The sequence below is a fragment of the Nymphalis io genome, chromosome 2 (assembly GCF_905147045.1).
Source record: "Nymphalis io chromosome 2, ilAglIoxx1.1, whole genome shotgun sequence".
NCBI lineage: Eukaryota > Metazoa > Arthropoda > Insecta > Lepidoptera > Nymphalidae > Nymphalis > Nymphalis io.
Genome location: NC_065889.1, coordinates 13,148,180 through 13,220,268, shown reverse-complemented (window position 1 = coordinate 13,220,268; position 72,089 = coordinate 13,148,180). Strand labels below are relative to the sequence as shown.

The following is a 72,089-nucleotide window of genomic DNA, read 5'->3' as shown; positions in this document are numbered from 1 at the left end:
GTTTTTTAGTAGGTGTTCCGATGACACCGGCGATCCCCACATACCCCCCCCCCCCCACTGTTCCCGTGGGGGAAACGCATAATATTAATAATTTTTCCAGCGAGAAAAAACAAACAACATAAAAGCTATCATCTTCATTTAGCCAATCAGTGTGCAATATAACAAAGTTAAATTATTATATACATATATAGGAATGTGATTCATATGGAGACCACGACGTATGTGATTCAAAAACTATTGTGCACTATAATATCTCCTGCACAGTTGGCTAATCTCTCTTGAGACTGGCTGCCGTGGCCGAAAGCGGTGTGGAGGACATTATTTATATAATTATGAACATACCATTATATTCAAGTATTTATAAGATAAAATTTACGTTAATAAGACTTCACCTAATGAAAGTTAATATTATAAATGTTGGCAAAATTCTTTTGTTCTCGTAATAATAATTGAAGGAAACGATTGAGAGAATAATCGATTTTATTAACCAACACAATGTAACGTTACAGATTCTGAATGCTTATTGTTCGCACGATGTCTGATAATGCAATGAAATACGTGACGAATAATCTCCCTTTTATAGATCTGCACGAATAACCTGCTAAGCTCTGACGAGGTGAGCCAATTTCACGCTTGCGTTTGATTGTCAATTGTCATTCCGTATTAATGACCATTCTGACATTAGCCTGTCAGAAATTAGTCATATATGGCTACGCAAATATAATTTGCAAATATAAGAGCATGAAGTAAATGCAGTAAATAAGGTCACAATGCTTATACGTATATTGCGTGGTTAAAATTGATCGCATCCCCTTTTTTTAAATAAGAGAATATATCATAGAGATATCAACATAGAAATTAAGATTATTGTGCAAACATTATGTATTTTTTTGTATGTGTCCCAAGTTAAAGCTAAAACATTTCTGAAATAAAATATAAAATGAAAAGTATAAAAAATAGAAAGTTGTTTTTTCTTAAATATACTTAAGTATTGTCCAATTTAAACAATAATGGTCATTCCAATTCAAACAACGCAGATAATACTTTTGTTTATATATACTTTTGTTTGTTTATATATATACAAAAGTATTATCTGCGTTGTTTTTTTTATTAAATTCTTATTTGGAAATTTTCCTCCTTATAAACGTGTTGTTAAAAACGTTACATCGTTAATGGAGCTTCATACAAAAACGTCTCTTATATTCAAAAACCTTTCATGCCTCGGATTTTTGTACATATATTAAACTCCTTCAATAGAAATTACAACTCATCCGTAATATTTTGTCAAACTCTGAATAACCCAGTATATTAAGGGGCTTGTATACTCTATTGTTGGAAAGGTAGCTATTATACGAGAGGTGTATCTTGTATGCCCATCATATATTTATATAGTGTGTGAATTAAAATTTCCTTTTTTATTATTTACCGGGAAGGCTAATGTCTTTACTCCACCTGATAGTAAGTGGTAGTAGAGTCCAAACGCGAAAGTAACACTGATTTTTAATGCTTGATATGTATGTTTATCATGATAATTGACCTTGTAGTTAGGAGCGAAAGCAAACTTCATAAAGAAAATGTCGGTTGAAAAACTGTCACATGTGTATCTAACCCACATTGAATTTTTGCAAACGGGCCGGTGACTCACCTGATTTAAAGTGACTATGGTCATGGACACCTGCAACACCGGACGGCTTACAAGTGCGTTGTCCGCCGGCTCTTTTCTTGAAAGTTCCTATGTCATATCGGTTCGGAAAAGTCATCCGTGGAAGCTGGTTTCACAGAGTGATTGTGCAAGGCAGAAAACGCCTTAAAAATACGCACTTTTGTGGATTTTCGAACATCGAGGTGGTGTATTGGATCGATGGAATTATTTTTAAATACTTGTCCAAAAGTTAAAAGATTTATAATTTCACGTACAGAACATTAATGTAGTTGGTATAATTGAATATGCATAGCGTTTGTTTCTTATTATTTATTTTATACTAAATGGTATGGCTCTGTTGTTTACAGGCTTGTTTCTGGTTGGTCTATCAGCTTCACACTGTTACAAAGGCTGACACTATTCGAATGTTCAGTGCTCGGTGCACTAACGCTTCATATGTAAATCGAATAAAGCGAACAAACGATACAAATATTCATCTCTTATTCCAAATATTTGTACCTTGAAGTAATACTTCAAAACCTTTTATTAAAAATATAAAAACCTCATCTAATTGCTATTCATATTCGAAATGCAGCTAGTATTCTTGCTACCATTTCGCATGGTCATGATTTGTACAATAATTATTTTTAAATTTTATTTATATGTATTGAGTGTAAATAATTCTTATGTAAACAAATTTAATATTGCAAAAAAAATTCCTCCTCTCCTCTTTTTGAGGAGAGGAGGAATTTAGCCCAGCAGTGGGACATTCACAGGCTATTACGGACGGATACGGACGGAAAAAAAATTTAAAAAAAAAAAAACAATTTATAAGGTATACAAACATATGTGTTATGGTACCTATGTATTTAACATACCGTGTACAATACTTGTTGTGCAAACTTTATGATGTATAATTACGTTGTCTGTAAAATTATTTTATTGTATTATATCTAATTTCTATTTTTTATATTTTTATATTTATTCTTTTAACAAAAACTGATTACAATGAAATTATCGAGAGTGATATCGAAACATGTGTCTTCGTCGCATGCGCACGCGGCGCAAATGTAGCGAAAATGTATTTTGCGGTTCTTCCTGCCGACTTGACTATCATTGTTTATTCTTCTTTGTTATTTTTCTTTGTTTCTTCATTTATATTAATAATTAATTAATATTTTGTTAGTTATATATTTACTATATATTTGTCTTTTAATTGTTTAACTTTTATGTACCTATGATATTACTTTGTAGCTAAAATAAACTTATTCTTCATTAGAAATAGTGCGGTGGAACAATCGTCAAACACTTTCCTCAAAAGAGGCCCAGCAGTATTTTTACAGTGACTAGTATTTTTAATGATTTAATTTTTTATAAGACAGCCACAATTCTTCTAAACATAATTGCACTATTAATATTCTCTCCCTCTCATACCCAATGATATCATAATCCGACGCTTAATGATATCAGACACGGGAGCAATATTTTCTATTTCGCCTAAAAAAACCGAATGATTTTTATTGGCAGAATCTGTATTCACCAGACCATAGGATAAACAACCGCACAAAATAATCACCCAACGATAGAATATTTAAAATATCATTATAAGGTTTTATATACAAGTCATGTAAATTGAACAATGATATGTTCAAAATACGGCCAAAATGACGCGCGAGTTCAACACAATAATCTTACCAGACTATCTTGCCATTCCAAAGACCAAGGTTATTTATCATGACTAACGCGATATGGAACTGAATTACAATATTGCATTGAACTCGGAGGTCGGTTGGCTCAGTTGCCAATCCCGTGGTGCTATTGACTTGCCAAATACGGGATCAGTATTAATCTAGTAAACCGAAATGATTTATTGATTTTATTGATGACGGTTGTAAAGTTTGAAGAAAATCCTTCGGTAATAGATGTACTTTTACATTTCAAAGGAGATACAATTAAGGAACGTGCCTTAATTAATTTGACTTATTTTACACTGACGACTCGAAGCGACGATACTTGTCATGATTCTGCTACTATATTTATTACTAGCAATCCGCTCCTTCGCCAGCATGGAATTGCGATGTAAGGAATTGTTGTCTTACAGAGCCAATGATTATGGGCGGTGGTGACCGCATTCTACAGGTGGCTCATTTGCCAGTCTTTATAAAAAAAATACATGTAGAAAGACAGACAGACAAACATTAACAATGTTTTTTTTTTAGTTTTGGTAACTCGAAAATAGATATTAAGTTAAAAAGAGGCTAACTGCCTTTTTTATGTAAAAAGGCGCAAATGAGCAGGAGGCTCATCTGATCGAAAATGACTACCTCCGCACATGGGCATCTGCAACAACCGAGGGCTTGCAGGTGCGTTGCCGACCTTTAAGGAATGAGTACGCTCTTTTCTTGAAGATTGCTATGTCATATCGGTTCGGAAAAGTTGCTGTGCTGTGCTGTGCTAGGCAGGAAATGTCTTAAAAATCACGCTGTTGTGGATTTCCAGACATCGAGGTGGAGAGGATGGAATTTAGAGCCTCTTTTTAAGTTAATTGAAATCACCGACACCTCAATTTTATAAATATATATTTAATTAGGTTTATTCAAAATAGAATGTGTAATATTAGTATTATGGATATATATTATATAATATTATTATTGATAGTATTATATTTAGTATGAGTAATATATAAAGAAGGTAGTATGTGATTTAAAACTTTTAAGAAAATAATTTTCAGTAAATTCGTAAGATGTCAAATTTCAAGCGATATATTTCTGAGGACGTCAGATTCAGATTGAATAAATCAAGAGAAAAAGGGTTTAAAAATAAAATGTATTTTTGAGAGAATTCGAATATTTGAAATTTATTTTTGCCGCATTAACATATCCACCACCTCTCCACCGATCCATTTACACGAATCCCGCTATATATCTAACCGCATATATAGCTATACTATATTAAACCCAGTGGCATTTTAATTCAATAAAAGGTAATAAGAACACGATAAAATGCATTACATATTATAATTTATCATAAATCGTTTAACATGTTACGTCAAAATAAAAATAAAACGCTTTAGTACAAATTTTATTAATTTACTCTTCGTAGTTCCGTGGTTCTTATTTACTGTGTGTCCATACATTTAAAGACAAACGAACATCTGTCCTTCACAGACAAACAATTTAGGAAATATTTTTTATTTATAGGAAACAAACAGATACAGTTCCTAAAAAGGTTGGGTGGGTAAGCGATCACACAGATGACACAACGTCATACCACCAATGAAATGCTATCAATTAATGCGTAGTATTTTCATACATTCAATCAGATATTTACCAAGTCGACCCAGAAAAGAGTCAGTCATTTTTTTATTTATAATTCATCTCGTGTTTGGGTGATTGTTGTTGAAAATATGCATTTTAAGATGTCATTCTGCTGTCAACACAAACACCGTAGATATAATCAAAATTTTTCCTTAAAATAAAAGGAAACCTTTGCAATGAAACATTTCCGGGTAAAGAATTGTATTCGACTAACTAGATTTGTACAAAATATATTCCAAAGAATAACTCCGTATATTTCAATAGTAGTTTCCGAGAAATTCAATTTCACCTTCTTAATATGTTCCTATAAATTTTTAATTTTAGTTTATCCAAGAGAAGTGTGAATGGCTATTGTTCAGTTAAGTGCCGTCTACTTAGAAATGCATCTGCGCTTAGTAATGTAGCTCGATACTAACGTTGTATATCAAAATTAAAATATTTACAAGAGCTTCTTAACTCCGGAGATAGCAGATGGAATACGTGAATCGTAAGCATTAAAAGATGGTTAAAATTTTGGTAAATATAATGACATTCTGAGTCATTTGTATAACAATTATAACAATGACATTAATTTATAATTTAATGTTAATATTAAAAAAAATACTTGTGATTTTTTTTAGTTTTGATATGAATCTGGAATTGCTATATACACTAGTATTACACATGCATATTATATATACTATTATTGTTTTGTAAGTTCATTTGTAAATGCTTTTACAAATAAATAAATGAATTTACCAACCTTTAGATCAGAGTGATGGAACTTTACAACTTCTCAAAAGGTTTTTTTAAGCAGTAGAACATTTACAGTTTCTTATTTATGATATTTAAATTTCGTGTGAATCATCTTAAATGAAAATCGTTTTTATTAAACGGGGAACTTCTTGTGATTGGACAAAATTATATAAAACTAATGATCAGGTTTTAAATTTATTATATTAGTATAAATTCTACATGTTTTATACACTGACGCAAGATTTGAGCAAAATCGATTCAAGAATTTCCGTTTTTATACCAATACACTTAATTAATACATATTAAAAAAAAAACTCAAAATACTAAATTTTATAATTAGATTATTCAAAGTGAACTAAAACAGCAATTGTCATTAAAATATTATATCTGTTACATTTGAATAATAGCTGGTTATTAAAAGTTTGTGTTGGTGTTCGAAATTCGAACATGGAAATGAATTTTCACTTTATCTGTGAATTAATATTTAGTGTATTGAAATTTTAGTTTGATTAATAAAGCTTGATTAGTAATGCTTAAAACTAGGTGCAAAATAGTGATTTTGCTATGATTTAGTTTGTTTTAAGTAATGATAATAATAAATTATATGGAGCCAGTATGGCACAGTGACTGGGGCACGTTAATGTAAATCGAAGATTGTGGGTTCAGAGATTAGTCTCGTGCTCGATGGGAATGGAAAACATTGTGAGATCTGCATGTTTTGGATAAAAATCTTCTAATGCTTATTTATCAACCAGTTTTGGAACGGCAAGGTTGAATAAGCTCAAAACCTTCTCCTCAAAAGGATAAGAGGCGTTCGCCCAGCTGTGGGAATGTTACAGGCTATTTCTTCGTAACATTTTTGTACGATTATATCTGCAACTGTACCGCTAATTGGAATTGGAATTGTACAGGAATTTCAGATAGTTCTCACGAGGTTTTTCTCAACGACAAGAGTGATACAGGTAACACAAGATTAAGAAAGAAAATTCTTGCCAATTTTGAACCTGTTATCTTAATTTAACATAACGTTATCTACCCTCTTAACCATCACGGCTCAATAAAAACAAATAAAATAAAACGATTTTCAAAAGACTTATTGTTCAATTTAAAAATAAATTTCCTGCACAAAAATATTATCTACCGTTTATCCACTGCATTCGTAAGAGAAAAATACGAAAAAACTTCCGTTCTTGTTGTCAGAAGAAATCGTGAGACGTATTACACGCGCGAGAGCGTCAACGAGTGTCGTGTCAAGACGCCTTTAGCCTTAAAAGAAAGTTTTATATTGAGATCTGGCTCAAACGGCTTTTAAATGTGCCAAGAAATATTTTTATTCCGCCTCACTTTGAGATTACACGAACCAAATTATATAAGTAATGGCATTAGATTTTCGTAAAAAAATACCTTAAATTTAATTTGCTCAGAATGGCCTGTAAGCACCGCACTGTTAGTCAAAAGTTTATAATAAAGCCTTCAGAACTTATTCATTTATCCTTGATAAAAGATTGTTTTAGCAAATTTTTTGGTGATAGTTAAGAATCATTTGTCATTTTGGATGAAATGTAGAGAGGTAACGTCAAGTTGTTTCTTCATATGATGGTTACATCATTATATATATTAAATCTTTAGTATACGAATAAGTGCGAAATTTCTTAACTACGGGTCGATATAAAACCACAAAAATACTTAAGTTTGAATGATACACAAAAGTAAATCTTGACACGCTTAATTACATAGAGAACACCATCCTTATCATTCCGACTATTTTATTTATATAAGAAGCAAAAGCTGTTTAGCGTAGGAATATTCACATAGTAAGAAGTACTTATTCTTGGAAAAGAAATAAAGGAAGATTTAGTTAATGAATAAGAGATAGTTATTAAATATTAAAATTAATAAATCAGGTAATAAGAGTTATAGGTAACCCTCAGGCAAACCCCTTTTTTGTCAAGGAATTCTTATCTGCAGCCTGAAGATAGGAAGCAGACAGTGCTTAGAATACCTTTCCTCGAGAAACACTGCGACTGATTTTATCGGACTGCCGTCCATCGGATTATGAGAGTACACCTGTTTGTTCACACTCTTGACAATTATACTATTTCTTGCGGATTGGCTAGTTTAATTTGAAAAGACCTGAATCGGTTAGAGACACATTTTCTGCCCATACTGAATAACCTTCATTTGAAGTTTAGTTAAAGTACTTAACATTTTGCATAATATTATAATATCTAAACATTGAAGGAAAAAAATAAATAATAAGAAAAAACTGCCATTGCATATTCTTATATACGAAGGACAGATATAAAAATAAAAAATCAAAAATAAGCCTTTAATATAAAAATGATTATATCACAAAAGACAAAATTCTAATAATTATATTTGGTACGAATTATCAAAGACAATGACAGCCTTCTATTGTCTCCGATATCATCGTCATCTGAGAAATTATTAAGCCGGGTTGTCAAATTCATTCTCCTCGAGAATCGAAACTCAGATGAGCTGTCAAAGTACATATCAACTATTACTGCTGTCGAATGAAATAAAATGGTTTTTTTTAAGTACGGTAAGGTACGTACATGTCTCAATTATGTTATGATTTTTAAAGTATTTTAATAATGAATTTCTTATACTTATAATATAAAGTATTTAATATACATATATATCTTATTTAATACAGATGATTTAATTTGAGAAAAGACTTTGTGTAGCCCACCCACACATCACATATTCTACCGCAAAGCAACAATAGTATTGTGTTCCAGTTTGAAGAATGATTGATCCAGTGTTACTGAGCTGACTAACATTAAAAATATCAATATAATATTTATAAGAATAAGAGATGTTTATGTTACGCTATAGTAGTCTGATATTCCGCTGCATTACTCTTCTAAAGGATAAGTTAGGAGTTAGCTATAGAAATATTTACGCACTGAAATTATATTATAATAGTCGAGTAAAAAATATAACCGCATCGCAAAAATTCTACTAAAAGAAGAAAATAATGGGAACATGAAACGCGAACAAAGGATTAATCCACGTCCGCGGCTCGGCTTAAACTCTGGTTCAACCGTAATTCACGTGTCATCTGCAATTAATCCAGCTAGCTTTAAACTTCACGTGGTAATACCGCTTGCCAGGAAAAGGCTTCGTAGGTGGATATAAATACTTTCCAGTTTTTGGCTCTTTCATTTAACCACTCAGCACTTTATGTAGGTAGTATGATATATATTTACATGTATTTTGAACTATAAAGGTCATATTAATTCAATAAACAACTCCAATCGAAGGAGAAAGGATTTATAAATAAACCAATTGTTTTTATTTTCTGGTAGAATATATAAAGAAATTATTAAATTTGTTAATAGATAAGTCATTTAATTGGCTTAAAGGAATAGACTGAGTTTCTTGCCGATTCTTTTTCATAAATTCTATATTCCAACCCCTAAGATACATTTTGATATAATCTATCATAAGGTATTGTAAGTAAACACTTAAATAAAGTTATCATATAGAAAAAAGCTACATTACTAACACAAAGTTGCAAAAATATTGTTTTAAACTTAAATATTATAAGTTTAAATATTTTAAAGTATTAAGCTAGTGCCATCTATTTATTTCGCTTGGAATTCAAAGGCTTGTTGAGAAAGACTACCGGATATGTTACGAACTAAAATTATTATACGTCGTAATAAGTTTTAGGAAGTGGCTGTAGATGGCGTTGGTAAATAAAACAAAGTTGACGTCACGTCTTTTATACTTTTATTAATATCATAAGAATTAATACTGTTTGTATATTGTTTTATTCATCTATAAAATAAAACTACCAAATATTATTGTTTGTTAATTAATACATGATACAGTACATTACGGAAAACTCAAACAAATTGCAACCAATAATCGGTTCGTCCGTCGCTCATTACAGTTGTAAAGTCTTTACTATACTTCTGTACTATATGTTCGTTGTATGGATACATCTCGGATAAAATAATAGATGATATGCTATGCTATTTGAGTTTATTCCCACGCGTTCATCGTCCAGTATTAAGCAAATATTTAGTATTCTTTTCACTTCTAATTCTCCGAAAATAAGGTGAACTAAGATGCCATAGTGTCGATCGTGAAATTATTGGGTGTCAACCATTCACATAATCCTATCACAGTTAAAACTTGATGAGTTATTAATTATGCCAAGATTAAGAGATTAAGAGTTTCTTTGCGATATCAAATCCGAAATGATGATTTGCAAGTGGACGAGAGTAACAGACATAGCCCAACGAATTACTGAATTGAAGTGCCAGTGGCAGCAGACGCACATCGCTCGCAGAACTTACGGCCGCTGGAGTTGAAAGCTTCTCGAGTGGTGACCACGAACCGAAAGGCATAGCCTTGGCAGGCCCCTTCAAGGTGGATCCATGTCATTGTACCAGTCGTGGGAAGCCGTTGGATGCAGGTAGTGCAAGACTGGCCATCCTTGAGAGGACCTTTGTCCAGCAGTGGACGTTACCCAACTAATGTGATAATAATCCAAGCGAATAAAAAGGCACATTCACATAGTCGATATTCTTAAACAAAAATCTAATTCTAAAAAATACAAAGTTTCAAAAAAAAGGTTACTAGCTTGAAAATCGGAATCCAAAAATGGGAACAAAATTATCTTATTAAATGAAGCCAGGCCAGCCTGCCAACTTCAGATAACTTAATCCCCGATACAAAATTCAAATGCGTAGCTAAGCGTTAGTCAATGAATGTAAGATTAATTAACGGCCTATCACGATCTGTCTTATGAATAATTTATCGGATGATGTACCATCGTCCCGTTCACATACGTACATTAAAAATGAAATGGCTGTATCATGCTAATCACATAAGGGAGGCTGGGGCAATTTTACGAAAGCATTTTCAGGCGCAACCATTGGGAATCGATACGAAACTACAGAGTTAATTGAAAAATAAGCTTTATCATTTAAATTCAAATTTTCTTTAAATTCGTTTTGTTTTTACATTATCATTTATATGCAATTATTTGTAGCTGCAATATAAATTTCATCTCGGTAATTCCGCAGGGACAGCTACTTCTCGTTATAATGTTACGTTGGTCAAATGTATAGAATACGTTCTTATTGCGAACTATCTTGTACATTAACTGAAGTGAAAACTTCTAACTGATTGATCTGCTTCTATCAGTGCATCGTAATAAAATATAAGAAACTTTCAAAACCTTATTCCCCACCCTTATCTTCTTAAGGTCTTCTTTGACATTCAAGGGTCAATCCCCAAGGAAGGGACCCGACCGACGTTTTATGATAATAATCATATTTAATTGATGTTGGCCGTTGATGTGATCTTAATTAATAGACCTGAAGTACATTAAATTTAAAGGAAATTTTCTTTTGAAAATCTCGTCATTTAAATAAATATAATAAGAAAATATTTCTATTTATTCTTTTCATGATCTATTTGCTTATAAAATTCGTTAATGAACTCAAATATTTGTAAATACATCAAGTTTTTTCAAAGATATGTTTTCTTGTCCTTGTCATTCCTATAACTGTTTCAGTATTGGACACGTTCACACTCTTGGGGACTGGAACGTTCCATGTTTCATCGTGAACTTGTTTCTAATGTCTTCATTAGAGCAGTTGTATTTGTTGTAGCAAATTACACAATATATCCGTTTTTAAACGGTCATGGATATACGGATATACGGATCACTTTTAGTTTTAGATACTATTAATATTACAATAGCGAGAAGCTCAATATCGATCCTACGAAATTGAGCCGGTTAGCGTGCTTGGTGGATGCTTGCCTTTCACGCCGAAGGTTGTGGGTTCGATTCCCACCCAGGACAGACATTTGTGTGTATGAACATGTCTGTTTGTCCTGAGTCTGGGTGTAATTATCTATATAAGTATGTATTTACAAAAGAAAAATAGTATATGTAGTATATCAGTTGTCTGGTTTCCATAGCACAAGCTTTGTACAAGCTTAATTTGGGATCAGATGGCCGTGTGTGAATAATGTCCCAGGATATTATATTGTTATTATTACGACATAAAATTGTTAGATGGCTTATATATGTATAAATGTAAATATCTAGACTTATTATATACTGTGAAGTTAGTTAAGCGTATAATGTGTATAACACATGTAATTTTTCGTTATATTTTCTTTTTCTCCTACTCAATAAATACACTATACAACTGAAAATAAAATCCAAATCAGACTGGTAGTGCCTTCGATTAGCGTATGATAGAATACAAACTCATTAATTTTATAAACATAAGCATAAGGTGAGCGTTATTTGTTAGTAATAAGGGTTTTATTCATTTACAATTAAAGACTATAAAGTAGATTCAAAGAAGACACAGTTTAAATATGTCTTAGATGCTATATGTCTTGGTCTGCAGAGAAATTGCTCCAAGAACACTGCAACAGCTGGAAAGAACGTTCAGCGTCCAATAAAGATAAATTATTGTATAGATGTAAGCCATGCGGCCTATCCGCTGTCTTGTTCTGGCCTGGGATAACATGTGCAGCATAATTGTAGTTAAAACTATATCACAGCCATTTATATTTCATAATATTACACGTATCATATAAATTATATATAATACAATATAATAATACAATATAATAAACAAAAAAGTAACAGACATTGGCAAATGTCTATGTCAAATGCACTGATATTTATTTGTCTGCGCTACTCAACCAATACAAGCAACTGGTTTCCTCACGATGTGGAATGAATCAAAAACTTAAAATAAAGACATGAAAATTAATTGGTGCTGCCGGGTTTGAACCCACAATCATTGGTTAAATGCGGGTGTTCTTTCTACTAGGCCATCTCGGATCAGCTTGAAGAGAATGCTTAAAACTTATTCCACCACGCTGTAAGTTTGTGTAAACACATTTTACACATTAATTCTACTTTTTTTCTATTAAAATAAAAACAAAATTATTATTAAAGCAAACATCGGATATAATTGATCTGTTCTTATCACCGGGTAATATAGATTCTTTATTAGATATGAATTAATACATTTCGAATATAATTTAAAAAAAACAGTGTCATACTCAACGAAATTGCAATGAAACGCTCGAAGAAAAATAAACAGGAAATCTTAAAATAAATGCATTAGCATGGACGACGAGATAATAACAAAAAACGCAACGTAAAGAGAAAACAATGTACAAAGTTACGAAGCACCAGGAAAAAGCTGCATAAATTGTCTGATTGTATACGAAAGTTTTAAAAACACCGGCCAAGTGATGTCGTTTTTATCAAGAGTTAAAGTTTTTGTTCGAAATGCTGTTCGCGTTTTAAACAATATCCCTTGAAAGCGGATTTCGTTGTTTGGGACGGTTTTCTTGGATTGAGTTTTTGAAAAAATATTGCACTGTTGGCGGTGATACGGTATTTCTGGTTTCTTATTTATGCTAATGACGCAAATATTATTCTTGCTTAGCAACAGCCCGTAAATGTTTTTCTTATGGGTAAATGCCTGCCTATTAGGGATAATATTTGAATTCCATCTCGTTATTCCAGTACAAGTGGGACGTTTCTAAAATAGAAACACTGGCGTTTTTCTGTCAAGAAATTATCAGCAGCAGCTTGAAGTTTGGGAGCTGGTAGTGTTTACTTCTGTGCCTCAAAAAGCAGGTAAAGCTTAAAGGTTCTACATCTGAATACTCTCCCAGATGTGTCGACTATTCCCTCACATTATAAGAGTCAGAGTTTAGAGCACATCTGCTTACTATAGTATCTCCTGGGCATTATGATAGCTTCCGTTAAGCTTAGCCACCGTAATCGTATTGCTAATATTTTTAAACGATTGACCCATTTTATTCCAGAACAATGGTAAGTACACTTAGGTCTGATGCACGGAGAAGCAGTGTGTAGGCATAGCGGTAGCCATCCATCCCGTTTTGAAAGTTTCCAACTGAACTTTAATCCTGACTAACGTAATTGCTAAAGTTGGAATACAAAACCATGTTCGCGGAACGCGCGATTTAGTGTCAGACGTTTTGTAATTGATGTAGAGCCTTTGCAACTTGGATGAAATACGGCTCCTTAGTAAAAAAATCTCGTTAGAATGATTATTTCGGACGTTAATTTACGATTCTTATTTAAAATTAAATTTCTTCATTTACACCTGTTTTTAGACAAATCACGTTCCCGATTCATTTTGTATTAAAATTTAACACAGACGACAAAATTTATGAGACATTAGAAATATATTGTGTTTTTATATTCTATGCAATTTTTGCAATAATGCCCCGTTACATCGTAATTGTAATTCTCTGGACGAAAAATGAACCAGCTATCCTGTCAATTCGAATAATGTTTTAGCAATGTTACTCAAAGGTGTTGCTTTAAACAACGCAAAAATATAATTTTGAATTAGAGACGAATATTTGCGCTGTTAGCTTATAATAATTTAAGCAATCATTCATTCATCATTAAAATATTTCATGCCCAGAAATGCTATAACAGTTTAATCTTACGTAAATTTAACTTTATGAAGACCATATTTCACTCTCCCGATACCCCAATTATGGACAGCAAACAAGCTCATATACACAGACCACCAATCCCAACGACTATCACCAATATAAGCAATTAAACTAGCTATCATTAAGCTAACTCTTATCTCATCTTCAACCGATCGCACGTTCGATGCCATACATTTATTGAAATCCAAACCCTCAAATTCAAACCGTTCACGGAATTCCCGAGCACTATCAACGGAACTATTCAAAATTCTGGCTATTTTTTTACAAATTGGTTTTTACACTGGATGCGCTGGTATAAAGAATAGAAAGTGTCGATTGAATTCTCCAACAAATTTTTGTGGTGGTGTGTTCAACATTCACTACTTCTTTGTTCAATTAAGTAATTGAGAATAAATATATTCATTATCTTAAATAATCATATACAAGTAAATAATTGTTAAAGAGCTTAACTACTCTTTATACTTATGCTAAGTATCGCCTTTCGATGTTAAAGGAGTAGGTTTAATCCTGACTATTGACTTTCTTTTGAATCACACCTAAGATAATTTTTACGCTTAAAAATCTAATTAATTTAAACTATCTATTATTATATACTATTAATAAATAAACCTTATAAATCTCCTACAGCTTGGTAGAGTCTTTTAACGAGAAATATTGAGTCTTATCTCTCATAAACGTAATAAAAGAAGAAAACACGTGGATCGTTTATTACTGAGATGAAGACAGTATGTGCAGGTGGATAGCTATGATTGTTTCTTAAGTAATTTAGTTAGTTTTAAGTTACAAATTGCAGTGATTGTTTTCACTCCACTAAGAGCAGATAAATTAAAAAATAAACTTAACTAATAAGCTAACTTAAATTGCTATAATAATAATGCACTTCGATTATTTAATAGGTAAAATAGGTTTAATATTCTACATGACTAAGCTCGCTACTATGCGTATGCTAAAAATGAAAAAAATATAATTCCATGGAAAGCAAAAATTAAATGATTTAAGTGTCTGGCAACTACTTCAAAAACTTGTAATCAATTCTGTGACTTAGTAACTTCTTAGAAGTGATTTGTGCAGGACCAGGATGTATGTCTGTGTGGGTACAATCAACTCATCTCATCACAAAAGTTGAGATTATTGTTTTGCGACTACAGTCACAGAGACATAACTTCTTAGTTCCCAAGGTCGGGTGGCTCATTTGCCAATACACAAATAAACTATTTTTGTATAATATGAAAAAAATAATTAAATGTAATGTAACGCCACGCTACATATCGCCACGCCACATGCCACATGCGAGCCGAGCCGAGCCGAGCCGAGCCGAGCCGAGCCGAGCCGAGCCGAGCCAAGTCATGCTATGCCATGCCACGACAGTTAAAGCCAGGACTGTCCACCAAGCCTGCCTGTAACCATTACTGACGTCACATTCGAGTGACAACAGAACTTAATACCCGTTCGGCTCATTTCGGAACGTCATTCGTTTTTGTACAAAAATGTTGCTATGACAACGAGAATAACGGATGAGATGATGTGGCCTAACAGTAACAGTAACAGCCTGTGAATGTCCCACTGCTGGGCTAAGGCCTCCTCTCCCTTTTTTTTTTTTGAGAAGGTTGATGTGGCCATGACAACGGAAAATAACAGTTGGGAATTGGAAAAAGTATTAAGATATAAATATACATTCGATTATTGGTATATTGTTATCATTATTACCTTTCCGTTTCAATAATCTAAATTAATAAGTCAACTTTCACGTTAAAAACAATCTTATTTGAGTTTCAGTTCAATGATAAAATATAATGGTCGAATGGGGCTGGGACCTTGTGGAATCGTAATTTTTTATCGTCTATCCCTCGGGTGCGTTTTCTGTTACAGACGCACGTCGGCGAAATATCCCGCTGGTTTATGGTCGGCGAATTTCGGTAATATCTAGGTTGGTTGGCTAATTTCGTTTATCCATATACCGTGTAAAAACCGTTTCCGGCTCACAGTGCGAGGTATTAAAAATTTACAGTGAAGCTTATGGAAAATTCTTTTATCATTCTTCGTATGTTTGTTATTCATATTTATTTGATATGTTAAGCCAGATTACACTGGAGTTTTGTACGTTATATTAGTACAGTTTTATATATTTTTAACTAAATGGTAACTGATGATGGTGATGATGACAATGTCGTCCTGACCGGAAAAAGTTCAGGTGCAGTACTAACGGATTTACGTGCTTTCTGAGGCACGGGCATACAGTTTCAACTTCTATATTCCGGGATGAACCGCGGGCCTCAGGGTATGCTACCTTATGTCTAGCCACTAGACCGACGCAGTAGTCGAACAATCAGCCTTTAAATATTGCTGAGCAAATGTCGCATTCAATATACAAAGTTATTATAATGCTCAAAGAATAAGAATTTTAATAATTATCTCTACAAAATAAAAACAACTTAAAAAACTTAAAAACATAATCAAGGTTGATAAAATGTTTATACTTATAACTATTAATAACATAATAAAATATATACAAATATATACAATACTTAATTAGTTATTTTTGGTGTAGTCAACTGTCAGCCAAAGGCATAATAATAATAAATTCAAGGGCAAAATGAAAAAGAAAAGTTTATTGAATATATAGCTTATTACAAAGTAAAGGTATTAAAGGTCGGCATAATAATCTGAGTTATGAAAATTCGAAGTTTATTGTGTATATCTATAATAATTACATATTATGTACCACGACCAACGTCATTTTTGACAGCTCCGTCTATTTATATGTCGGTATCCATTTTATTTAAATTCATTGTTTAACGGTTTTCAACAAATTTTATTAAGAAGGAAAATATTACCTACCTAAAAACACGTCTAACGATACCCACATTAGCAACATAATAATTTTCAGTAACACCGTAGAAATGTTCATCATACCTTTTCAACACAAAATAAACTTCAGAAATAAAACATTTATATAATGCGAGTTTGTGAAAAATAAACAGAAAAATGTAATTTAAACGCAGCGAACTCCATCCGAAATGAGATATATACGGCTAATAAAGAAAAAATGAGCACCGTGTAATTTCATCGCTATAAGCCCAAGGAATCCGCGAGGGATATTAATTTAGAAGGTTTATTTATGTCGAATAAACAACATAATGAATGAAGCGCCTCCACGGTCTAACCTGCTTATCGTCTGAAGTACTGCTTGAAGAACGAACTCGTGTAAAAAATAATATGCAAAAGGAAATAATTGCAGATTCGTACGTACTAAGAATTATTCTGGTACGAATCTATTATAATGCGATCAAATTAAATATCACTTATCGATGATCGTTGTGCACTAAACGCGAGATTTCTTTGGGAAATCCCATGAAGTTGACCACATTTTGATCAGATTAAGTAGAAATGCTTTATTCTATTTCAAGTTTTTATTTTCTATGTACAATTTATTTTACTTTATCGAAACGGATAGATTTAAAAATATATTTTTACTCTCTACCCTTGAGTGTGTGTGACTCGTAAACTATACTACGGTGATATATATTACAAAATGTTTTTATTCTTTTAACGAAACTCTCCGTTTTTATTTATTTATTGTTTTTTTTTTAGTTACAAATTATTTCATGAACGATTAATTTAGATTTGTCACGTTTATCAGGTGACGGGCCAGCCACATTCTTTTTGCACGGTAACCAGTAACAGTAACAGCTTGTAAATGTCCCACTGATGAGCTAAGGCCTCCTCTCCCTTTTGAGGAGAGGGTTTGGAGCTTATTCCACCACGCTGCTCCAATGCGGGTTGGTGGAATACACATGTCTAATTTCAATGAAATTAGACACATGCAGGTTTCCTCACGATGTTTTCCTTCACCGTCAAGCACGAGATAAATTATAATCACAAATTAAGCACATGATAATTCAGTGGTGCTTGCCCGGGTTTTGAACCCACGATCGTCGGTTAAGATTCACGCGTTCTAACCACTAGGCCATCTCGGCTTACCCAAGCCAAGCAATATATATCATATATGGTAATCAAAGCAAGATATATGATATTACAATTTCTAACGCCTGTGTAAATATATATAAGTTTTCTATGCAATATTTTACGGTGTAGTTAAGACTTTTCGGAAATATTTATAAAATATTTTAGAAAAACTCAAGCCAAATTCAAACTCAGTCGAGCAAAAGAAAGAAAGTCCAACAAAGCCGTACAAAGCATTTATAAACAGATATCTGGACTCCAGTTCAAAATCAGAATTGTCAATGGTTCCCATAATTTAGTGCAGGAAATCGGCCTAAATCTCCGTCCTATGTCGTCATATACCGGTTGCGTTGTAAATTATTCACGTGAATTTATTATTCCCTCAGCAGAGAAGTAAGTCACTATAATTTACGTGGTAATTTAAATTTAGAAATCGTATCAAAAAATATGATGCAAATTGACTAATGCTTATACACTTTATAAGATGGGATCATCTAAAATATATGCCTTATATAAAAATATTATTTGGGGCATAATATTATGTTCTTTACTAAAAACATGCTATAAGGTGGTTTACTTTTAAATCAGAATCTAAAATCATATAAAAATATTACCAATGTTTGAACTGATTAATTTATCGGCGTTCACAGTTAAGAAAGTTTTAGCGCAAATACAAAATCATGAAGACATTGATATATTGTATAGAAAGCAGAAGCGTTTATAGTAACATATCCTAAAATCAAATTTCATTATCAAATATACGTAAATTTAAATAGCACATACTAAAATTGAAGCAGTTGCTAATATGAACAAACTCCAAGTTCAAATTTGATGTTCTAGCGCTGACCATTTCGCAATAAAATAGCACTATCAGACTGTCACATATTGTCCGAAGGCGACAGCTTGCGATCAGTATTACTAAATCCAGTTTTAGAGATTTATGACACTTCAATTTTAGACTTTATTACTATAGCCGTAAGATTTATACATAACTTGAAATTTATATGCTTAAAGTTATTGTACGTGATAATTATCCTGGTTGGCATTAAAGGTCGTATTTTCAGTAATATCGGACCATAACATCTATAGTGAAAGCAATGTTATTTAGCTTAAACATATTGTGAATGAACAATTTATTTTATGGTCATTATAAAATACAAAATTATGACACCGCAAACATTATAATTGGCCGTTATTTTTATAATTTAATTGATCTAATATGAGATATGTCATACAAATACTGTTTTTACATTCACTTGCACTTAAGCATAACGCTTTATGGGATGACAAAGTTTGATCCAAGATATGTCGTTCGTCGCGTCACACAAATAATTGGTGGGAACAATAGCCAAATGGCCGGCTCCTGTCATAAATCAGTATAGTCCGAGCAAAGTGCTACCATTCACGGAATTTGTCGGTAAATGTGGTACACAGACAAACGTTTATATAGAGCGTTGAATTAATAAGAAATAAATATTATAAATATGGATATTTACCTTTAATGTAATATTAAAATAGGAAAAAAGAAATGATAAAATTCGTTTTAGAATATAAATTAATGTTCTAATTTCTCTTTGCCTTTTGTCTAATACAGAATTTTCAGAAAAGTCATAATTAAAGTCAGAATAAATTTTCTCTGGATAATATTTAATAAAAAAATCAACAAGAATCAAATGAAGCGTCATGTCTAATAAGTGAAAAGATTAAAAAAATACTTATCACAGACAACTGTTGATGTTTTAATATAGGAATAATGTTCCTAAATTATTTATTTCTGCATATCTTATGTGTTAACTAATGAGTAAAAAATATTTGGAGAAGGGGCATGGTAAATGTAATAATAATAATGTCCTCCAGACTGATTTCGGCGGCTAATCTCAAGAGAGATTAGCCAACGCAGGAGATATTATAGTGCACAAGTGTGTGCGCAAACACAGGTGCACTCTTTATTCCCTAACTCTCATTATCCGTTGGGACGACAATCCGACACGGCCGGAAAGAGTTCAAGAAAAACGGCTTTACGTTTCCGAGGCACGGGAGTTACACACTTCCAACTTCCAGACTCCGGGCGGCTACTGAAAATTTTCTGTCAGAAAAACCCAATAACTTTTTACTGGCCCGACCTGGGAATTGAACCCAGGACCCCCGGGTTTGCGGCCTTGCATCAAGCCACTAGACCAACGAGGCAGTAATTTTTTTTTTAAATTTTTTTTATAGAATAGGAAGGTGGACGAACATATGGGCCACCTGATGGTAAGTGGTCACCAACGCCCATAGACATTGGTATTGCAAGAAATGTTAACCATCGCTTACATCACCAATGCGCTACCAACCTTGGGAACTAAGATGTTATGTCCCTTGTACTTAATATTATATATAAATTAATACTATATAGTAATATCGGCATATGTAATACATATCAATATATAATAATAATAACATGTTTCCTAATAGACTGTCAAAATGAATTATCTTTACCTAACAATTTGTTCACAAGATCACAGCGGTTTTGGACGCTCGCAAACAATAATTTCTTTACATCCTTTACTTTATGGTTTCTTGTTACAGGAAAAATGAAATTGGATTTATTCAATCAATTTTCGGGAAACACATTTTGATTTTCAGAAGCTTTTATCGCTAAGTAACGTTTTGTGAAGTCACTCCTACATGCATTATTATTTAACTACTACGTAAAAAACTTAAATTTCATTCATTTTTATCTACAATCATAATAGCACTATCTACATTTATACCTACCACTGTTCTTCTAATATGACATCTTACATTTCTTGCCCGTAAAATGTAAATCGGGTTCCTTTCAGCTTTTCTATTCCGGGCACTTCAGTTTTAAGCATCCTCTTTTGAATTCATTTTTTATTTATAACTACAATTTTTCTTGAGCGCGGTAAACAAATTGAAGCTGAAAAAATGCTAGTGCTGTAATAAAATAATTAAAAAGTCATTATATTTTAAATATATACAAATCAAATCAACATTACATTACGTTATCATATTAATTTACTTATTGATTGTCAAACAAAAAACTACCCACTTCTCGTCTTTCTTCTTGTCAACTTAGCAACTGGTACATATAATGTTATTTTTTATATAGAATAGGTAGGCGGATGAGCATATGGGCCACCTGATGGTAAGTGGTCACCAACGCCCATAAATATTAGCCAATGTGACACCAACCTTGGGATCTAAGATCTTATGTCCTGTGCCTGTAATTGAACTGGCTCACTTATCCTTCAAACCGGAACTCAAGAATATCAAGTACTGCTGTCTTGCGATAGAATATCTGATGAGTTTTTGGTACCTACCCAAACGAGCTTGCACAAAGCCCTACCACCCGTTATGTGTAATGTATATACAATAATTTGTACCGATTCAACAATTTGTACTTTTTCTCTTTGCAATATAAAAACTAACAAAACGAATTTATACAGTTTTTAACATTTATCTAGTTATAACAAAATAAAACAAATAATAAATATATATTATGATTGAATTTATCTTTTATAAATAATTTAATTGTATTGTCTATAATATGGCTAGTCTGTAACAAAGCCATAACAATCGCTAATTGCTACCGGACTGGTCGGCCGTAGCGGACAAGATTGGTGCCAATAAAATTTTATTCGATGATTAAACTTGTTTAATATATGCAGAGAAGCTACCCATATCAACGTTACGTTTAAGCCGACGTTAAATTTTACGTGAAAAGTTATAAACTGATAAAATTTCGGTTGCGGATTTACTGAAATTTTCTGTATGGTGAAGTTTGCGTGCATTATGTGACCATATTAAAGCCCAGTAGCCCAGTGGAATGAGAATGTAAATCTTAAATGAAAGTCACGGATTCAAATCCGTGAAGCCAATACTGGGTTTTCATATGCATAACTTGTATTTATAACTTATGTAACGAACCATGGTGAAAACAGATATATAGATAGAAGGAAATATTTTTTTACACGGCAGTGTAATATGACAAATACACCATGTATTGAAAGATTATTATATTATTAAAAATATTAGATGATTTCAATTTTACTGTAAGTTAATATTGACATTGTCTTTAAAATAAATAAATGTTGTTTCCTATATATATTTATTACGCGATAAAGGCAATGCAAATAAGACGAATAAGTTCATAGATTTGAAAGATACCTAAGCAATTCTATTAACACCGGTTATAGAATAAATAAGAATTAATCCTCTAACATATTAGTTTAGGTCTACGAAGTTTACGTGTCCTTAATTTGTATTTATAATTAATTTCGTTCTCTTCGATGAAGGAAAGATATCGTGAAGATTAATCCAATTATTACAGAAAAAAACAAGCAACAATTACCTATTTATAATATTAGTAAGTTTATCTTAATACAGAGATGAGTTTGAAAAAAAATGACAATTGAAAAATTATAATATTTGCTTTAATTCATTATAAATTTATTATATTTTTCAACGTCCTCACATACATCGAGTTGCAATCCATCATACCTTGGGATTAAATGCGGATAATATATCAGAAAAAAACTTTATCCAGCAATGTCGGAAGTGAGGATACATTTCGATTGACACAAGTTATGATAAATTACGCTTTATAACATTTGTCAAGGGGGCCATCCATCATGGTTAGTTAAACGGTGCTTTAGATCTTATAACAGAACATGTTATTTCATATTAACTTAATTGCCAAAGAGTATCAGTACAATGGCGAAGCAAATTATATTTAGTATTATCCGTTTCTAATAATTGAAATAAAATATTTTGATATATAACAAACAATACAAAACAAGATATTTGACACCGATATAATAAATGAATAAATAATTGTAAATTGAAGAGTTATCGAAACCTTTTTAATTAATAAGAATTATGAACATAATACCTTAATAAAAAATTACGTTGAATAATATATAGATCAGAAATCATTAAAACAAAGTATTGATAAAGCTGATTATCATTTATTTAATTAAAACAGACCTAGGCGCAATACATTATTATCTAAGAAACAGCAGTAACCAATCTACATCTTACTATCCAAAATAGCAAAAAAAACGATAGAATTAAATATATCATCAACGAAAAAAAAATTCTAAATCAAATCATTAATCCATAACAAACATTACAAATATAACAAGCAAAATAATAAAACGCATCTAAAATCTACGTCATATACGATATAATTAAGTTGAATGATATCGTAAAGCAATTATAACGGCTAGATTCAGCTCCACTAGACCAAAGCCGATTGCTGGAGCAATTAGACACTAAGCCGTTAGTTCGGCGAGTCTCCCGCAAAGGGCACCGGGCCAGACCAAGTGATCTTGGCGTCCTGCCACCTGAAACAGGTTAGTGTTTGTGAAACAATGAACAATTGTATTTCAACGTATTGCATTTGGAACTGGTGGAATTTGTTGAAGATCTTATATAACTTTGGATGGAGATTAGAGACAGATGAGTTGATGATTTATTTTATATAATGAAATGAATGTGAGTGCCTTTATTACGTCGTTTATGGATTTTTTATAAAACTTTATTTAATGTGATTTCAAAAAGAAATAATTTTAATATATTTCGTTATAAATAATATGCATAAAATTAAAATGAAATTGCGCTTTAATCGAATCATTATATTTTTAAATTTCATTGTCACCAGGTGTAAGTAAATTGATTGAATGGAAGTAGTTAATAGTTAACTTGCAAGATTATAGTACTAAGCAAGAGTTGAAATGAAGTAAAAGCTTGTAAGAAATTAAAGGTGTAACAAATACTAGTCAAGTCTAAATACATATATGTATTTCAATTCCGTACTATTTGTCGTAAGGTTAATTTTTAAAAGAAATAATCGGTAAGTATTTATTATTACTATATTTTTAATAATTATTGAAAGAGAGCCGAGCGACCCAGCGGCTAAAACGCGTAAATCACCACTGTAAGAACCGCTGATTTTTTTCATATGCTTAATTAATGTTTATGATTCATCGAATGCTTGGCGTTAAAGGAAAACGGTATGAAATTATGAGAGAGGAGATCTTAGCCCATTACTAAAAAAAATTACGGGTTGCTCCTTTTACTTAAATAATTATTAAAAATTATAATAGACGATTGATTCTTAAGCAAAATTAAAATTCTGTTCGTCTAGGATTACTTAAAAAACAATATGAATAAATTATTGTTTGAGACAGCGTTTTGGCTACTGATGTTAAAAATGTTTAAAATTCAAACCGTGTTCCTGTTATACAGTCCAGTAAATGTTATAAAGTTTTTGATGATTAAAGTTGAGTTGAAGGAAGATGAAATTTAATAATTTTAAACAAACTTTACCAGAAATTAACAGATATCGTGTTACATTCCAAAAAGATCAGACCGAACCAGAAACCTTAGCTTAAATATATTAATTTAAATCCCCTCTAAGAGCATTATGGGAAATTTTAACCATATATATAACAGAGAAAATTTATTTTTAGACCTGTGAGATACTGTACAAAGTTTGCAGATCCATTACCTAAATTCTCAACTAAGGGCAGAGGAGTAGGCCAAGTTATTCTGGCTCAATGCCACTTTAAGTTGGCAAGATAGTTTTACGAAATAACTACAACAGTTTCTCGTATAATTTCCTCAATTGGTAAAATTAAACTGACTCGAGATTTGTAAGTGGGCAATCTACAGAGCATGTTTTTCATTTATTGCTTGTCTTACAATAATTGATTACAAGCAGATATTTTATCTATAATATGTAAGTAGATAAATAATATTTCTTTCATGTCAGAGATGCGTAGCTATATCAGTGAAATATCAATCTTTAAGTTTTATGAATTCTACAGGCAATAAAAAAGATCACTCTTATTTATTTTCTAAAAGTGATAAAATTTTAAGTATGAAATAAACAATGAAAACAATATTATAATCAATATGATAAGATGAAATCGACCGTCTTATTCATAGCATGATCGCTTTAACAGTAAGATGTTTATAAATAATTGATCATAATATTGTCATGAGTTATTTTTAAGTGCAGTTTCAATATATCTCATGGTGTTACAAATATAGAATTTTAGCTTAAGTGTTTTGTTACTTAGTATGAATAAGTTTCTCCAGTGGGGTTGCACTGATGTCATCATTTCTCAAAGTCACACTGTCTTCGTGAGCTCGAGTATCCACGTTCAGAATTACATGGCATCCTCCACATGTGTAGTAGTGAATATCAAATCTAAAATCAAATATCAAATCTAAAAAAGAATAATTTAATAATTATTTCTGCTATAGTGGAGATATTATGTACAATTTTCAAATACCAAAATAATTTACTTATATAGCTTTCGTATTATAATTAACAAATAAATTTGATACGAAAAACTATTACAATAACCAAAACTCATAACCTTTGAGGGCAAAAATTTCTATCCTGACAAATATATATATTATTTTCAATTTTATCATTGATTACTTACAACGTAATTATTTTTCATAAGAACTGGCAATTAATAAAGTGGAAATGTATTTAGAACATAATACTTCTCTTATATACTTCTCTTATATATTATATAAGGATTTCCTTCCTTAATAAAAAGATTTTTTAATAGCTAATACTGTTTTTTTAGTAAAACGATTTTTAATATTTTTACTGCATTGGTTTTTACAAACCAAAAATTTTGAACGATTTGTTAATGTTTTAGAAGAAAAATAATAATTAATTAAGAATGATATTAAAAGCAAATTGGGGTCCATTTTGCTGTAAATGTTTCTATAAGTTGATGTAATTAATTATTCAAATCGTACCTTCGTTCAGCATGATAGTTCCTCAAAAGCTCACGATTAGTGTTAAAAAGCACACCATAGTGACCAGAGCAGCTTGTTACCTAGAATTAAATAAATAAGCGTTTTAGGCTAATACCGTTAATTAAAATATAGAAAATTCTTTCTGAATATAGAAAAAAATGTCTATTTTTTTTGGATTTATTGTACTCAAGTAACTTATTTCCGTCAATAGTATAAAAAGTTTTTACATCTTGAATCGATCAAATACTTGTATCATTAAGAAAATATACAACATAAGATATACCTTTAATCGCCTTATTGGTCATTTCAAAATTTTTATGAGAATTATTATTTAAGACGTTATGTGGTACACGCATAAAGAAATAGTGTTACTCCTTCAAATATCATAGTTGACAAATTAATCGTGGGAAAAATATGCAAATAAAATTATTAATGGAGCACCTGCTTTGACCGAAATTACAATATCTGTCAATTAAAATGTCATTAATGTTATAATTTAAGGTTTGGATTTATGTATCGAATGCCGCATTCAATATAGCAAATCCGTTACATTATAATTTAGTTATGAATATCCGATTGTATTTCTGATAAAATAACGTTTGGTTTTATCGAAATAGCTCAAACTAATACATTAATTACATTATATATATCGATGTATAATAGGAAGTCACATTGAAATCACATTCACTTAGGAGGTCTTAACAAACAATGCTACTGATTTCCAAAATGTCATCGGATTATTTTAAGTACACATTTGTGTGTAATTATTTATACTTAATTTTAATTATAATTGATTATTTATGATTATAATTGTAGTGTACATACATCTACAATAATGTATTAATTAGTATTTTATAATATGAATATATATTATCTGTGTTTCTATCCATCTGTCATCTCGGATGACACACATCGAGTAGCGCGGGAAAATAGTATATATATATATATATTATACTAATATATACATATATATATAAATATATATATTGGTATTGGCGCAAAGTGAAGACGGTGTGTGTGCATAGCGAGTTGATATGTAAAATATAATATGAATTATTTCATTTTTAATACCGATATTACGACTTGAGTTAAAGCACGGTTATGATACCTGGAATACTTTGAGCAATTATGTATATTATTATCATATTTAGTTTCCATACAATGTCAATTTTGTTATTAAATCATGCTTACTAAAAATCTAGCTCAGCTTAGTCATGGTTCGTGTTATCATATATTATAAATGTGTAGCAATTTTATTAGCTGTATTTACGCTGAGGAACCAAAAGGAAACAAAAACTATTTGCAAAATAAAAAATCCTAATTGATTGTTAAATAATTGCAATAATAGATAAGGACGTGGCTTTTGAATATAAATTATAGTTTTCGTCTCAGTAGGGAGAATTTTACAGAGCTACATCACTTTTTATGCTAACTGTCTTAGACTTGTATAAAACTTAGGATTTATCCCATATTTTTTAATATATATAATCATAGCTTTAATATAATAAAAATATCCGCCTCTTGTACAGTTCCCTTATCTGTATTCTATGTTTAAGTTTTAATTGGTATATTAAGAGTATTAATATTGTATTGTTTTAATATGAAATAAAAAGATATTTAGTGGTCTCATACCTACAATATCATACAAGGATATTTCCAGACATAAGGTGTACAATCTTGGTATATACACTACACGTGTTGGTCTGTTTTGAAGCAAACGGATTAGCTTAATAATAATAAATAGAAGTGTACTAAACCCAAATAGGCAGAGCCGGGGTTTTAAGCCTCGATCCAGGATACTGCCTCGATATATTTTTAGTGACGTTGTCATCGTTTCCATACCAAACCAGAAGACCCACGGGGCTTCGTGATAGCACCCCGAATTGCGGCATAGCCTGGAAATGTCATATTTATTATTTATTTTATTGTTTATTTAAGTCTTTATGCCGGAAGAAGCAAGACAAGTTGAACCTTAACTAAAAGTTTCTTGTAAAAAGATTAAAATTCTATACAACGTAATACAGCACATACATTTGTCAAAAAACCTTTCGAATAATTGATCCGAAACCGGAGATTTCACTGAGAGGAGTCATAAAAAATAAGCAGATTTTCTTCCTCACCTAATAACTGTAGACATTAACAATAAATTTGCTAAATTTATTGATATCTTGCATAACAAATATACAATACTAACTCATTTGTATATAATCTATATAACCTTAAAAAATGCGACTTATTTACCAAAAAGTTTATAGCCTTGACATAAACTTGACAACTACATTATAAACTTTTAAAAAATAGAATTATCTTACATAATGATCTTCATCGCCAACGTATTGCACTCCGTTATGCAAATAAGGCGTCGCCCGTCCGGACAGAAGGAGGGTCGTCACATTGAGTGATCCCTCCACTTGGGTCGACACAAGATAGGTCAGCTTACCGTCGAGATCTTTTTTAATGCTGGAAAGAAAAACGTGTCAGCATACTTGACAATGACGATAAATGTCATAATCTTCTTATTGTGTCAATTACAATTATTTTATAATTATAATTATATTTATTTATTTATTTATAATGGCACACTTACAACATACATTTTTTACTGGTGGTAGGGCTTTGTGCAAGCTCGTCTGGGTAGGTACCATCCACTCATCAGGTATTCTACCGCAAAACAGCAATTTTTGATATTGTTGTGTTCCGGTTTGAAGGGTGAGTGAGCCAGTGTAATTACAGGCACAAGGGACATAAAATCTTAGTTCCCAAGGTTGGTGGCGCATTGGCTATAAGCGATGGTTGACATTTGTTACAATGCAATAATAGTATATCTAATATGCATGTCAATTACAAGAGTACATAGCACTTCAAGATTCATCTAATCAACGTCAAATTAAAAGTAACAAAAAAATCATCAGTAATTTAAAAAAAAAATGTCAAAATTAAATAATAAATAATGTCATTATTATAATAAAAAATCAATCGGTGAAATCATAATTAATAATTATTAAAAGTATTAATTAAACTAATCATGCATTTTATAATAATTAAGTAACTTATTTCTAAAGATTGAGGGAGAGTCACAAAAAATGTCAATGTCCTAAATTGATTTAACGATATTGTTATATTTATTACACAACCGTACTAAAGGATAATAATTTTATACAATTTATACAATTGTATCTTAAAAGTTTATTGTGTTATTGTAATGTATTTTGGAAGCTGCCCATTCCAGCTTAGTACGGGTAAAATTCTAAAAAGTTACCCCAATAATACCCTTTTAGTAAAATAAACATATTTACCAAATTTAGCTATCTAGACATTGAATTTATAAGTATAAATGGAATTGGTGTGTGCGCGCAAACACAGTTGCAATTTTTATTTCCTCTTTCTTATAAACCGATGGGTTGGTAACCGAGTAACCGATTGGTTGGGTGGTTCAGTCATATCAGATATGACTGAACGAGATCAGGCACAGCTTTGCGTACTTTACGTTAAATTTGAAAAACTTTAAAATTCAGCGCACAATGAATTAAAAAGACATTAAATACTTACTTCTCGCAGCCTCTCGATAAGATGCAGGCGTATAATAGCAGCAGAGAACCCGAACCGTCTTCAGACTGAAACTAATTAAGAAAATTACGCTTAGCTGATTTTAATACAGGACAAATATGTAATTTCTATAGTAACTGACAAGTTTTTTGTCGTATCTTTTACGTTGAATAATTTGTATTCTGAGCCGGCGGTTACTTTATATTTATTTATTTTGATAATGCTTGATGCATTTGTCAAAGTTCTAGTATAGTATTTCTTTCTATCCAGACTTTTGCGTCCATGCTTTTTTGAATTCCCTTTATTATTATTATATTTTTTAATCGTTTATGGCTCGTTTACAGTTTTAAATTCATTCTAGTTTTTATAATGAGTCGTTAACAACGAAACGCATGTCGGGGATTCGGATGTGGTAAATAAAGTAAATTTTGGCTAATTTAACACATTTTGAATACTAACTAATATTAAAATGCAAAAGTGAGTTTTTTTAAATTGTTTGTTTGTTACGCTATTTTAAAACAAAGTTATTTGAAATCAAATGTACAACTTAATAATATTCTAAGACAAACTCACTTAGTGCGGTGACATCATCCGCATTTATAAAAAAACTTTGAAAGGAGTTCGTATAGCTTCGACAGGTCGACCGCGGAGATTCAGATAAATTGTAAAGACGTTTTTATATGGGAGAGTTAGATTAGGTTAGGGTAGAAAAATGAGAGAAAAAACTTATCCTTCGAAACGCAGAACGATTATTGTAAATGTAATTTAAAAATGCAAACAATAACTAATATAATTATAATATTGTTATTCAAAATTAAAATTACCTATGTTATTAAACAATTTTGTCATCTTTGTTGATACAAAAAGAAGATCCTTATATTATTAGCCAAATATATCCCACCGAAGAGCTTATACTAAAATGTCCATGAGTAATGGGTAAAGATTTTACTAAGAATGACAAAAAGGATTTTCACCTCGGCAATTCTACCGCTTTCTCTATTTACATGCGCTATTTAAAACCAGAACGCAACAATACTAAGTATTGCTGTTTAGCTGTAGAATATCTGATTGTAGGCTATCTGGTTGGGTGGGATTGGATTGATATACACAGGCTTGCACAAAGCCTTACGCCTAGTCTCCATGAAAATATATGTACATTGTGGGAACTTTAATGGTGATCGGTCAAACGAACAAAGACTATCAATTTCAAACATGTATACCAACGAGTATTTAGTATATAAGTTATCATACAGCGAAATTTTCATGGAACCGATTCAATGAATTTCGAATATACTATCGCATAATGATCGTTCCGCGGCGCATAATCCAGATAAAATGTAAAACAGCGGTCATTTGCAAATGCATAATTAAGCAGCGCTGGAGCGCATAATGCTACGGTTTCGTGTTTTATTTTAATTTTTATTCTTATATAATTGAAATAACTTTAACGAATAAAATAATTTTATCTCGCATTCAACAGCGACTCGAACTGTAGCGTACTGAGTAGTCAAAATTAACCAGAAAAATCTAGTTTGTTCAACGTCAATGTTTATTTACTTATACTACCTAACTTTATATGGGTAAAATAAGAATTTTATTTTGAGAAATTTTTTATATAAATAAATCTCTACGCTCGTATTATATTAGAGCGTTGTCATGAAAACTAAACTAAAATTCAATTATCGTCATTTTCCGCTTTTCTTAACATTTTTGTCTATGCGCATAGCTTTTAAATCAGATACGATTGTATTAGAAGACAAAGTTATCGACCAAAGTAAAAAAATCATTATTCAATATATAAGCCTTACATTTGATAATTGATTGAACTCAATTATTTTTTTATCTCAAGATTTACTATTATAGGTTTTATGCAATAATTAAATTATACACAGAACTGTCGAAACGCGTCCTAACGATTAAAGTTCTAAGCGCCGACAATGTAAGTCTTAAGAGTTAAGTCTACTTCCGAAAGATTTTTTGACTAGCCATATATAATTTTAGGAAAGTATGATGACAAATATAACCAATTATATAATACTCTCTTCAATAATAACCAGAAATGTTACGAGATCCGCCATACAGACATTCAAAGTACTTAAAACAATGCTCAAGCTAATGGAACTACGTTCCGTTTCCGTCCGCGGCTTTGTATGACATGTATGCAAAATTTCATGAGGATCAGTTGAATAGTTTAGACGTGAAAGCTTAATAAGCAAACTCACGTTTGCATTTATAATATTAGTTAGGATGCTTAAAGCTATAATAGTTACCTATTTTTGTCAAAACTCGCCAAGCAGTTTTGAAACATATTGTAATAATATATTGGGAATAATTACAAGGATTAAAATACGTTGGTTTCAGTAGTTCATTTATCAAAAATTAATGAATCAGATTTTTCATGTTTTATTCGTGGATACAAATACCACATTTAATCAATGCTGCGTGGGGAGCCACTACTGATACTGACCACCATTATCAATCGCGGCTTTACTCGCGAAAAATTAATAAATATTATTATTTGACCGCATCACGTTTGTTAAATCTGAATGCTTTTATTTCTTTTAATTATTTATTTAAAATTACAATAACACTTTAAACGGATCGTTTATTAAAACTATAATACGATTAAATATTAAACGAAAAGTTTCAGAAAAATTAAACTGTGAGTTGAGAAGTTAGTCAATCCTTATAATTAAAGTAAAGTAAGTAACAGCCTGTAAATGTCCCAATGCTGGGCTAAGGCCTCCTCTCCCTTTTTGAGGAGAAGATTTGTAGCTTATTCCACCACGCTGCTCCAATGCGGGTTGGTGGAATACACATGAGGCAGAATTTCGATGAAATTAGACACAAAGGTTTCCTCACGATGTTTTCCTCCACCGAAAAGCACGAAATGAATTATAAACAGAAATTAAGCACATGAAAATTCAGAGGTGCTTGCCCGGGTTTGAACCCACGTTCATCGGTTAAGATTCACGCGTTCTTACCACTGGGCCATCTCGACTATCCTTATGCCATAGCATTTTATAAATCAATATTTTTATTTTGTACAACCTACAATGTCAACGCTCCCCTAACAATGTGAACTAAGATGTTATGTCTCTTGGGCCTATAGTTATGTAAACGCACTTACCATTAAAACGAAACAAAGTAATAATCGTGTTACTACCAAGTCAAACCTTGCAATTACAAATGTAGAAGACATTTTAATATGGACGGAAATATTTTATTTACATGAATAAATACTCACCAAATACAAGTATCTCTTGAAAAATATCTGCAAATCCTCCAAACTTATAAATTCGAATAAGTGCAGCTTGAAACATCAACAACCAAATTAGTCTGTGGAAATAAAATCGTACATTCAGGATCATCCTTCTTTGCACTCATCTGATTTGCTTAGACTTGGTAAAGTTTTAAACTCCTTATCAAAAGAAAAACCTGATGAAATTTTACATATTTTTTAAGTAAGACTATTTTTAATACGACTGGATTTAATTTCATATAAAAATTTCACGGTAGAATTTCATTGCAATTTAAAGTAACTTGATATTCAAGTTCAAGAAGATCACTTTCTTTTCTCTTACGTGCACAGAGTTGCACGAGTTTTAATTTTTATAATTATGTTTGTATATTTACAGATATATACTGTTTATAACTATATCTACGTATATTATATTACACACTTAAACTTCATTTATATTATAAATGAAGTTTAAGCAAGTGAAGTTAGAACAAACGTAACATAATTCTCATCATCATTATACGTTATAAGATTGATTACTTTTATCAACATTGCACTTAAAGCACTCTTATCTTTAATGAGTTCTATCACTGAGAAAAAAATCTTCTACATTTTCGACCGTGTAATTCGAAATTTAAAAAAAATGTATTATCTTGTGATTTTTTTGTATCGATGCATTTTCAATTGTCTTGGGTGCTTAATAAAATTACACTTCAACGTATCAACTGGATGAAGTAACAGATTAAAAGAATGCGACGTCTACGCGAAGAATGGAATTTCGCAAAATATTTGCTTAATACAAGTTACATAATAACGAAGATTGATTCCAAACGACAAGAATATTTGATGAACATTTTTTATTTTAAATCTAGTTCAGATTTTAATAATTCCTGATATACTAAACTAACTACTAACTAAATATAATGAATAGTCTTGACAGTATAAATATAATTATTCTTTCACATAGTTTGCTGTTAGTTGACATTAATGGTTGTTACTTCACACCATAGGGCCGTAGAGAAATGCTGTGGTCTATAAAAATCATTATTTAAGTACAACTATATACCTTCATAATATAATTTTATGTGAAATAAATAAAATCTTACCATTTCAGTGATCCCATCTTGATAATACGAAGAACTGTGCTGCACATAGATGGTGCTGGTTGGCAGAGCTACCACGACTTTTACTTCAGTTTGAGCAGTGAAGCCACCACCACAACGCCATATCACTTCGCTGCAAGCTCGCCACAATGCTTCTTCTTGACGATCTTCGTTAGGACGTAAATAGCTAAGTATGAAATAAAAATAAAATCAAAAGCCACAAATATATCATTTACAAGAACCTACTGATAATACAGAGTAGTAAAAAATCAGAGATAACTCGTTATATTATGACTTTATAAAGATCTTTGTACTGTTTCTCTACTGCTAAACATTAATACTTTATTGTATTGATTTTGGTTAAAATTGTTGTTTAAGAGATTAAATTTCATATACCACAATTGGTAACACCTTAACGACTCCCATAAATTTATATAATTATTAATTATTACATAAAAGCAAAAAACAAAACTGATACTTTTGTTTAAATATCCTTAAAGTTGTAAATACTCCTGATTTATCGTAGAATTATATAAGAAGTGGTAATTTAAATTTCCATATAAGACTTTGTTCTAATTGCTTGTTTAGTTTGACCTTTTAAGTTTTTAATCATGCACGATACAGCGATCGACATTATAACAACATAATTTATTACTGGCACGCTTAGCACAATATACAATGACGTATAAATTCTATTTTAAAAATCGAAGCAGTGTCGATAGCTTCACCACACCACATCTTCATTTCACTGAAAATTTACAACGCTATTCGCTTCAGTATCGGCTTCCACGATCAAAACCAATATGCTTCATAACATAATATAAATTTAAGGTTCAAGTCAATACGAAACCCACCCGCAACTTTGTGTACTTTAAAAATTGAGACAGAATTTTTAGTAAGCCCTACAAAACTTGGAAATATGTATTATGTTTATATGGATGAATCAGAGAAAATATACGCCTTATCAGTTTAAAAAAAAAAATGTTTACGTAAAACAGATTTTTTTCTATAGAATACGAAGGCGGACGAGCACATGGGACACCTGATGGTAATCACCATCGCCCATAGACATTGGTATTGTAAGAAATGTTAACCATCGCTTACATCACCAATGCGCCACCAACCTTGGGAACTAAGATGTTATGTCCGTTGTGCCTGTAATTACACTGGCTCACTCACCATTCAAACCGGAACACGACAATACCAAGTACTACTGTTGTGCGGTAGAATATCTGATGAGTGGGTGGTACCTACCCAGACGAGCTTGCACAAAGCTCTTCCACCAGTAAATAGATAAGCCTGGCAAATAATATCTTCAGACATGGTCCTACTACCAAGTAAAAAATATTTTTTTTGGACAATATGGTCTCTGTTAGAGATTAACCTCAACTGAATATATTTAACAAAGTGTATAATGTTGATAATATCCACAGTGACATAACTTTAAGTTATAATATATAACATTTTTTTTTCGGAAAGTGAAATTTTCTCTAGAGGTTAGTAAAATTCTGTTTTTCCATTATCCCGCATCCCCTCGAAAGTTATGGTGAAGGAAGTCGTTATAGAAACATTTTAACAAGCGAAATTCCTCTGCAAATCCCAACCACACTTCGAATAGTCCATACATTGACGCGCTATTTTAACTATGAGTTACTGTCAATTTAAAACTTCGCTGGTTTTACTATAATGTTCCATTTTAGTGAAATATCGTCATGCCATCGTTCGGATTTATGCTAAAGCACGTGGCATTCTAGAGAATTATGATCGGCATTTTGAAGGTACCTTATATATCTGTGGATTAAAGTATTCTGAGTAACGATAATGTTGCGATCGTAATACGATATATATACTGCATAATTATTACAGTATGAAAATACAGACGGAAACTAATATATTAGTTGAATAGAGGGCTATATGGAAGAAATAAACATTTATGTATCTAAAATAAATAATGCAGTATCATGTGAACCACTCCAAGTATTTTTTTCAGTGGTACCATCTTGTAGTTCACGTTAATTTAACTAATGATTGATGTCACTCATACTCGTACATACCTATCCTTTTTATCTTTGATATATCCTATAAATATTTAAATATCTCAACGGTAAAAAGCTAAGCATAAGTCCTTGCTGTCGCTATCAGTGTATATAGAAAGATTCGATTGTAATGATATTAAGACCAAAATAATTAACGTGATACGTACTTAGACGTAAATGAAATGGGCTTAGTAAAATGTTACGAACAGCTTATACGTGTTTAAATGCTAAATGTTCAAGTACGTATAAAAAAAGTGTTTAGAAAAAACTATTCCCAAACTCATTCTCGATCCTCTAAATATCGTCCCTGACTCCACAACACCCCGTTCGTTGTAAACATTCCCTGTTTTTGAAAGGAAATGCCCGTAATTTTATTCTGTCGCCTGGTCCAACAGTGTTGTCCGGATATCAGTAAAGCCACTCCCTCTTGAATTATTGTTCGGTACAGCGTGTGAAAATGTACTTAAGCTTTGAAAATTGTTTAACAAAATTCGTGCGGTGAGGTGAAATCTTGTATTTCTAGATTTGAGAGTAAACTTTAGTGATATTTTACAAGATGAATCGAAGAGTTTTATATATAGTTTGCTATGTATTTTTTGAAATAGGATTTTTTTTTTAATTTTCCGCTGATCGTTGTTTGTATTGCAAGTTGGGTATCAATATGACCTGTGCGAGTCATATCAATAATTTGAATTATTATTCACTGGCTGTACCCGTGGTCTCGCTCGCATGAAATTCTTTTCGTGACAAAAATCATTTTTCATCCATATCTTATAATGATGGATTTAAGTAATTTTAAAATATAGACACAAACAGAGAGATTCTGGTGGTGGTGAAGGAAATACTCGTGAGGAAATCTCAAAGATGTGTAAAGTTTGAGTTAGCAAACGTCTGTCGCCTTCAACCTATATTGGCCCAGTATGTTGGACTATAAGCTCTTCTTACCCTATACTAAATTACCCCTTAAATTACCAATTTTGGGGGGAAATTGCCAAAAATCTTTAATACGTGTTATTTTATTTTTCTAAGATAAATAAATATAATAAAATCACACTTTTCTCGTTTAAAAACAATAATAAATTAGGTAGATGGCCTAGTGGTAAGAACGCGTGAATCTTAACCGATGATGGTGGGTTCAAACCCGGGCGAGCACCACTGAATTTTCATGTGCTTAATTTGTGTTTATAATTCATCTCGTGCTTAACGGTGAAGGAAAACATCGTGAGGAAACCTGCCTGTGTCTAATTTCATTGAAATTCTGCCACATGTGTATTCTACCAACCCGCATTGGAGCAGCGTGGTGGAATAAGCTCCAAACCTTCTCCTCAAAAGGGAGAGGAGGCCTTAGCCCAGCAGTGGGACATTAACAGGCTGTTACTGTACTGTATATATATAATTTATCAATATTTATCTCTTTCCAAAACAAATCTTGAAATTAGTGTTGGTTGCTTGTACCGAGAAGCCTTAAAGTATATTAATGTTCACATTTCCTTGACAAAATACGGCAACACCTTTTGGGACACTACTATTTTTTATCCCCTATAATTACGTCTTACAATCGTATTTCGTAGCCATTTTTATCACAAACTTACTGCAAGCAAGTTCGTCAATTTTAGTTACTTTACGTTACCTACAACTAGTAATTTACCATTTTGAGAGGTGAATTTAAAAAAAGCAGCTTGTAGTCAGCCATGCTCCGTACCAAGCATATATTTCTAATATATAAAAAAATTGTGTCACGGTGTTTGTGATCAAACTCCTTCGAAACGACTCGACCGATTTTTATGAAATTTGTTATGTATTTTACATACGTATTTTACTTACGTTTTTATTAGTAAATACAACAGTTTAGTCTATTTGTGTGTGTGTGTGTGTGTGTGTTACAGTGAAAAATGCCAGCAAGACGCGAGGGGGCCCATTTGGGCCGTCGAACTAATAAATAATCAAGCATGCGTAATAGTAGAGCAGAAGGAACAGGCGAATAAATTTAACCATACTTTTTTTGTTATTGTTTTAATTTTCACGGGACCGTGTCTTCATCGCAATTTTATGGAGGAAAGTCAAGTGTAAATAATGCAATCTTGAAAAATAAGTTAATAAATAAAATTCATTATACACATAATTTGAAAGTTTACAGTATAATCAGGAAATGATAGTATAATCATAGGCAAAAAAACTATCGAAAGAAAAAAAAACAAATTAAATGATTATTACTTATCAAGCAATTATAACAACATTTAATTTATAGTAGACTCTGTTTTGATTGCTTGTTACTAACTTTTAAAGGCATTTTTGATATTTAATTTATTGTGAAAGTACTTGAATTACTTTGAAAATATTCAGAATAAAATCGTTTAAAAATAAAATCATTATTCTGAATCAAATTTAATTATTTAACGCAATAAGTAAAACTTAATTCCATTTGAATTCTGCAGCGCCACCTTTGAACAGACTATGTTTGTTTATATAGTTTGTGTGAAATAAATCATCTCGAGTTGTGTAAAATATTAAACTATATTTCAAAAAATATTTTTAGCGGCAAGTAATTCAATTTGTCTGTTTTAGTAGAAACTATTAGTTGCTAAAAATTCAATCGATTAAAAGGCAATAAAAAGACGCGGTTGCCTCACTGGAATTATAAAAGGATTAATTTAAATTAATGTCTTAGGAATAACGGCAAAATTAAAATACTCGCGCATAAAGAAAAATTATGGTGATGGCCAACGTTGCGACAGCGAAATAAACAGCGCAAAGATTATGTTCCATTCGTATGTAGTAGTTCATAAGTATGTTTCCATATTCTACCGCCAACCAGCAATATTTAGTATTGTTGTGTTCCGGCTTAAAGGGCGATGGAGCCAGTATAACTACAGGTACAAGGGACAATTTAGTTCACAAGGTTGGTGGTGCATTGGCGATGTAAGGAATGCTTAATATTTTTACAGTACCAATGTGTATAGATGGAGGTGACAATTTACCTATATTATAAAAAAAAAACAAATAACGGCACACCTTTTTCAGGAGTTCTGTCTCATAATGTGGGACACTCACACACAAAATCCGTAGACCTAAGTAAACAATAATAAATAAATGCATGAAACAATTCGCAGGGTGATGTTTTATGCATGTATGTATAATGTCAATCAATAAGTCGCGAGGCCAAACGATGTCCGTTTGTGGCTTAGATTTAGGCACACTGTTTATCACACGGACAAATATACGTGGCATGTTCTTAGGTGGGCAAACCAGCTTAATTGTGTTGGCTAAAGACGGACTGACAAAAAATATCGTACACTCAATTGCTCTTCGCAATTAATTAACTGCTTTAGGTAAAAATATTTACTTTTTTCACTTCATATTTAACTTTTAATCAAACAATGAATATGTCCATTACATCAATGAAATACATTGAATTGAGAAAATGAATGGTTGGTGTTTTTTCGTTTTTATCGGCGGTTATCGTCTACAGCGTTCCTTTCCTTTTTCTGTCATAGATCCCATCCCCCTCACACACTTACAATAAATTCGTTACTTTTTATTTAAAAACCAAAATATTCAGTAGATATAATTTATATGGCAGACAACATTTGCCAGGTCAGCTAGTAAAATATAATATTTGTATAGCGAAGCAAAAATGCGCTATCGTAATACGATTAAATTCAAACCGAATATTTCAATCAGTATCATATCGCCGAAATAGCTCAGTTGGGAGAGCGTTAGACTGAAGATCTAAAGGTCCCTGGTTCGATCCCGGGTTTCGGCAATTCATTTTGCTTAAATTTCCTTTCGTTTCTATTTTATGAACTATTCTTCAATTATTTAAAAAACAATATTTAATATTATTAAAATGAAAGTTTAATCTATACTTATATTATAACTCAATGAATAAACAGACATGTTCTGTTTATGTTATCTCATCACGACTAAACTACCGAACAGATTGCAATATTGTATAAAAAAAATACGCTGATAAATTATTTTATTTAAATAAACGCATAAAATAAATAAGTTTATTTCATTTCACGCCAGTTGCAATAAAAGAGAAATAAATACATTATCGGAAATAAAAGAGATCTATTGATATATTCAATCAAATTTTATTTCAATTTAATTGAATATCAAATTGGAATAGAATTAGTGGAAAAAACAAAAAATCACACGGACGAAGTAAAAGGAAACAGTAAATAATTAAATATAACTAACCTGTCAGGTGGTTCCACAGACTTATTATCCTTTGTCATAGGACGTGAATCGAAGAGCAACCATTTAATAATGTGCGCTTGAAGACCAGCTAGAAGCGATCTGGTCCCATTCCGCGGTGCAGCGAGACCATAACCAAGGGGCTGGTCTGAGGGTCTCATGATGAGAGGAGTATGGATCCATTCTCCGCGTGGTGGGCATGAAGAAGTACCGAATGCTGTCACACGAAGTTCCTGTTAGATTGGAAAAAGTATTTGTTATATTTTGTTCTATTTGTTATCTTATTTTTAGAGCAAATATTGTTTTCAATTGCACACTAACGATTGCCAGTTCTTCGGTGATTGGATTCCCTCCTACTACGGCTGGCTTTAAACCCGGCTGTCTATTTCGCGCGTATAATACGCGTTCTGTAAACAAAAATAACATTAAAATTATCTCATCAAGGGTCAGGAATTGTTAAGTTTCATTACAGTAATAAAATATAAAATAATTTTAAGAATTTGAATGCTATTTTGTGAACATTAGTACGCCTAGCCATGTCATATTATATCTTATGTTACTTAATTGTTGATATTTTTATATGAAAATAATCATGTTCTTTTATATCCACTACAATCTGTTTCGTGTTCTTCTTCTAAATTTAATATTTCGTTGCTCCAAAACTAAAACAATAGTTCAATTTACTTTTTGTTTGTCATGGTTATAACTAATATTCGAGTTGTATCGCACCATATATTATCTCTTCTTGTGATGTTCCTAGTGCTTGTTTTCGTATCATCACGGATTTGTTTTAGAAACTTAAAAAACATTCGATAATTAATTGTAATGTATAATATTTTTAAATTAGGAATATAAATTCGAATAATAATTATAATGATCTTAATTAACTCTTAATTTTAATTATGTCTTAAATTAATCTTTATTAGGCCAAATTTGAAATAGATAAACTTCATATAAATTAAGAAATGTAAACTAGAACACGTCTAAAAGAAAAAAAATGGAGGCTTAACGATGTAATGAACTAGATTTACATAAAGATAAGAGATAAATTAATGGATAAACGTAAGATGTGAATGGTTCAACCGTACGACTTCCACTATTATACTATTGCCAATCCGAAGACTTTTATTGAAACAAGGTGATACGGAATTGATTTTAAGTGAATAAAGCGAAGCAAGAATCGGTATAGCTATATTCCAAGTGTGAAATGTGAACTGCCTCGTAGTAATTGCATTCGTGTCACGATATAACAACAGCGTAAAATACAGAATCAGATACTGATGCAACGCCAAGGAATACTGAATATTTAGGTAATATCAAAGTTATTAGAGAAATGTCATAGTTAAATAACACAAATATGATGCGTTGAAATTAATTATGAAATGTATATAAGAATGTTTTAATAAATAAATAACAATTTAAAAAAAATACCTTCCATATTATGCATCAGAGCTCGATCATTGATTCCTCGAAGCTTTTTCAAAAGACTGATTCAAAAATGGATGGTCAAAGTTTCGATTAGTGCTGGAAATCAACTGCGAATGATTTTATTCGAACGCAGTACCACTCGTATGATGGTCACAAATTGTGATTAAGTACTAGCTAGATTCTACACAAGCGGGTCAAACGAAAACAACTTTAAATGTCCAAGTAATAAGGTCGTTTGAACTGCATCAACGTTGGTGTTAAAACACGTCACACCAGAGTCGGTAGTTGATATCAAATGGATGCATTTACGAGTGGTTTGATGCAATTTGCCTATGTTACACGCAGAACAGCTTTTAACATTGAGCAATCAATTTCAAGGCTTTGTTGGCAGGACTGTGGCGTGAATAACTTCGTTTCGTCGATAAATGCGTTGTTTATTAAAAATACATTAAAATATTGTTGATAGTGTGTGGCTTTTTTAATATTGTTAACTTTTATTTAGGATTTTATAATACATTTATTGATGTCTGTAAATGCGTCTAATTTTAATTAGACATTTTTCCGGATAAATGTTTTCTTTGACAGGCACGAGGCTTGTCCGATGGAAAATGACACCAACACCGGGAGGCCTTGCAAATAAGTTGCCGACCTTAGATAAGAGATAAATGCTTACTGAACGTAATATTATGTAATTTTTGAATATGACGAATTGAATAATGACGACGCAGTATAATACATACAATGCTGATAATTTTATTGGGTTTTAAGATACAAGTTGTCAATCATAAAAGCGCATCATACCTGATAAAGACACTATAATATTTTATCTTAAGAAAAAATATCGCACGCCATTAATTTTAAAATATATAATTGTATTTATTTGCTAGTAATAATTTGTGCAAGCTCGCCGCTCTCGGTCTCCCTAACTCGTTAACTCTATTCGGTCATGTCGGTTTTACAAAGTGGAAAGAAATAAATAGTGCACTTGTGTTTGCATACTACATGCAATATAACATTATACGCAATTGGCTAGTCTCCAGAAGTTGCCCAGGAAAACATCATCAGCATTGATTAATATGGCTACGCTCTGCTTAAATTCAATTTCACTTAGAGAAAAAAGTGATGAGTGAAAATAGACTCATCATCCTTATTCCAACCTTACGAGCGGATTTTTGCTTAAAATTTAAACGGGACTACCCTGAGATTATTTCCATAAGTAAAAGAATAATTAATGTTGGTTCATAATCAGAAAGCAAGGAGATTACACAAAAAAAAAAACACTACACCTCAATTTTATAAGTCGTGTTTTTTTTTGTTTATTATTAAGCGTCAAGGTAGACTAACGAATAAAGAAAAACCTGGTTCACAATCCGCAAGAATATCGAAGGAAAATCGGTCGAATTGATGAACCCCTCTCTAAAGTTGGGCACTACATATACTACCACAATACTATAAGATACTCTAATACCTTATCATAAATTATCGTATATGTATATCACGATGATTAAAATTTAAAATATCAAATCACTCAATACATTTATGATGCAAACACATTCACATTGACAATTCCAATTCGAACACTTCTTCCATATCGAAAGTTTGCCACCTACCGACCTTATAGAAAATTAGTCTTTTATTTTTAGAACCGATCGCGCCTTCGTGCGCCATTGCAATATAAACCGCGGCCATATTTCAAAATGGAGTCGTTTGATTTCGAAAAAAAATTGTTAGTTTTTGTAGACGATTTATTTACACAAGTAATGTTCTATTGGTTTTTGTTTCGTTTTAGTTTTTATAGTTTGAAGAGTGAACTAAAAGTGATCGCTTTGAATGAAAACTAGATAACATTTTTATTTCAAACTTTTATTTGAGATATATACAAACGTCACTATGCTGTGTTATATGTTGGACCCGTTTTTATAAATATTGTTGTATTTTCATATAAAATTTAACACTTATATTAATATTCATAATTTTTTTAATGTACTGCCGTACTAAAATGGCCGTCACTGGACATCCGGAAACTTAGAAATAATTTATACTTATAGGAAACCAATAAATTAATATGGAGTAATATAAATAAAAAAGGATATATTTTTGTTGGTAGTCATATAATATCACGGAGAAGCAACAAAGTATACAAACTAGGGAGTAAAGAGCAGAGTAGGGGGCGTAATGGCATAACCAACGTTCATGCCGTTTGCACTCACAGCATACGAGTCAGTCTTATTTTATTCTTGTGAATAAAAGTTTAACATAAAATAAATGATTTTATACGATTATTCTTCATTAAATTAATATGAAATTAAAACAGCTGTTGTCTTATTTACGTTTAATAACGCAAAATAAATATAAAAACACAACCCTATTTTATACAAAACAAAATGTATAATTTAAAAAACACTGCTAAGATTTTCGTCGACATCGAATCCAAATGATCTAAAATTGCCTAATAACGGCTTAACTGGGATTTTAGATATGATAATAATCATTACCACGTCATAAGCAAAATAATACGATATTCAAATTATAAAGGGTTAAGTTTTACTTGTTTGATAGAATTAATCGCAAAATAAATGTACAGTTTATACTAAATGTTTCATTTTATAATAACCTTCACCCTTAAAGAATTATAGGTGTGTTTAGTGTATTATGGTTATGCTGTAAAATTTATCAATCAAGCTGATTATATTTTTAGGGTTTTTTCATATAAGTTGGTAATTAAAAAAAACTGCTTATTATTTTTTTTATATAAAAATATTGCAGAGAAGACAATAAATTAAACCAATCGATTACTAACATGTTTATAAATATAGAGTTAGTAAAGTGTTTTTTTTTTGTTATTTAGATTAATTAATTCAGGTAGTGTAGTATATAATAAGTAAGTGTAACTTAAGTAAACTATATTAACTAACACAATATTGGAAAAAAGTGGAGTAGTATGGTTCTTCATCCTACTAAGTCACCTTTAAATGTGCTATTTCAACATATGAAATGCTCTCTGGTGCAAGGCCATCATTTATAGGTACTACCTTTAAATGACGGCCTTGATAACACTGCCCATTGAAAAGTAATTTGAATGTTAATAAACTAGAGCTTACTAAATTCTATAAGTCAAATCACTTAGTATGTTATAACTTCCCATATTCAGAACCCGTGGTAGGCGTTGCATTGAGAAGTGTTTTCAAGAGATCTTTTTGTCTGGTCAAAAGTGAATATTTAACATCCGATGTTTTATTATCGCCCGTTAAATATGTACGACTTTCTTAAAAACTATATCTATGTATATGTAAATAGTCAAAACCAAAACGGCTTAGAAGCTTTTTCTCCTCTGTTCGTCAAGCGATTTTGTTTATTATTGTTTGGTAGTTATTTACGAGTTTCAGTGTTCATATCAATAAAAAAAATTGAAATAAGCGTTGAAAAAAGTTTGTTACGTGCAAATTCATATAAACGTTTTCCTTTAATTTTTAATAACTATGATATACAGATACCACAAATGTGTGCAAACACATGACTTGTTTGCACGAATTTGTTTTTAATTTATGTTTAATATGCTAAATTTGATATTTTATCAAATTGTATTTCAATAAAATTGTATATCAATATGAATTTTACATCAAATAAAAACTTACCTCTCGGCTTGTATTCATAATCGTCATCCATATTTATTATGCGTTTTTAATTAAAACTGCGTATGAATTCACTTTAAACAAGAAACTTTAAGCTCCATAGTATTATTAAACTTTTGTTTCAAAGTGCATGATATGACCAGTACGAAGAACGCCAGTTACAAACTAACCCAATCCACTAACTTCAAATGATTTTTAGACATTAGCAACAAGTCATAAACGATCGCGGAATTACTATCCTAATATTAACATCACAGTTATGGCGGAAAAATTAAGAACTCATTATTGTAACTATATTTTTTCGTTTACTTTCGTACTTCTCTATTCAAATGGTCAGTCTCTGTCGTTTCGTATACTAGAGCAACTTGCGTATTAAAAAGGATGATGTCAGGTGATAAATACCAATATCAGGTTATACTATGACGTCAATACCAATTGGGACTCAAGTATATTATATGGGTCTGATGCTTGGCCCCTTCAAATACAATATGCTTATTTTTAAGTCACGCAAAGACTTCCTCGAAAGATGATTTATTTATTTTTGGGAAAACATACAATGATATCACACTTATAGCATAATAATATACAATAATAAATACATATACATCTCAACTGATAACAATTATAGAAACACTAACATTTATCAAAGGCAAAACATACATAAAATTGGTAAAGCATTATAAAATCAAGAGAAAATTTTAAAAAACTTTAAGTAATTACTTAATGCAGAGACATACTTAAGGCAAGCAAGTTAGAGTATGTTTATGTCAGACTTTTTTTTTTTATATGCCCCGGGATGGCAAATGACTCTACTCCACCTGATGGTAAGTGGTAGTAGAGTCCAAACGCGACGACGGCCAGTACAGTCGGGAAGAATGTTCTGTACTAGCCGTCTCCACCTTGCCGGCCCGCAAGATGCCTCTTCACGCCTCGTTTGAAGGAACCCGGGTTGTAAGAGGAGGGGAACACGTGAGCTGGTAAGGAATTCCATTCTTTGGTAGTGCGACAAAGAAAGGAGTTGCCAAATTTCTTTGTGCGCGATGGAATTGATGTCACAGTTAGGCGGTGACATCGAGAACCAGCTCGCGTGGACTTAAGAAGGAAGGGGGAAGCAGGAATTAGAGAGAATAATTCCTCAGAGCACTCGCCGTGATACAGACGATAGAAAGCGCTCAGTGCTGCTATCTCGCGACGCAATTGTAAAGGTTCAAGGGTGTTTGTGACCTTTACGTCGCCAATAATGCGTACTGCACGTCGCTGCAACCGGTCCAAGGCCTCCATTAGGTACTTAGCGGAGCCATCCCAAAGGTGCGAGCAATATTCAACGCAAGACCGTACCTGTGTTTTGTATAACAGGCACAGTTGTTGTTAATTATAGACTATATGATATGGTATAGAATCTCATTATAACAAGAGTTCCATACCCGTTCTTCTTTTATAAATGATCATTACAAACCAAAGAAGAAAATTTAAAAGTTCTTGCGCAATGGTTACTTGAATTAAAATTTTATGAATGCCTCATTGGCTTACTGAATACATTAGAAGTAGATGTCGAGTGATGAAAATTATCGGGTTTTTCTGGTGAGAAATTCTCTGTAGTCCTGAATTAATATGTAAGTTGCATGCTACAATACTTAAGCGCTTCCGAAAAGACGTAAAGCCCTTGGTATTGCGTCTGAACCCTTTGCAGTCGTGTTGGATTTGCCGTCCCATCGGATTAAGTTAATAGAGCAATAGAAAGTAAACTTGCGTTTGCACACTTATCGCATATTATACGTTCTGCGCAATTTGCTAATCGTTTTTGAGAATGCCTTGATATAATTGGTTAGGAGAAAAGCACTATTTTGATTTGGTAAAAAAATTAATGTGGAAGGTTATATTATAAGTAAGTCGTAGTAGCATTACAATTCTTTACAAGTATAACAGGCTTTATAAATAAGCTATTCAATATGACATGTTTTATCGCTTTATCGCTTTTCTATTATTGTGGTCCTAAAATACACACATCATTTAGATGAAAAACATTCTGTATAAATATAATCAAGAATTATCCAAATCAAATTATTTCAATACGCTTAATACTTTATATGAGAAAGGAAATCTTTGTGTTTTATCAATTAGAAAAACATTGATTCTGGCTTATTTTCAGTCTTTCATCTTTCAGACGACGCGTTTTAGAAATAATTGGATCGTTAAGCGCCTCGCGACTATGTAATAATAGTAAATCCCTCAAAGTGGTAGCTTATAGCTCCACTCGATGTGATATTGGTTCAATCATCGGATTATGATAGAAAATTACCAATATTCAATATGTATTATACGGTATAGGATCGAATCAGATTGTTGTAATATATATCCGAAATATATTTGTGGATACATTAACAGTAAAATATTAGGTATTATATGGGTATGGAGTGACAGAACATTAGGTTAGGAGATGAGTTTATGAATGGATTGAAAATTATGGAGTAATTTTGTCCTAATTAAATATTGGTTATGTATTATCTGAACGTCAAAACTATTCTGAATATGAATATTTGAATAACCTCTACTAGTGCCAGAAATACACATTAATCACATGCAAATTTTTGATATATAATTGTGTCATTAATATTATAAAAACATATATTCATGTTTCATATATATTGTGAACCTCTGTCTCTGATGCTGGAGTTATGCCAAGCCGACCCGTAATAGCAGATTTGTTTCGGCTTAGGATGGAGAAGCACAAACGTCTAACATGATTGAAGTTCCATGTAAATGGAAGACATCGATTAAAAAGTTCTTTTAATAATATTAATTATTATTGTCTTCTTAGAATATCAGAGACGGTATTTATTTAGGAATTTATAGGTTCTATTTTTGTATTTAAAATTTAACACACAATCGATTTAAATAGTTAAATACTTATATTTACATCATATGTCCTTGAATATGCAAAGAGCGCTCTCTTTATACGTCACATTATGAACTGAATGAAAAAAAATATTTAGTTTTGAAATTCCTATCTTTTCTACCAAATCAACCTTTTTTATTTGTAATATGGAACATAAATTTTCATAAGCAGATATGCCTTGTTGTTGTTATTTCGTATGTTTTACTAGTGGTAGGGCTTTGTGCAAGGTCGTCTGGGTAGGTACCACCCACTCATCAGATATTCTACCGCAAAACAGCAATACTTGATATTGTTGTATTCCGGTTTGAAGGGTGAGTGAGCCAGTGTAATTACAGGCACAAGGGACATAAAATCTTAGTTCCCAAGGTTGGTGGCGCATTGGCTATAAGCGATGGTTGACATTTCTTACAATGCCAATGTCTATGGTGACCGCTTACCATCAGGTGGCCCATAAGCTCGTCCACCTTCCTATTCTATAAAAAAAAAAGTGTACCGCTTATTCTACTGGATATATACAATAATCAAGTTTTATTTATTTATTTTACGGAAAGCCAGATGATGTTAAGTGGTCGCCATAGCCTTCTATGGGCTGTGGCGTTCACTTAAAGATTGGCGATGTAAGAAATATTAACCAATCCTTACATCGCCAATGAGCCACTAATGCATCCCTCCATGTCTACAGTTACAATGGCTCACTTAACCTTCAAACCGGAACACAATAATCACTAAGTATTGCTTTTTAGCGGTATAATATCTGATGAGTAGGTGGTACCTTCTCAGAAGGGCTTCCAAAAAGCCTTCCCACCAAAAAACCTGATTTATTCAATTGAATACAATATGTATAATTGGAACAAAAAGAGGTGGGGAATAAAGAATTCATCTGCGTTTGTCATTGAGAATAACTACCGTGACCAAAAGCAAACAGGAAGCTATTTGATGAAGCTAACATAATCATATTATATTATGTCAATATAGACTAGGCAGTTTCCTTTAAGTATGATCCACCAAGCAAGGTGGATCACAGCATAGAACACAGTAGCCACAAACCAAACAAACTCACTCATTCCGTGCTGTAAAGAGCCATCGCAGGGATTTTAGTGTTTAAGAATGCCTTATAACCCGATTCTTCCCAACAAGATCCCGGATACTAAGGTTTCGCCAACGTTTTTAAAATAAAAAAGATTAGACGGTTATATATTTGTCACATAATAAACGAGCATATATATTTTCTCGTCAATACAAAGCAAAATGTCTCGTACAATTGTTTATGATGTTCCAAGCGTTTATTGCCTTCGGTGTTTATGGCGTGTGAATTCAATAGTTTAGCTATAAAAATGATACACGGTATATTCTCTTTAACTAGTGACGAATTATTTATATTTCCTAACTAATATTACAAAAGTGAGTTTGTTTGTTTGCATCACTTTCACGTATTAACTACTCAACCTGTCATTATAACATTTAGCACACACGTTGTTAGGGGAACAAAAAAGGACACATGGTATCTTGCACCTGATAATTGACATAGAATTGTTGATTATCATGGAGGAAATTTATATGCAAATAGTATATATTTATACTGAAACTGGAGGTAGGGCTTTGTGCAAGTTCCTCTGGGTAGATAGCACCAACTCATCAGATATTCTACCGCAAAACAGAAGTATTTATGTGGTATTGTTATGTTCAGGTTTAAAGGGTGAGTGAGCCAGACAAGCACATGGGACGTAATATTCCCAAGGTCGGTGGCGCATTGGCGATGTAGCGATGGTTAACATTTCTTACAATGTCAATGACTATGGGCGTTGATGACTTACCATCAGGTGGCCCATATGCTCGTTCGCCTACCTATACTATAAAAAATATGTGAAAAATAGCTGCTACTATAGCTGAGTTTACTCCGTTGTACTATGAAGATGAATTGAACAAAAATATAAGGAAAGTAAAATATACCATTAATTGGTAAGCGAAATGGCGCCTCTAGTTTAATTAATTTCTTCAGTGTTGGCTGTTGCTTTGATCACAGGTAAAAGGTGTTCGAAAATATTTTATAATAATACGCCGGAGAGTTGTTTTACGGATTGGCTTGTAAATATTGTTTGGTTTTGACTACTTAATTAAGAAATTATAGCCATCTTCAAGATACATATATCTGTTTGTGTTATGGCGATTGATAATATAACTGTATCGTTTAAATTAAATGGGACAGAATGAAAAACGTAGTGACTAGGGAGATAAAAGTTGGTTATTAGTTTATATTATATTACAAAGACTTGTGTGTAATAAAAACAATCATATTGTGTAGCATTAAAAGTTAAAAAAGTACTAAAAGTGCTGAGCTAACAGATAAATGAGTTTTAATAATTGCTATTATGATAAAATATTTGACATCTTTCTCAAAAACTTATAAATCAAAATATTCAAGTACACTCTCCGAGCGCCTTTGATTTAAGTTGAAATATTAAATGTCAAATATTTAATTACATATTTCAACGAAGGAGTTTTACATTTTCTATTTTACTCATATTATTTACGTTAAATCAGATACCAATTTTAATATATAATATAATTGTTTTAATATATAAAACTAGCTTTTCGTCTCGACTTCATATGGGTCAAATAGATTTTTAGACCGTTAACCAAATTACATAGATGGTTGGAACTCAAATATTATATTCACCAAAATTGGTCCAGTCGATTAAAGAAGAACTATATGTCTATATATAATGGCATTCGTTTTAATAAATTAGAAAATACATACTGAGATTTAAGTTACACGACGTGAAAATAATATCGATTCTATTTTGTAGTTCTTGATAAAATAAATTTTCGTTATCTTCTAGAATATATTTAATATATTCATGAGGTTGTATCTTGCGCCATAAATGAAAGACCGATTTTACGCTTCTATCAAATTAATCGACGTGATAAGGAACATGTAATCGTGGTGTTAGGAACGTTTATAACCAACATTTCTTGCATGTGCAAGTGTAACCTTCACTTTGAGCTATCTGTTGAAATATGATTGAAATTGTTGATTATACTTAACAGCGGTGTTATTCTGTAATAACTCACTTCGTGTATTAATAATTAAATAATGAAAACCGATTGGTGATACGCTATTTTGATACGTGTAACCTTTAAATGTTATAATTATTATAGTCAATTTCGTCTGTCACTTTTTCGGATTTTATGATCGTGTTGCGGTGAGTGTTGATTTATTAGACACAATAAGCATCTTACGTAATATTAGTTTGAATATAGATTTCTGCGTATTTTATTTTTATTCAATATCAGTTAATATTATATGAACGTTACACATATAGATTGAAGCAACATTACATAACGTTATACATTTATCAGTTTCATCCATAACAAAAATGATATTGGGTTTTATTTAATTAATTGCAATAATTTAAATTATTAAAATAAAACAAATATTTACCTTCAGTCATTCCTAAATCTGGTGATAGAAGTAGCATCCTCTTATCGAGTTCGCCTTTCTTCTGTTTCTTATCATTTTTCTCGGTTTTCATTGCTTCATAATTCATAGTATTTTTCGATATTGGCGTTTTATTATACACGAGAAATTTAGTTAGCTGATCCATTTTAATAATTTATTATTATTCGTATAGTTTTATGTATGACTCAGCTAGACTAAACGACGGAACTATATGTGATGACAATGGTGTTAAAAATGGTGATATTGAAGATTTTTTTTTAACAAAATTTAATTATGTTTAAACAAATGAAGCTGAATTTAGCTTATCGGTATTTGAAGAAAGAAGGATTTTAAAGTAATTGAAGTGCCAATTCAAAATTCATATGCAAAGGAATATAACAAATTTGAAGAATTACCGGATTTTAAAATAATAAACGTGGCAATTCAAATATTTATATGCAAAGGAATATAACGAGATAGGGTTGTGTTGATGATGGCGAAAGTTATTCGAGTAAGTGACGTGCTTTCAGATCGATAACTGTTCGTATGGTTGTTACGTGAAGGTGCGAATACTTTGTGCCGCTCGATTTGACAAATTTAAACAAAAACAATAAAGATAAAACGATGTGCAGGTGCGAGCACCGCAAATGGCGGAATAATTCTGTGAACGCCAACACAATGTGGCACAGAATGCTTATGCAAATTACAATTTGCGTTATTCGTATGGGCGCTTGCTTAAATATTCAGGTTTGCACGTGAAAATGGCAGGACTGTCGACGTTACAAATTGATTCAAATTTTTTCCTCTCCAGTCTATACTGCGTCAGAATTCAACGCCAAAAAATTATTCGAGTAGGAATATTTTTTGCATTGCAAATTGTACACAAAATTTTTAATATTATTTATATTATGATTTTTACTATTTAAGTGAAATTATTTTTAACAAAGATGTATCTAGAACAATCCAATACATGAAGATAAATGTGCTGACGTGTAATAATCTTGAAGAAATAATAAATGTCCACCACTCTCCCTAAGAGTAAATCCAAGTCATAAGCGAAACAAATACAATTCCGAGCAATCTAGCGAAATATACTGCTGATGTAAGTTATTTATTTCGTCATGGGATAATACAAGTATATCCCATAATCACATCTATTTAGACCCTTTGCGGCTTCGAAGAAAAATACCAGAGAGTGACGTCCAATTTCGGAACCTATTACTTATGTTCGTTTGCCCTTTTCTGACGATCTTTTTTATCTTTAAATTAGTGTAATTTGTTACATCTTTCTCTTTATGTTATGACGTGTTAGGTAAGGGAATATCTATTTACTATTAAGTAAATTATCGTCTTTTAATTAACAACCTCGTAACTATCCAGTGAAGAGGTATATATATGTCACGGATTCAAATGGATTGCCATTTTAATGGCCGCCATTGTCGTTCAATATGTTGATTGTTATTAAATCAGTCAGTGCGCACGTCCGGCGCTGGCGCTGTCCTGAGAGCAAGAGACCAAGAGACCAAGGGGGTCGCTCGACAAAATGATCACACGCACTACTGACATATTTCTTTATTTTTTATATTTCCATCAGTCGGCTGCATAATAAAATAAGCCGTCTTACCTTTTTCACTCTTGACATCTGACAACCGATATATATATATACACCACACTACGTGATGTATGTCATGTAGGTATTATAAACATATATATATATATATATGTAATCATGTATTGCTTGTTGGGAATTGAAACTTTCAAACTCGCGCGAGATACTACACAGTTTTCTTTCATTGAGATTTAAATTAAAATATTATACTTCATCTTATTGGCAATAAACTGCCAACAATTAATAATAATATTTGACATTAACAGTTAATATATAACATTTGACAATGATATCGATGAGTCGGTGGACCCATTTCGCTTCCAAAACGTTATATATCAATCGGTTGAGTAAAACTATAAAAAGGCCGAGTCATATAATAGCTATGTAGTAAAATATTTTAATTATTATACATATTATAATGCTGTAAAATATAAAGTCCTATTAATACTAGCAATTACGTACGAACGGTGCCTACTATTTAGTTTATGGCGTATTATATATTTGCAAATAGGTAGTTGCTAACTTTGCAGTTTGTCAGTCTGCACTTGTAAGCGAGCTTATCGCGCTGAACTTTGACAGTGATATGTATAGAGCGCTCGAATAGTTTTGATATACAATTTATATATTTTATTATTCTGTATTTCATCAGTATTAAATATCAGTGATGTTTTTACATTTTTTTAAATATATCATTTACATTTTTCTTTAATACATTTTTTTTATTGTTGTTTATCATTTTGAGCTTGTTGCTTTTGATTTTAAATGATTATTATAACAATTGACTAGGTTCATTATTAATATGAATATATAATAGATAATCAACGTTTGAAGTGGAATTAGTTTGGTCACATGCTGCGTGACCCCGAACATAACCACAGATAACCGCCGGGTTAAGAAACCACTAAAAACAACAAGCAGAACCGTTTAAACAAACTTACAGGCGAAATTTGATGCGGAAATTAAATGAAAATTTAAGACTGCCTAACCTAGTGATCTTTCGCCTTTAAATGATTAGTTCATTACTCTTACACAAAAGACGTGGTGTAGGGACGCATTCAGAACAAACGATTTTTATTTTTCAAAGCTCAAAGTTAATCAGTCGCAGTATATTTGGAATTTAGAATGATTTGTAATTGGTACATACCACTAACTAGCTAGCTATCATTAGCACTCACTATGTTGTATACTTATATTCGTTAGCAATATGTGTGTTACATATTCGACGTACATAGACAGTTGTACACACATATATATTTAAATACGCATTATTTTAAATAATATGTATTATGTACTTTTGCCTACTTTGCATTATATCGGTGAATATAAGGTATTGTGTATACTAAAACATTTAATCTGGTTCTAAGTGGATGGCTACATGAAAACAAGAACAAACTATATACGCATCGGCTCACCCTTGAAAACCGTAAGGACAAAAAAACACCACTTCAGAAATTTATTAAAATCAATTTATTATGCTGTTTTTAAACGAATTGTTTTTTTTTAATTACGTTGAATTAAAACTTACAATGATAGTTAAGTAGTTGAAAGTGCTGTAAATAATTATAGATAACATTCCATCTAGTGATTTGCCTAGAAAGATGTGTGATAGAAGATATTTTAGATATTTTTAATTTGATTCTTGTGGTTGAACAATTAACGAGTGCTTTTATTTCTATAGCAGCGTATGCAATGTGTGAACACATTTCCAACTTCCAGACTCCGAGATGCGACTGAGAATTTTTATCGACAAAAAACCCAATATCTTTTTATCAGCCCGACCCGGGGCTTGAAGTAGATCAACGAAGCAGCGTATAATTTTATTTTTATTTTTTTATAGTATAAGTAGGCGGACGAGCATATGGGCCACCTGATGGTAAGTGATCACCAATGCCCATAGACATTGTCATTGTAAGAAATGTTAATTATCGCTTACTTCGCCAATACGCCACGAACCTTGGAAACTAAGATGTTATGTCCCTTGTGCCTGTAATTACACTGGCTCACTCACCCTTCTAACCGAAACACAACAATACCAAATACTACTGTTTTGCAGTAGAATATCTGGTGAATAGGTGGTACCTATCCAGACGAGCTTGCCCAAACCCCTACCAGTAAGTAATAATGTGTCGAAATAGTGCGTTTACAAGGTTCGATATCCCTTTACCAATACTTATAAGATTATGATTAACGAGATTCGTAAACGTCTAAGCTTTTAATTTGAAATGATTTTGCTAATTTTTGAGCCGATATGTCTCAGTGGTAAGAACGCGTGAATGTTAACCGATGATCGTGAGTTCAAACCCGGGCAAGCACCACTGAATTTTCATGTGCTTAATTTGTGATTATAATTCATCTCGTGCTTTACGATGAAGGAAAACATCGTGAGGAAACGTGCATGTGTCTAATTTCACTGAAATTCTGCCACGTGTGTATTCCACCAACCCGCATTGGAGCAGAGTAGTGGAATAAGCTCCAAACCTTCTCCTCAAAAAGAGGAGAAGAGGCCTTTAGCCTATCAGTGGGACATTCATAGGCTGTTACGGATTTTGCTAAAATGTTACGACATGTAATCATTAGTGGAATAAATTAAAAAGTAGTTATTTAACTTTTGAACAGTTATTGTTGATGTTTATTATTATTATTATTTATTAGATCACCAACAAAGTACACACAGAAACATGATAGCAAACAGCTGATAAAATAAAAAAAGAAGTGGTACCTCAATTACAGCAGATAACTACAGCAAAAAGGCTACACGTTATAGCACAAAAATGAAAGACCAATTTAAAAATTTCAAGTTACAAAAAACAAAGAACAAAATTTTGATGCTGTTTAATTTAGTAACGAAAGCTCATTTAAAATTAAACATAATTATAATAATTAATTAAATGCGAACTAAAATGAACTGTTTGTTTAATGCGACTACGAGCATTCGATTAAAATGTATTCATTTATTGCTGATGTATATGTGCTTGAATATTGTTCTAATTTTGTCAAACTTTTTTTTACATCAGCTGTGGGGTTATTTGAAGTTTGTTTGGTATTTTATGTTGAATTATATAATAATAATAACATCCCGGGACATTTTTCACACACGGCCATTTGATCCCAAATTTTGCTTGTACAGATCTTGTACTATGGAAACCAGACAACTGATATACTACATATATTATTTTTCTTTTGTAAATGCATACTTATATAGATAATTACACCCAGACTCGGGACAAACAGACATGTTCATGCACACAAATATCTGTCTTGGGTGGGAATCGAACTCACAACCTTCGGCGCGAAAGGCAAGCATCCACCAACCACGCCAACCGGCTCGTCAATTATATATTATAAAGTTAGAAAATTTCCAGTGGGTAGTAGTAGTAAAATCAATGCTGTCATTGACAAACTCAATTATGGTAAGGTAAGACATTTGTACCAGATGCCTACACTTCGTACGTACGTATTACGGTTCTGCGTTCCACTTATATTCATTTTACAAGCTTGAGAGTTATTTACCACTGTAGAAGTGATCGGAACGCAAATATATGTAGTTATATAATTGCTTGAATACTGCTTTTGATCGACTTCGAAAAATTTCGAGGAGAGGCGGGAGAATCTTGTCATTGAACTCGATAGGACGTTAGATCTCATCGCCAAATGGGGCTCTGATAATCTTGTCGAGTTTAATGCCAAGAAAACACAGGTATGCGCTCTCACGGCGAAAAAGTCAACATTTTCCCCTCTTCCCTCCCTCTGTGGTACTCCGCTGGTGATGCAAAGCAAAATCGCCATGCTGGGGATTGACGTTCGCTGCGACCTTAGTCCAAGGGATTACATCGAGGCTGTTATAAAAACAGCTTCACGGAAACTCGGAGTTCTGAACAAGGTGCGGCGCTTTTTCACGCCACAACAACCGTGCCTGCTGTACAAAACACAGGTACGGTCTTGCGTGGAATATTGCTCGCACCTTTGGGATGGCTCCGCTAAGTACCTACTTGAGGCCTTGGACCGGTTGCAGCGACGTGCCGTACGCATTATTGGCGACGTAAAGGTCACAAACACCCTTGAACCTTTACAATTGCGTCGTGAGATAGCAGCACTGAGCGCTTTCTATCGACTGTATCACGGCGAGTGCTCTGAGGAATTATTCTCTCTAATTCCTGCTTCCCCCTTCCTTCTTAAGTCCACGCGAGCTGGTTCTCGATGTCACCGCCTAACTGTGACATCAATTCCATCGCGAACAAAGAAATTTGGCAACTCCTTTCTTTGTCGCACTTCCAAAAAATGGAATTCCTTACCAGCTCACGTATTCCCCTCCTCTTACAACCCGGGTTCCTTCAAACGAGGCGTGAAGAGGCGTGCGGGCCGGCAGGGCGAAGGCGGCTAGTGCAGAACGTTTTTCCCCTCTGTACTGGCCGTCGTCGCGTTTGGACTCTACTACCACTTACCATCAGGTGGAGTAGAGTCATTTGCCCTCCCGGCGATATAAAAAAAAAAAAAAATTTCGAAAAAGGTCACAATTCGGTTGTATTTAATTTTTTTCATGGTGTTCCTTATTTCTCAACTTCGTCACTTATGAACTGATTTGAAATTTTGAAATTTTATTTTTAGTGTCGAATTTAATTTGGAGTCGGTTTTGTTTTTTTTTAAATAGACAATTTATTGATTGTAATCATTTATTAAAGAAATAATCTTCTTCAGATGGCGGGGATGGAACTCGGATCAATCTTAAGATCAATATTAAGATCTATTGACGATTTCAAGTGTCAATTTTAATCCGAATTTAAAGTGGTAATTTTTGACTAGTCTGTGCTTCTTATTTGTGTGATATTTTTATATTTACAATATACGTATACCATTGAAAAGTAAAAAATACTTGGAAACTCAAATAATACAGGAATAGAGTAGCGTTCATAGTTTGTTTTACAATATAAAGCTTTTGTTACTTACGTCACAAAATCAAAACCGCGGTTTTAACGTTGATGTATTTTATTACAAGGTTTACGTTGCTACTAATTAATAGGTCACCGATCGGCCTAATTGCCTATTTATATCGTGGTTTATTGAAAATTATAGATTTTAAACATGGAATCAATTTGCGACAAAATATGTCATTAAATAAACATTTCATGACAAATAATATCATTAATCTTTTTAGCGTATTTGAATATATTCTGATTCAATACAAGAACTATTTGTTATGAATAACATTTTTAGTTTTTTTTTATAGAATAAGAAGGTGGATGAGTATATGGGCCACCTGATGGTAAGTGATCTCAAACGCCCATAGACATTGGCATTGTAAGAAATGTTAACCATCGCTTACATCACCTATGCGTCACCAACCTTGGGAACTAAGATGTTATGTCCCTTGTGCCTGTAATTACACTGACTCACTCACCCTTCAAACCGGAACACAACAATAGCAAGTTACTTATAAACGTTGTTCAGATGGTGATTATTTAAATAATACTGCGTCTTCTTCTTTCGAATGTCAAATAAATAATGAGAAAAAGAGCGAAATCAGTCTATTTTAACGGCCTTAATTATAAGCTTATCCTATAATTAAGGCCGTTAAAATATGTCAATATATTAACAATACATATTAGTTCACAAATGAATAAATGTAAATCCAAGATGGCCAAATTTAATTAATGAATAGAATACATATATCAAACAATGAACAGGCTTAAACTATTAAATTTCCATCTGCTTAATGGTTAATATTTATCTTCTAAGAGTGGCTACAATAAAAACCTAAGTGTTTTAATCACACCTGCGACTTTAAAAAATACTAGGAAACCCGTATACCGTTGTGAACTAGAGCCTTTATTGTATTTTTTTATGTTAAGGGGGGCAAACGAGCAGGAGGCTCACCTGATGGAAAGTGACTACCACCGCCCATGGACATCTGCAACAACGGGCTTACAAGTTCGTTGCCGGCCTTTATTAAATCATTCACTATAATTATCTATCTCCTAATGAAAAAGTGTATAACGAAACAGGGTTGATGACAGTGTCCCAAATATATAAATATAACACGTGTATATTAGTGCAAAACATAAACACAAAACTATCGTTTACAAAAATAGGACAAACACAGAGACGGATAACTAATTGGATGAATAATATATGTCTTGTACACAAATATGTAAAGTTTCGTATAGTTATGTAAATTGTTTTACATATATTGGTCATGTTTAAGAAGGACTTTAGTCTTTTGACTATTAAGAACACATTTCAAACGGGTAAGGGAAGCTTTGAAGTGTGCGGTTTTTGTATTTCGTTAATAAGATAACAGTTCCATCTATCGTATTAATGGTTCAGGCATAGTTTGATACAGACGTTGGTATTTTTTATATTATTTCTACACAATGTCCGCGCGGACCATTATGTAATATTAAATAGTCTTAATTTTCTCAATAAAGGAGCTATCTAAACCAAAAATATTTTTAAATATTTTGAAATTTATTTGAGGGTTCAAACCCAAGCACCATTAACTTTCACGTGCTTCATTTGCGTTCATAATTCATCTCTTGCTTGACAGTGAAAGAAAACATTATGAGGTAACCTGCATGTATCTAATTTCACTGAAATTCTGCCACACGTGTATTCCACCAGCCTGGTGGAATAAGCTCCAAACCTCGCAATGATAGGTATATCCTGTATTTAGCGCGTTCTAACTAATAAACTCCACCGTTAAATAATATCAGTATAGATTCGAAGCCACTGACAGCTAGTTAAGGTTTATATTCAATGTATTTTCTGAAGACAAGCCGGTTGGCGTGGTTGGTAAATACTTGCCTTTCACGCTGACGGTTGTGGGTTCGATTCCCACCCAGGACAGACATTTGTGTGCATGAACATGTCTGTTTGTCCTGAGTCTGGGTGTAATTATCTATATAAGTATGTATTTACAAAAGAAAAGTAGTATATCTAGTATATCAGTTGTCTGGCCATAGCACAAGCTTTGCACGAGCTTAATTTGGGATCAGATGACCGTGTGTGAAAATGTCCCAGGATATTATTATTATTATTATTTTCTATACAATGTAATATTTATAAACGAGTGAGATATTATTGATATCATTCAAGATTCATTCAACATTACTTTATTAAGGCCACAATCGTGTCTCATTACAAAAATGCCAGTTTTCTCACAATGTTTTGCATTAGACTAGGGCACGATTTCGAAATGTAAAATTTAAAACGTATTTAAAAAAATATATATTGTTCTATCAATTCCTAAGACTTACGACGGTATTTTGATCAACATAATATTTAATACACTTACCTTTATCTCGTTTTAAGGTCTCGTTGTTCTGAGTGAGACAATTTAGTATGCAATCTGTTTTCTTTGAATTCTGTGCCACATTGAGTTTCAGATTACTCCAACTACTCCCCGAACTACTCATCTTAGTGCTATGTACATGTTTACGTGTTACTAAGCCTGATCTACACGGATACTGCTTTCGACGACAGTGTATCTCTGAATAAACTCAATCCAAACTTGAGTTAGTATTGTATGTATACATCGTTTCAGACGAGGTGTTAAAAACATCACTTTTCTTTTTGTTATACATCGCCTGAATGGATTTGATACTTTTTGATAGTTAATTATTTTTTATTCCGTCCCTTAAAATAATACAGGTTTTATTACAATACCTGAAATCCTGATGACATTCTTACCGGCGTTCCATGCGATAATCTGCTTTGTACAAACTTTAACCCTCAATGCCAATAACTGTTATGCCGACAAATAATCAAACACAAGAAGTGTTTTCATTACATTATATTTTTATACTGTTATATTTTCATGCAATATTTGGATCTTATAGAATACAATTAGGGTCGCATGGTTTTTTATTCAGTTTGTTTAAAACGCTATTTTTGGATTTGTATTTTTAATTATTGGAAGCAATCAATAAAGGAATAGAATCATGTTATTAGAAGATTCAGTAGATTCAGACAGAAGTGATAGAGAGATAAGGTTGCAGGACACGACTGGGTGTGGAAATTGGAGAGCTCAGAGTTTGGCACACTTTTGGAGAGTCACTACGCCTAGTAGTCGATTATGATTGTTGTTTAATTGATTGAAAAAGAAACGCTTTTTTTTAGAATAGGTAGGCGAGGCAGACGAGCAAATGGGCCACCTGATGGTAAGTGGTCACCAAAGCCCATAGACATTGCTATTTTAAAAAATGTTAACCGTTGCTTACATGGCCAATGCGACACTAACCTTGGGAATTAAGATGTTATGTCCCATGTGCCTGTTATTATACTGGCTCACCCTTCAAACCGGAACACAACAATACTAAGTACTGCTGTTTTGCGGTAGAATGATGATGAGTGGGTGGTACCTACCCAGACGAGCTTGCCCAAAGCCTAACCACCAGTAAATGCTAATAGGCAAAAGTATTTGCAATTACGTACCACACATGATTCTTATTATAGAGGTAACATGTTACAATAAATACAGCGAATGTTATAAGCGATACTAAATATCAAGACTTGTTTACCGAACTCTAAATCGATCTGAGTGTCGTACAAGCTTTATAGTATCAATTCAAGGTTCCTTGGCTGCCATTATGACGACCGAATTGAACACGATTTGAGTGCTCGAAGTCATTAGCGAGTAACAATCGCGAAATGAGTAGCTGTTTTGAATGTTTTTTGTTCGAATTTTAATGGACGTATCTGAAGCCTGAATGTAAGCTATGGAAAATGCATACGATGCTTTTTTGTATAACATAATAGGTTGGTTTTTTAGGATGATTGCTTATAGTGAATATAAGTTATTTTTAGTAAACGAAGAGTCCTGTTTATGGTGAGTAAGTCTAAATATGTAGTTTTTAAAGTGAGACATAAGCGAGTTTTTTTTAATTAGGAAAGCAGACTTGCAATTTGGCCGCTTGATAGTAATTGGTCACCAGCGCCTTTAGACATTAGCTATAAGATATTTAATTATTTATTAAATATGCCTTAGATCCTTAATACGCAACTGAACTTGGGAACTAAGTTGTTACGTCCATTTGTGCGTGTAGTTATACTAGCTCCTATATAGTGCTACACCTACCTAGACGGGCATAAAGCCCGTTAAACAAGTCTATAATTATTATAAGCAAACAAAAACATTTTAATTCATATTTACATTATTACTAGGTTTAATTTTGAATAAAATATTTTTATCATCTTACGCAGGTACGACTGATGTTCGCTCAATTTTCACCTTACGCAGCTCCTTGCAAAGATATGGATAATTATGTTTTCTAATTTAATTAAATTTCAAATAAATGCTAGCTAGGTTAGTAAGCCAAATAACATTTTTATATTATAAATATGTCTGCTTACTACAAATATATTATCGACATTTCACCAAACGAATTTGAATTTTGTCCAATTATTAGGTTTGCCGAGCACGAATTAAATGATATCCCAAATTAAGCATATCAAAATGCAGTGGTGCTTGCACGGATGTATATCGACAATGTTCTGTTGAATTCAGTTATTACCATTAGCAATGTCGGCTCACGTCATTCTATTAAAACGCCGGGCAAAGTAAAAACACAAGTCAAGTGCGAGTCGGACTAGCGCGCTGAGAGTTTCGTACCACCACACAATACTGAAAGATTTACCATACCATAAGATTCACAATTTTCAAAAAATTTCCTTTAATTTTTTCGTAAAAATTAATTTTCATATTTTTATCTTTAAACAACAAGTTTAAGGTTTTCAGATTCTTCCTATACTTATACTAAAAGATATTGCTTGTTGCAAAATTTCAAGATTCTAGGTCAACAGGAAGTACCCTATAGGTTTTGATTCCCTTTGCGAATGTATGGGAAATGCGACAAAAACGACCTTATCTTTTGATTGCGTAGACTTAGAGGCTTAATTTTTTCACCATAGGACCGCAGACCTCAGTATTTGGTATTAATTTCAACTTTATATATCTACGCGTTCCTGAAAAAATGGGTTTTGACGGACAGACAGAAACAAAGAAGTGATCTTATAAGGGTTCCTTTTTTTCTTTTAGAGGTACCGAACCCTAAAAAGGTACGATCGCCTTTAAATCCCGAATAACACATATAACTTGTATAACAAGTACAGCCTGAAAGAGTATTTCCGCTCGGATATTTTTCGGCTTATTCCACCACCCTGCTTGGCAGTTACGAGTACATGTGACAAAATTTCATACGATAAATCAGTATTTATCGTATGAAATTTTGTCAAATCAGTATTTGCTCACAATATTTTCCTTGACTAGTAACACGTTTGCTTAATGTTATGATGTTATGTTGACTATTACAATAAAATATATAATAAAATAATATTTATATATTCAGCGCGTCAGTACTGTGGCGCCGTTTATCGGAAATGTTAAGCGATTCATAGATGCTTGGGTGCAGTCGTTGCCATGGTGATGTTGAATAGTTGGGTGACTATACTTTTTTAGCTAAAAAACAGAAAAGAATGACGTTGGAAAATTAGAACTGGAGGATCAATGTGGGTTAGTGAAGGCAGAGCAAGCGGTCGTGTAGAAAAACATCACGTGGCATCGAACTCCGATTAATTCCGTAAAGTTAATTTGCAATCTATATACGTTATCGATTAAACGGACTATTATATCAAGTTTCAATAGTTTTTTTTGTATCTTCATCTTGTCCAACCAATCAGATAACGAGTCTTCAAATCGAGTTACGTTATATATATTATTTATTTTAAAAAAGTAAAATGGTCTGTACATCTCCTTCCCTTAGCGATAAGACCACATTTTGTACATTAATAGTTTTTCATTTGTCTGTATAACTGTATGTTTCTTTAACTATTTTGGTTTACAATAAAGTTTATTTTATTCTATTTATTTATGTACCAGCAAAACATGGACTTCGCCAGCATGGAAATCAGTTCCTGACGTAATGCCTATTTCAATTAAATAAATAAAATATTTAAATTATTTATTAGATAGCAGCAATAATCTAAGATAATTTAATTATTGTTTTGGTTTTGGTGATAAATAGGCAGTTATTTTGAAATCGGGAACAGACAATTCACTTTTATTTATTTTTATACGGATATGTATGAATTCGTGTCAGTCCTAAGCTACTAATCATGATTAGTATGGGGTATTGGTAGTTTTGCGTATCGTAACTATGTGTGGCAAAATAGCAATATTAAATCCAAGATGGCGGTTATCACTCGTAGAAAACTAAGAGTCCAAACTAAATACCATCCATTAGTATTTAGTACCACTTACCAATTAACATAATAAATAATAAATTATATTCCATAACGAATAATTGCTGATGTCGAAACATTTTTTACAGACTTTAATAGAACTTTAGACTTAATGAATCAGTTTTATACAAAAATCACTTACAATTTCGATAATAAAATGATATTCGCATTAAGTATAAATGAACGAACAGGAATGCGAGATGGTCTAATGGTTAGAAAGCGTGAATCTTAACCGATGATCGTGGGTTCAAACCCGGACAAATACCACTGAATTTTCATGTGCTTAATTTGTTTTATAATCTCGTGGTTGACAGTGAAGGAAAACATCGTGAGGAAACCTACATGTGTCTAATTTCACTATACCCTGCCACGTGTGTTTTCCACCAACCCGCATTGGAGCATCGTGGTGGAATAAGCTCCAAGCCTTCTCCTGAAAAAAGGAGAGGGGAGGAGGCTTTAGCCAAGCAGTGGGGATTCACAGATTGTTACTATAAATGAACGATATTTAAAATTGATATAATTGAATCATCTCTTTTACTCAAACAATTATCTATAGGCGGGCTTAAAAACTTTACAGAAATTATGAGGGTTTTAAAGCATGACAAACTGACAAATAGACGTGGAAGGATTATAAGGGTTTTATGTTTGAATAATAAGTCCTAAATGGATGGATCGTTTGAAAAAGTCAACGTTAATATGAGTTTATTATTTGATATTGAAGTTTGTAATCGTTTTTTAATAATGACCTAGTCTTAACATACTGTGTGGGTACGTTAGCCATACCGGCTTGCACAGAACCCAATCTATATCTGATAAATGGTTGGTCCCATTCATCAGATATTTGACCACCAAACAGCAATACTTAGTTTTGTTGTATTAGTGAGCTAGTGTAACTAAAGGTACATTACATCTTAGTTCCCAAGGTAAGTGGCGTTTTGACAAATCAAGAAAATATGACCGTTACCATTAATTTGCCCTTTCGTCTACCTATATCATATAAATAAAACATGGTTTTTATCCTCGTAAATATAATGATATAGTTTGCAAGTATCACATTTCGGCATAGACAGCTCCTATTTCAGCACTGTAATTCAATATATATTGTTATATAATGCTTAGAAGATGAATTATAGGCAAACGATTGTCATGTATATTGATATCTAAGTGGGTCATAACATCCTCACATCAATAAATGTTTATGATACGAACTAAACAATTAGTATAGTGGAAAAATTATCTGTATATCTGTCTGTTACGCTTTCACAACTATAGTATTAAAACGATTTGGATGAAGTTGCCTGTAAGTGAAATAAAATTGTGTTATATTCGAAATAATATATACTCGATACAGTAACAGTATGTTAATGTCCCACTGCTGGGCTAAGGCCTACTCTTTCTTTTGTGGAGAAGGTTTGCAGCTTATTCTACCACAAATACCAACACGCATTGGAGCAGCCAATGCGTGTTGGTAGACTACACACGTGGCAGAATTTCAATGAGATTAGAAACATGCAGGTTTCCTCACGATATTTTCCTTCACCGTAAAGCACGAGATGAATTATAAACACAAATTAAGCACATAAAAATTCAGTGGTGCTTGTCCGGATTTGAACCCACAATCATCGGTTAAAATTCACTCGTTCTAACTACTAGGCCATCTCGGCTTTTTTTACTCCATATATTTTGCAAAATTGTATTAATGTTAAGCTATCACTAGTTTTTGAATTCGGAATGTTGATGTTACCATAAAGAAACGGCAAGTGTCGGTAGAAGGGAATCGGAGTAAACAGCAAATGGTGTAACGCTCTCTTATGGTGTCATCCTCACTCTTTACTACCACACTCTTCTGCCTGTCTTGCGTGTGCGCGGTGCGTATTGTATAATATTCATATTTCGTTGCCGTATATTATTATAATAATAAAAAAGATGTATTCATTTGGTTAAGGAAAACCTAGTTTTTATTAATTTTACTCCATACCATATATTAATTAGTTTTCTTTAATTATGAATTCTTTTTATAACCATGAATTTCGATGTTAGATAATAAATAAATAATGTATTAAAAAATATTTACCTTAATAGAAAATTCAGAATACAATATTAAACATGACCGAAGTTGCAAGCTATTCCAGTGTATAAATATGTGAACATATACGTTTTCGATTGACATTCGTATAAAAATAACGCGAAAATTAGCGTCAACGTTAAAGACACGTAATTTTTCAACGTAACTAATAAACTGGTTCGTACGTGAGCGAAATCTGTAGCGCCGTACAAATGTCTCGACTCAATCAACGTCGCTCCCGTCACCTCTATTTATTATCAGCTTTACCTGCTTCTCTTATATATGTACAAATATACATACTATATAATCATTTGATTGTATGAATTATATAATTTGAGGTTTTTTTATATTTAACTTACTTGTCTAGTTGATCTAGCAAATAGATCTAGTAGATCGAGCATATATCTGGGCGGAGAGGGAGATCCTGGTCCGTGAAATCGGACAGGACCTCTCCCTGCGAGTAATCGTGTCGGCGATACTCGCAGGGAGAGGGAATCGGCGTGGAAGTAGCTTAGTTCTGTGAGACCGTCATGAACGGGCAAGGGCCGATCCTATTCAGGCGTAGTCCTGGGGCTCTCGCATATCCTATTTCAGACGGCCCTGAAGAGGACGGCAGCCGAGATTTTTTTTACTGGATAAGAATTCCACATAAGCCGGTCCCCCTCCAAATTTTTTTCAATTTTCGCCGATTTTCAAATTCAAATACAAAAAAAAGTTGATCCGCCTTGTCGCTGGGCGTCCTACACTACATAAATGGTCTGCTTAATGTGTTTATATTGAAATACAAACATACGAAGAAAAATTGCTGTTTTTTTGGGACAGGAACCTTCTTATGTTTATGCAGAACAACGAAATATTTATCATAGTCGGACGAATGGTTAAACAACGCATCGATAAACATTAATTTATTTACAAATATTTGTAGTTCGTAATACTTTTTCAGTACAATTGAAGATATTAATTTCGAAATACTGTTCTTTAACATTTTGTTGATAACGTTTAGCTCATAATGAAAAAATGATATAATTCTTTAGGAGCGTCCGTAACAACCCAAGCTCCTTTCGGCTAATGACTGTTACAGGCATTAAACATTTTTGCGTAAATTATGTAACATATATTTTTTAGTTTTATCAAATTGAAATAGTCAAGATTTTTACCAATTAAATTAATTTAAGTCCTATATTATACATTATTTATTAATGATATATATAATAGATTCAAATATAATAGATTCAAATATTTTTATTTGAATTGTATCAATTTATTTTTTAAACTAAGCGAATTAGGAAGATTGTGTGTGCTTACTTTGTAAACATTTCCTTTTATATTTAGAAATAGACGTGTACTTCATTAGCCGAGTAGTTTTGCAAGTAGATCTTTAATACTACAAAAGTAAATTGAATACTTCGTTAGTTAAGCGGCTGGCGTATCAGGCTACAAATCCCAAATGCTTGGGCTTGAATCCCGAATTGGGTCAATGCAATATGAAAATATAGATGATATAAAAAAATGAAACAACGATAACATCTATAAACAATAAACACAAAATACACAAACTAAAAAATATGTGATTAAACTGTATACACAAATTTGTTATAACAAGAGATAAAAACAAAAGTAATGGACTCAAATCAGAGGATAGCAATGAAATATTTATGAACTTTTCAGTGTAAGCAAAAGTCTTTTAACCTAGTACTTAAATGTTTTTTTTAGTAGTCACTTTTTTAACATCAGTATGAAGTGAGTTGCAAAGCATGCGTGAAAGGAATTAGAAGGGAAATCAGTTCAGGCCTCTGAAAACATTTAAATGTTTTGACAATGTTCATTTGTTACTTTCTACTTGGTATGTTGGTACTCACTCTTTTAAAATTGCAAATATATTGTTATGTAGTTAATCTTAATTATATTGTCATTTTAAAAGAACAACTACACGAGTTTCTTTAAATTCTTCTCGCTAGAAGCCTTCCGAAACGTTGGTAGAATTAAAACAATAGCAATTCAAAAACGCTTTATTTTAAAGTTTACCGTAACAGCCTGTGAATGTCCCACTGCTGGGCTAAAGGCCTCCTCTCCTCTTTTTGAGGAGAAGGTTTGGAGCTTATTCCACCACGCTGCTCCAATGCGGGTTGGTAGAATTCACATGTGGCAGAACTTCAGTAAAATTAGACACATGCAGGTTTCCTCACGATGTTTTCCTTCGCCGTAAAGCACGAGATGAATTATAATCACAAATTAAGCACATGAAAATTCAGTGGTGCTTGCCCGGGTTTGAACCCACGATCATCGGTTAAGATTCACGCGTTCTTACCACAAAGCCATCTCGGCTTCAGCTTTTAAAGTTTATTAGAATAAAATACATTTGTTTAAAAGATAAATTCCAATTTGTCTACAGTTGAAGTACATTCAATCGCAAATATGTGCTTACTTCAACGGTAAGTTTTCAAGAATTTAAAATTAGTTCCACGCCTTCGCTACGGAGGCAGGCTTTACGACCCATAAACACTAAAATTGCATTTAGTTCTGATTCAAGCTACGTGCGACTATGAGACTTTTCCAAGAGTACTTTGTTTGAATAATTGTTATGGTTTGTTTGTTTGTTTGTTTGTAAAGTTCAATGCTTCAATTAATTTTGCCACTTGCGAACAAAATATAGTAAATATGTATATTACATAATAATTATAATTTATCCAAATTATGGACATTTCCTTTGTAGTAGTAAAATTCAAATGTAATCTTAAAATACTAATAAAAATATGTAAAAAATCCACAAAAATTCAAATAATGTACGACTAAAAAGTAAAATGTGTTTGTTGGCCTTTTAACTTTATTAAAAGTTCTTAGTAAATTTTTAATACGTCGTGTAATAGTTGCGTCGGGAATCTTGGGTTCTTGTAAAAGTTGGTAAGAACCGTTTGTCAAGTAGGAAATAAGCTAATCACACGCCTGAACTGATCTTTATAATTGATAACTAAGAACCATCTCGATCAAATCTAATTTTAATTAGAAAAAACCCATCAAAATCGATCTTTTTGGCTATGCCACAGTCACATCTCACAGATACATAGATTGTTTAATTAAAATAAGTATATATAAATTTAAGTAGTATAGCACTTTACAAATAAGAAAGCAATGTCGTTTTTATATTATAAATTTGTAATTAATTTTGTTACCTTTAAGAAAAAGTTACATTATCCTTATGTAAATTCAATGTCATCTTCTTCATTACATGTCTTATTATTAAATTAATTTAAAATGTAAATTTTTATTTTACCTGAACATTCGAAACACAGATACACACGTTAAGCTTCTAACAAGCGTCTTTTTACGCCGGGGTTTTAAATTTACATCAAATTATAGTAACAGCCTGTAAATGTCCCACTGCTGGGCTAAGGCCTCCTCTCCCTATTTGAGGAGAAGGTTTGGAGCTTATTCCACCACGCTGCTCCAATGCGGGTTGGTGGAATACACATGTGGCAGAATTTCGATGAAATTAGACACATGCAGGTTTCCTCACGATGTTTTCCTTCACCGAAAATCACGAGATGAATTATAAACAGAAATTAAGCACATGAAAATTCAGAGGTGCTTGCCCGGGTTTGAACCCACGTTCATCAAATTAACCAGTAACCAATTAACTGCATAGTTGAACAACCACGCCCTATCCTTGTACAATGTAATGTATCTCTCTGAGGAATTTAAAGGAAATTGCTTTCACCTAAGGTAGTATTGTAGGCAGGAAATTACTAGAAATACTATAATAATAACAATGTGTCACTGCGAAAACTATTCAAAAATTGTAATAGTTTTGCTGTAATCAGGTTCAGGTTGTTGTACTTGATTTACTGGTATGGATTTGTGGTAATTTACATTGCTATATTTCGGTGACAAGGGTGAGTGAGCCAGTGTAATTATGAACATTTTTCTTTATTTGTAATGTGACAATTTTTATACCATCGAAAGCTTATTTACTTGTCTGCCACGATGAAAAGTTCTATCAAACATGACATATATATATTCGGTCCTCCTGACTGGCCTAGGCCAGTCTGGGTACGGGCCTCGGGGTTGTCCCCTCTACCCGGGCTGCACCTCCTCGACGGTCTTGACCGTCGCGTCATTTCATTCTGGACCTGACCAGTGACTGTTTATTTTACTTAGTAGGTCGTTGTGTAATTTTTTTTTTTTTATAGAATAGGAAGGTGGACGAGCATTTGGGCCACCTGATGGTAAGTGGTCACCAAACGGCCTTAGACATTGGCATTGTAAGAAATGTCAACCATCGCTTATAGCCAATGCACCACCAACCTTGGGAACTAAGATTTTATGTCCCTTGTGCCTGTAATTACACTGGCTCACTCACCCTTCAAACCGGAACACAACAATATCAAGTATTGCTGTTTTGCGGTAGAATATCTGATGAGTGGGTGGTACCTACCCAGACGGGCTTGCACAAAGCCCTACCACCAGTAAGATACTGTGGCTTCTCAATCCGGTGGTTATTGTCGTCCTATCGTTGCTCCAAATCGTCGTCGTCCTCTTCACCGATGCCCGCATCGAGCAGATGGTCGGCGACAGTAGGAGCTCACGAGGTAAAGGACGCCTCTCAGGTGGTCTAGCGTGCAGCGGTGCTATACCGTGGAGGTGCACGCTCGCACTGCTGTCCGCTTTTGCGAATAGCGTGCGCGCGAGCTTGCAGACGAACTCCTCCACGGTGGGCGTCCTGGTGTCTCGTAAACAAAACATGACATATTCGCAGTGTTCGAAAAATACATCTCGATCCGATAGATGGCGCTGTCGTCAAGATAGTAATGCATTTCATTAATCGCAATTTCGAAGTCACGCCGTGAAGAGTTTTAGTAGTATTTTACAATGTATATCCGCCTAGACGTAATACTTTCAATCTTACTCTGAAAATGTCAGATTATAACGGAGCGCGCAATGCTTGATAATAAAATAGTTTACCTTTTTAGTATAATACGAAAACTATTTCAATGAGACGTTATTAAATATCAGTTACATATAATCCTTAAAAATTAACAAAACGAGACTACGGGATCATTTTGTCCAAATCACACTTCAGATACTTTACTATATACTGGTGGGGCTTTGTGATAGGGCTTTGTGCAAGCTCGTCTGGGCAGGTACCACGCACTCATCAGATATTCTACCGCAAAACAGCAGTACTTGTTATTGTTATGTTCCGGTTTGAAGGGTGAGTGAGCCAGTATGATTACAGGCACAAGGGACATAAAATCTTAGGTCCCAAGGTTAGTGGCGCATTGGCTGTGTAAGCGATGGTTAACATTCCATAGAATGCCAATATGGGCGTTGGTGACCACTTACCATCAGGTCGCCTATATACTCATCCTCCTTCCTATTCTATAAAAAAAACTATTATTATAAAAAAATCTCGATAAATCCAAATTACACCAATTTCAACATTAAATTTCCTAAATACAGGGACGTTTATTTAAAGTTTCCAAAAGTGTGATGAATGATCGATTAATTTGTTAGGGATGTGCCAAAATCAACTTTGAATAACTAACGAATCGTTGAAAGCATTATTAATAAAAGTCGATTAACCCGTCAAGTAATTCAGGTTAAGTGTCTTAAAAACGGCTATCGAGAGCGTTTCATCAAAAAGCAATTTCCATTAAGTGTTTACTATTCGTTTTGAATTCAGATGAAGTATTTTATTTAAAAGCT

The 72,089-nt window shown here is 32.5% G+C and overlaps 1 protein-coding gene and 1 non-coding gene across 6 annotated transcripts; one reads left to right on the top strand and one right to left on the bottom strand.

Annotated features, from left to right (window-relative positions):
- Window positions 1-23,307: 23,307 nt before the first annotated feature.
- On the bottom strand, window positions 23,308-66,431 carry LOC126776716 (inactive ubiquitin carboxyl-terminal hydrolase MINDY-4B). Of its 5 annotated transcripts, none has more exons than XM_050499417.1 (11): window positions 66,396-66,431; window positions 40,407-40,492; window positions 40,089-40,318; window positions 33,853-34,036; window positions 32,753-32,818; window positions 29,509-29,579; window positions 28,272-28,419; window positions 27,717-27,854; window positions 25,960-26,039; window positions 25,256-25,390; window positions 23,308-23,519 (listed from the first exon to the last, which is right to left on the bottom strand). In XM_050499417.1, exons 3-11 carry the CDS (start codon window positions 40,244-40,246, stop codon window positions 23,456-23,458), a joined length of 1,044 nt encoding a protein of 347 aa, XP_050355374.1. In that variant the 5' UTR covers window positions 40,247-40,318; window positions 40,407-40,492; window positions 66,396-66,431; the 3' UTR covers window positions 23,308-23,455. The 5 variants fall into 5 exon arrangements, with proteins under 5 accessions (XP_050355374.1, XP_050355345.1, XP_050355356.1 ...); XM_050499388.1 differs by lacking the exon at window positions 66,396-66,431 and adding an exon at window positions 51,484-51,539; XM_050499399.1 differs by lacking the exon at window positions 66,396-66,431 and adding an exon at window positions 45,149-45,282.
- Trnaf-gaa (transfer RNA phenylalanine (anticodon GAA)) lies at window positions 39,576-39,648 on the top strand. The gene has a single exon. It is a non-coding gene; the product is annotated as a tRNA-Phe (tRNA).
- Window positions 66,432-72,089: the final 5,658 nt, after the last annotated feature.

What these genes read in the sequence shown, in the direction of transcription:
- LOC126776716 (XM_050499377.1), bottom strand. Translation starts at nt 40,863, where the DNA reads ATGATACGAAAACAAGCACTAGGAACATCACAAGAAGAGATAATATAT. An exon ending in TCACCGAAGAACTGGCAATC is followed by an intron (nt 40,319 to 40,406) that starts GTTAGTGTGCAA and finishes CCAATCTAACAG; the next exon opens with GAACTTCGTGTGACAGCATT. An exon ending in TTATCGAGAGGCTGCGAGAA is followed by an intron (nt 28,420 to 29,508) that starts GTAAGTATTTAA and finishes TTTTCTTTCCAG; the next exon opens with CATTAAAAAAGATCTCGACG.